Source organism: Taudactylus pleione, unplaced genomic scaffold, assembly GCF_031769625.1.
Source record: "Taudactylus pleione unplaced genomic scaffold, aTauple2 ptg000377l, whole genome shotgun sequence".
Taxonomy (NCBI): domain Eukaryota; kingdom Metazoa; phylum Chordata; class Amphibia; order Anura; family Myobatrachidae; genus Taudactylus; species Taudactylus pleione.
In genome coordinates, this window is record NW_028284778.1 from 4499790 (window position 1) to 4571878 (window position 72089).

Here is a 72089-nt window from a genome sequence, read left to right on the forward strand (position 1 = left end):
TGGGGTAACCTCTACTGAGGAATTTTTCAGTCATCTGTTCCAATTGAATATCTCTTTCAACCAGATCATTGTTAACACAGCAAACTCTAATGAATTGTGCATATGGCAAGCTGGATATAGTAGATCTGGGATGGCAGCTGTCATATTTCAAAAGTGTGTTTCTACCTGTATCTTTACTATACAGTTTAGTGTAAATCTTGTTGTTTTTAATACTCAAATTGACATCTAAAAAATGTATGTTGTCAATACTAGTAGTCATTATGAGTTTAGCTGAACTGGAAGACTTATTGTGTCTCTCTATCAAGAGTTCCAAATCTTTTATGGTACCCGTTCAAAAAATTAATAAATCATCAATGTAGCGCCAGTACTTGAAAATGTACTGGCTCACTTCAATGGATGAAAAAAATAATGACTTTTCAACTTGGAACATGAAAGCATTAGCAAACACCGGGGCTGCACATGAGCCCATGGCGCATCCCGATGTTTGCAGAAAGAACTTCCCATCATGTATAAAATAGTTATGGGTCAATGTAAATTCTAATATGGCCAGAAAAAAAATCAATCTCTGGTCCTTTGTAAAGACTATTGTCTGTAATCAAAGATCTTACTGCATTTAATCCCTCTTGGTGCGGAATGCACGTATAGAGACTCACCACATCGATACTAGCTAATATCTGTCAGCATATGACTATACCTTTTCTCTATTTCTGCCCTAATACAGGTGTTATTAGGGTGATTTATATACCATATATATATATATATATGGTTTGACACATTCATAGGTTCAAAAGGCAAGGCAAGCTCTCCCCACGCGTTTCATCCTGGGGACTTCCCCTTGATGAAGTCCCCAGGACGAAATGCGTTGGGAGAGCTTGCCTTGCCTTTTGAACCTATGAATGTGTCAAACCTTATCCACTGTGTTCAGATAAGCTATTTATTTATTTAAGCTTTTAAAAAAGATTTTCTTTCTTTTTAAAGTGCTTAGTTTTTAGACCTTTTCCTTCTCTGATTTTACCCTTCCATCTAAAAAAGGGGTCTTTTCATGTGTATGCTGTATGTTTTCATTTTATATTTTTTTCTTATCCACTGTATATTGTATATGTATTAAATTGTTGAATTATTTATTTATAAAGCACTGGCACTTTAATTTTTCAATCATAGGATTGGTTCTAATATTTATATGATGTATGCAGTTTTTATAAACCAGTCGCTCTACAGTCAACTCATTGTTCTATCTATATATATATATATATATATATATATATATATATACACACACACACACACACACACACACACACACACACACAGTAATAGTGCATATGAAAACCATCCCATAAACAATAGTTCAAAGGATCTCTTCTGCGAGATGAGCATTCACAATTATGAAAATTAACAAAAATAGCAACACTATTTATCTGTGTGTATCTAGCAAATAACATGGGAATTTTGTTCATATTTTGAATATCACATTTAAGCTTGCAGCCAGTCGTCAAGGGACCCAATTCTCTACAAGTCCCTACACTAACATATATGCCCAACAAACCATTACATTGCTGTTAAATGCACTGACCAGGTACAGAGGGTAACATCTATACAGGGGCTGGCTAGTGAGCCACACCCAACTAGGCCTTTTACACAAACTGTTTATGACACTAAGGGGCATATGTATCAAAGCTTGACATGAGATAAAATTGTGAGATCTATATCACCAACCAATCAGCTTCTAACTTACATTTTGCAGGCTGTGTTTAAGAAATTATAGTTTGGAGGTGATTGGTGATCTATATTTCACAATTTTATCTCACATCAAGCTTTGATACATATGCCCCTAATACTGTTACGCAGCTGGTACCATGTACAATATGGGTAAAACCAAGCACGTGTATGTTTAATCTTTTTTTTTTTTTTTTACAAAAATAGTGTAAGAAAAACACAGCTAAGTTGTCAGAAGCAGTGTAATGTCATTTAACAATATTTTGGGAAAACGTGTAAGCGATAAAAGAAACTTATATAGCGTCCAATCAAAGACTATGAATTATATGTCTACCATTATAATGTCTCAGTCCATGGCGAGGCCTGCACAGAAGGTCATACAAATGTAGATACAGGGCATTTACAAAGAACGAGAATCCCTAATGCAGAGGTCTTCAACCTTAGGCCCTCCAGCTGCTGTGGAACTACACATCCCAGCATGCCCTGCCACCGTTTTGATATAACAGCATGCTAAAACTGTGGCAGGGCATCCTGAGATCTGTAGTTCCACAGCAGTTGGAGGGCCAAAGGTTGAAGACCCATGCCCTAATGATAAACAACCTCAACACAACGGATTGATGTGTTGCTCAAGAAAGGCTCAATATACCTGCAAAAAAAGAAAACCAGCAATAGATGCCGGTCCTGTCCCGATTATAAGACTAACATCAAAAGTTCACCAGTTCATTTAGTGTCCTTCAATAGCAGAACCATCCTGATTTCGGAGCTTTAGGTCAAGGACTTTCCAAGTGTGTCGTAGACTTAGTTAAAACTGAGACGTATTAGTGACCGAAGTGATTGGCCCTGCACCAGAGTCTTAATTATATTGCCTTTATCGCTCATGAAGAAGTAAAACATAAAACAGGAAGCCCCCGCCTGTAATAGACATTGTGTCCTACAATGTTTGTTATTTTTGCAAAGTTGAGGTGGTCATATCCATTAACATCTGAAGAGCAGATGCCTTAACGTTGATGGTAGGTGAGACCCAACTTTCAGAAAGGTACAGTCATAATATAAATGTATGATTACATCCCTTTGGAAGAGGTTAGGATGGTGCTTCTGATGTAGTGCCCTTTGGGCCCAATACAACAGTAAGTCTCCAGAAGAGGCTTCCAGAAGATATTAATTAAATAAGTCTCCCAGATACATAGGGAGAGCCTCATTGTTCATGGACTCTGGGATCCGTATATTTTTGTGAAGCAATCGGTTCTCAACATCTTTCATATTTTCCTTGGTTGTTTGCAAGTCTTCATGGACTTCTAGGAGTTCAGCATCCACGTACTTCTGAAGCTGATAGGCTTAAGGCGCATATCCACTACACGATATAAATTAACGATATAGTTATCATTCATCAGCCGCAATTTTATGCAGTGGATATGACGGCAACGACTGATCGTTGTTGGCATGGTCATCGCCTGAACCTACTGTCCAAACGGACGGTATAGTCAGGTTGTACAGGTTCGTGGATGAGGGAGGGTGCCGGCACTGAACGACATTTCGTTCAGTATGGGCACAATATCCTCTGCACAGTATAATGAACAACTGAACTATAAAGATGTCATTATCGTTCAGTCGTTCATTAGTCGTGTAGTGGATATGCGACTTTGGTCAACTTATTGTACCAGGGCAAGTGTCTGGGATCCCAGTACCTCCAGCTTCTGCTTGAATTCTGACGTAAATACTGTGATGTCGTCCTGAAGAATAATCTGACTGGATAGTGGATTTGATAATGTTCTGCAACTCTAGGTCCTCCTGATCAGCTGAAGCAGTAGCCAGAGCAAGGGACTGAAGCTATTTTTGTTTTGTTGCTAAAAATAGGAGCATTCTTTTGTGACACTGATTTTTTCTGTTGGGGTGCCATGACTCCAGAGAAGGTAATCACATAGCAGAAGAACTCGTAAGTTGTCACACGTAAACTGAGGGTGTACTGTAGGTCAGGGGAACAAAATAAGTAATTTGACACATCGCCATCTGTCAGTGTTAATGGTCGCAGGAGCATTCACTCAACTGTATTCTATTTTGACATTTCAAAGTAGATCAGAATGCAGTACAAGCTTACACCAGTGGGTGGAGGCATTGATGCACAGCTATGAATAACAGTTGAGTATAGTGGTAAGGCACTATAATAGGAGAAAAACCAGGGTGAATATGACTCTGGAACCTCCATGAAGTAGATGACAGGCTACTGGAATGCAGGGAGGCATTGAAAGCTGAATAAAGTGTAAAAGGGTCACCAGAGCAAGTAAAGCACAAGAAGAAAAAAGTTCAGGAGAGCGGTCTTACAGGGAACAGCACAGGTCCAGATTAGTTCCCTCTAAGTAGCAAGTTGGCAGCAGATATGGTCTTGCAGTGGACAGCAAGAGGTGCAATGTACTGTATAATGGATGGCTAGTCTGTAATGAAAAGGCGTGGCAATAGGTCTCCCTCTGGCTGGAGAACCTACAGTGGCAGTGTAGTGGACAACCTGGCAAGTGAGGGTTCAGCCAATGAGGCTCCTGATGCAGGAAAATCCAAGTGCCGAGGAATAGGCTGCAGTCGTTGCCACCAATGACACAGGGTAGGGGCCTCATGTAGTCCTCCAGACAGAAGAAGGGCACTCTGAATCCACTTCTGGGGTGCAATTGGTGTTGATCAGAAGAGTTTTGTTTATTCTGCACGTTTTTCTGGCACACTTTTAGGCGATTTTAAAACTCTCTGCCTACTATACCTGGTAACTTTTACTAAAAAAAAAACTTCTGTCACACCAAGATTGAACCTGGGGGAGTTCTGGTGACTTTTCATCTATTAACAGTCTAATACATACACTGACTTTACAATACCTTGAAAATTGACAGGATCTGGAAAAAAAATTTCAAAATTGGAGGCTATCACATTTCTAGAAGAGTTGCAGATGAATTGGACACACAGCATAATTCCTTGTGGAATGAACGTAAATGTTTTTACATGTTCTGCCACGCTCCAACAAAGGGACCTACTCCTTTCAGATATAAAATCCTGGCTCAGACTCTGGACACTAGGTGCCAATACACAGTGCGATTTTTTTTACACGATTTGGCCATTTTCAATCAATTGTAAATTCTACATACCAATCCTGTAAAAAGTGGCGTTTTCCGGGACGATTACGATGCGCGTCTCCGATGTCGTATATATCGGCATCATAGATCAACTGAACCTGCAGTAAGATTTCGACCTCGTGCACACATCGTACAGTGCTTGTGCACATCATGTACGGTAGAGATGCATGTAACATGCACCAGGGAGATCCGTGATACATGCATTTGTGTCATTGACACAGAGCAAGGACGGGTCAGTAAGACCCTTCTGTGCTGCTGTGTATTTCAATTACACAGATGCACGCACGGACCAGGAGATCCGTGCTGCTTGCATCTGTGTCATTGACACAGAGCACGGACGGGTCAGTAAGACCCGTATGTGCTGCTGCGGTAAAAAAAAAACCTGTGTAAAAAAAAAAAGTAAAAAAATGGTGTGCCCCCTCCCCCCCCCCCCCCAAAAAAAAGGAGCAACTAGCCTCGGGCTTTTAGAGACCCAGTGCTGGTTGTGCACAACCAGCGCTGGGCTAGTCAGAACCAGCCCTGGTTGCCAAAATACGGGGGACGAATGACGTATGGGCTCCGTACTTTGCACAACCAGAACTGGGCTCTGATCTGGTTCTGAAAATACAGGGGGAAAAAATGAGTAGGGTCCCCCGTATTATCCAGAACCAGCACCTGACTTTTTCTGGTGGGGGGGCTAATGCCACAGCCAGGGGAGCCCTTTTACCAGGCCCCCCAGCCGAAGCATTAACCCTGACCACTAGTCAACCCAGGCCAGGGATCTGTGGGGAGCTGGGAACCCACCACAATTAAGGGGTCCCCCTCTCCAGGACACCCTAGGCCGATAGCCAGTGGGTGGAGGCATTGATGCACAGATATGAATAACAGTTGAGTATAGTGGGAAGGCACTATAATAGGAGAAAAAAAACAGGGTGAATATGACTCTGGAGCAGATGACCGGCTACTGGAATGCAGGGAGGCATTGAAAGCCGAATAAAGTGTAAAAACGTCACTTAATCCGGCCCTGGTTACTGGGGGTACAGAGAATATATGAGTGAGACCAGGGGAATTTTAAGAGAGGAGGGAGCCCGTGTGCAGACTTAAGTTGGCCACACACTAGACCAACTTTCATCCAACTAGTTGATTGGTTGGAATGAAAATCTGGTAAGGAATGGGAGTAAATGATGATCAGCAATTTGCTCCTAAATGCCAGAAAACAGATGAAACTGGTCGTTCAGACAAGTTTGTTAAATGTTTGATCTAAACAATTTGTTCAAACAACAGTTTTTGTCCATTTTCCAGCGTTTGGGAGCAAATTGCTGATTGTCATTTGCTTTCATACCTTACCAGATTTTCATTCCAACCAATCAACTAGTTGGCTGGTTGGATTTAAGTTGGTCTAGTGTGTGGCCATCTTTAGTGCCAGTATATACTACGAATGCAGAGTATATTTTCCGGGGGACATCGCTGGCCAGGTGCTGCAGAGTAGCACTCTGGAGGCTATGGACAGGTAAGTACAAGACTATATGGGTGCAGGGTGTGGACCCAGGGGCCCGTGTGTACCACACACCCAGCACCCATGATATAGATACACCCCTTGGTGAGCCACAGCTCTGCACCCTGTTATATTACACACATATATAATATGCCTATGTATAAAGATATACCACACCACCATTACACTGTTACTGGGGTACAGGAGAATATGTGTGTGAGACACAGCAGACATTAATTTTATGACTGTAGTAAGTGTTGGGTGACAGTCAGTGACTATATAGGGTGAGGTGAGGTCTCTGTCTTTATAGCTAAGGTTGGTAACTTACTGCCTAGTTTCCTGTACCTCATAATACAGTGACACACCCAGTCACCCACCCCACAGCTGTCTCCTCCCACAAACTCCACATCAGCCAATCGTATATCCAGGCTGAGCACCTCCCGCCAAATGTCACTCGGGCTTCTGCGGTCGCCACATGGCTTTCATTGAGATGATTGACGTCACGAGTAACCTATCAGGCGGCACGACCCACGAAGGACGTCTAGTGAATAGCAGAAGCTAGAGCTTTATATATCAACTAAGTCAAGTGTCCTCATGTAAAGCGGCGGCCATTTTCTCATAGGACACATTCTTGTTACATTACTTTCTCCGTAGTAAAAGTCACGCTGCTGAGGGGGCGGGGCGGCAGGAAACAGCCGCCATTTTAGAACAAGGTCCGAATAATTATCCGCAGCGAGGTAACTACTTGTTCTGTGTAGAGTGTGTTGTGAAGTGCTGCAAAGACCTTCGGGTCCTACGTCTGTGTGTGAGGGGTTGTTATTATTACTAGGTAGAGCAGGGCTGTAAAGGGTGTAATATAATTGCATACATTATAATGCGGGACATGCTGTGTGTCACAACTATTATTCAAAGTCCAACAAAGTCTTCCCACTCTCACTTATATGTGAGTCAGATGCAGTCTTAGATCCTGGGACAATAATGGATTAAGGATGATCATCGATGATGGTTTATGGCCGATGGCTCTTAGCCATCGATGGATGAGTTTGAGCTGATGGGGGGGTTTTTTGTGGACAGGACAGAGAGCTTAGCCCCGCCTGCTAAGTGCCACCCCTGTTTTTGATTGGCCCACCGCTCCCCACCGTCGCTGTGGCCATTGACGGGTGCATGCGATGGTAATCATCGATGGACACCCCACCAATGGCCATCTCTATAATGAACTTCAGCTCCCCTTAGCAAGAACCTGGGATTCACGGCATAATGGACATCTCTAGGGCTGGCCATCGGAGTGGGTATCATCGATGGCTGCCAACTGTGCAATGGATGACCGATGTTTTCACAAACTGATGGTCATCCCTGTTTTTTGACTGACTGGCCCGTGGGACATTCAAAACCTGGGGGCGGGTGCCAGGGGGCAGAGCTGTGCTCCGTGTCCCGCCACCTTATAAAAAAAAATCATTAGGTTATGCTTAGACGTCGATGGAGGGAAACCATCTGGTTCTCTATCGATGGCAAAAAACATTCAACATTGGCCATAAACCATTGGATGATTATGAATCATCGATGGTCGATAGCCATCCCTAGACACCTGTATCGAAAAGAAAAAAAAAAGGGAGTGCTCTGTCGTGCTTGAACAGTGTACTTGTATAAAAACATGAGTTTTATAACATTCAGGCACTTGCAGATAATGCTCGTACAGAGTTAAATAGCACTGTGGATCGGGTATCACATGATTATACTGCGTCACCCTGGCAAACTCCCAACACTCGTCAGCCGTCTCCACAGGACCTTCAACTTGTGCCGTCAAGCCAGCATCACCTGGAGCACGCCGAGTACCGGAACTCCACACCACGAAGAGGGAGCCACACAGTATCGGAAGCCGTCACTCGGGGTCTCGCACCAAAGGGGCGTGCTGTCGATGGTGAGTGACAGCACGCCCCCTTTGGTGGGCGTGCCGGGGCGTGGCTGCCGAGACGGAGGCGTTCCCATGGGAACGCCTACCGTCTGGGTCCGGCCCCACTGACATCACTAGTGATGTCAGTGGGAGTGATTTTGGCTCTGATAGAGCCAAAATCACTCCAGGGCTTGCGGCAGCGAGACCCTACCGCAGGGTCTCGTCACAAGCCCGATGGTCTTGACCATCGCGACCATCATCATGGACGCTCGCATAAGCTGTGGGTGGTAACTCACAGCTATGCGAGCGTCCAGGAGGACGCACCAAAAAAAAAAAAAAAACGCCCTGATTCAGGGCGGGCGCTCGTTCAGAGCGTCCGGCTCTGAATCAGGCCCTGAGTCCGTTAGGCCACGCTCTAACGCGTTTTGTAATACTCTTTGTCAGAGGGCGTGTGTCTGACGGACGCTGATTACTCACTATAATAGCGCCGGCAGCTAATCACTGCACAAGTACCCATTGTATTAGTATGAATACGTTTAATACACAGACTGGGGTTTACGAGGAGAGATTTTGAGATAGAGGCTAAATATTATAGACATATTATATTAAAGACAGGTCTAAAGGCGGGCATCCACTACACGATTTTAGCAGGCGATTGAACGATATCGTTCAATCGTTTGAAAATCGTGCAGTGATTGTTTCTAGCAATGTACAATGCGTGCTCCCGCTGGTCGTTTGATAGTCTCCTCCATTGACTGAACATGCAGGTCAATTTCACTTTATTGCTTACAAATCATTTACACATCGTTCACGCTGAACGATCAAACGATGAACCACTATCTGCCCACTATAGCTGAAAGCTGTCAATCACAGATTGAAACAACATAGTTTATTGTTAGATCTTTTGCAAATCGTTCAGACTGAAAGATCAAATTTCAAGGGAAAATCCTTAAGAGGTTGGACAGGGATAAAAATCGTCTAGTGGATGCCCCCAGAATAAAGCGAGGGATAGACCAAGAGAAGATCTCCTTAATGCTGGCTATCCATTACACGATGGGGGGACGACGGCACGATTACGACGCCGTCGGCCCCCTAGTGGTGAACTGCATACACTAGACGTTCAGTGTGTGCAGATCAGTCATTCCCGTACATGGCAACCTGACGGCGGTCGTCCGGTTGACCGTCATGTTCGGGCGATGATTGATGTTAAAAACGATCAGCGGGCGCGCGCATCGCTGGTCGTTTTAACCTTTTACTGCCCGATTTGCGGGCGATTACCAAGCGATGGAGCGATAACGACCGTCGTCATCGCTAGATTTAATCGCCTAGTGGATGGGCGGCATAAGTATAAAGAATAAAATGTAAATGAAGATCCTACATTTTTTTTGGCCTTTTTATTACACATTGCAATGGTTCAGAGAAAAACATAAAAAAAAAAAAAAAGTTGGCACGTCTTGTAGCTAGATCCAATTATATCTACATATCTCACAGACCAAATGTTTTTCTCTGAACTATTGTATGTGTAACAAAAATTTCCAGCACTATATGCTGCTGCACCTTTGCCCACTTGAACTCTCGGGTTCATATATGTATGTGTAAATCTGGCTCGGATACTAGCCAGCTCCTCCCCAGCCATTTACCTCACCGCACGTCACTGGCCCACAGTGCTTTTTAATTCAGTATGAGCATTATCTGCCAGTGCCTGAAAGTTTTAAAACTCATGTTTTTACACTTTAAAGCTGTTCATGCACGATAGAGTGCGCAGTTTATTTTTCTTTTTGATACAGATTATTGCATTGTTTATAAAGTGTGCCAGTCTGTGTATTCATAAGTGCCCTGAATTAAAGGGTTTATATAGCAAGCATATAGATAAATAGATAGATATTGCACGGAATCGGTATGAAATACTGACACCGGGAGGCCGGCAGCTGAAGATCCCGACTGCGGTAACACCCCTAACTCTCCCCCCATAACCCTCCCTTAGGGGTACCTACCTCCCTTAGGGGTGCCTAACCCCAACCTTCCCCCCCAGTGCCTAACCCTAACCTTCCCACAGGGGTGCCTACAACGAAACCCCCCCTCCCCCCCCCCCCGCACCCTAACCGTTCCGGGGGGGGCACCCAAACCTAACCTCCCCCCCTGCTGCCTGACCCTAACCCCCCCTTCCCCTAGCCTGACTAACTTCCCGGGGGGGGTACCTAACCCTAAGTCCCCCCGGGAGTCCCTAATCCTCCCCCCACCTACGATTGGTATGCTGGGCGGCGGGTACCTAACCCTAAATTCCCCCAACCGTGCAGCTAAGCGCTCCAGACGCCCGGCTTACCTACGACCGGTATGCCGGGCATCGGGATTTCGGCGTGGGGCTGATGATAGGCGTCGGTATTTAGACGCCTATCATTAGTCCCATGACGGGATTTCACAGTCGGGAAGCCGATGGTCGGCATTTCGATTGCCGGCTTCCTAACTACATCCCTATTGCACGGGGCGGCGTACTGGTCAGCATCTCTGCATCACAGCACTGAGGTCTTTGATTCGATTCCCATCTTAGGGGTATATTTACTAAAGTGAGAGTTTTTAGAAGTGGAGATGTTGCCTATAGCAACCAATCAGATTCTAGCTATTATCTCCTAGAAGGTGCTAGTTAAATGTTTATTTAATTTATGGGCAACATCTCCACTTCTAAAATCTCACTTTAGTAAATATACCCCATGGAGTTTGTATGTTCACCCCATGCTTGTATAGATTTTCTTCAGGTACTCCGGTTTCCTTCTACAATCCAAAAAATATACTGATAGGTTGTCTCCTGACAAAAATTAACCCAATTCTCCCGTATTTAAAGTATATTATGAAATACTATGCTATGGGGCATATTCAATTGGGCGCGAGGTAAAAAACCTTGCGCCCAATTTTGGATTACCGCGGATATGCGCGCTCCCGTTACTGGCAGTATCCCATTAAGAAAGCTGGTCGCGGGGTATTAGCTCTGAAAACCCTGCTCCGTGTAAAAATGAAAAAAAATTACATTTACCTTCCCTAGGGTCCCGGTGGCCTCCCCTCCATCTTGACAATGGGGAGGGGCTGCTGGGAGGCTCTGGGGGCTGGTGGGGGGAGCAAGGGCTGTTGGGAGTAGTTCTCCCAATGCCCGTTACGAGGGGGGGGCATACACCGGGGGTCACACACTCAGATACACACAGACACTCACACACACTGACATACTCACCACTGCTGCAGAAGACCCGGCTCCCAACGCTGGATGCAGAAGACACAGCTTCGGAAACTGAGTAATTAAGAATTATTTAAGCTAATTGTAAACTTCCATGTAATCGTAACTGTATTGCTGAAAGGACAACATCTTTATAATGAATTTGTAGCACTTTACATAATTATTTACTTTACTTGTTTTCAAAAAATCATCAGTCCGGCGTTACTCCCAACCTTACCCTAAACCTCCAGACTGAAGCTGGGTACACACTAGGCAATTTTTTTTAAAACAATTTGTCGTTTGCCGACGGATTGGAACAACAAATCGTCCAGTCTGTATGTACTATGCGCGGCCCCGTGGGGTCGCCCGTCACATCTTCAGATCTGCCGTAACCGCTGCTTAGTCTGAGGATGTGACTGCCGACCCCATACATTTGAATGCGGCGGGGGAACGACATATCGTGTGGTCGTTCACCAAATCTTGTGGTGTGTACCATCTGTTGTCGGCTGGATACACAATTCCTCTAGTGTGTACCCAGCTTAAGCTAACTCACCAATGTATAACAATACCGAAAACCATAGCAGGGAAGGAAAAGTGTGTGCAGAACATAGAGTGACTAAGGTATGGGAAGGGGAAGATTAGTAATAAGCACAGACCAGAGATACACTGACAGACAGGTGACTGCTGGGTGAGGAGCATCATACTGTACCTGCCGCTTGTCTCTGCAGGTCTCCCTGTTGCTCTGTGAGTGAGATCCCTCCGTTCTTTTTCACCAGGAATTACGGCATTATTTGAGGAGCACCTGTAATAGAGCTAATACCTCATCAGTTATTAGCTAAGGTATCCACAGGACTTCTCATTTATCTCATCCAACATCACTGAGGTTTCCTTCCTGGTACGTACCTAAATACTCCTTTGTTGTATCTGTGAAGCTAGACTGAACACTAAAATAGCTTTCTAATCTAAATCCGCCCCTTCCATTTTTCCTTATGTCGCCTTCCCTCTCCAGTCGAGTCACAGACCCAGTGAGCTGCAGAAGTGTAAAATCAGTGGCCTCCTCCATACTCTTGAGTCCCAGGACCAGACAGCTTGGCACGCCACAGTAAGTTCAAAGTATGTGTGTGTGAGATACACGAATGTTGTGGTTTTGTGCATTGTATGAATGCATTGGCTATATGTGTGTTAATCATATTTGAATTGGGTGTACATGTATGCAGGAGAATGTGTGGAATATTGTATGTATTTTTACATGTTTTAGCAAATTAAGTTTAACTGCGGCCCCTTCAATGAGTGCTATTTCTCCATGCGGCCCTCAAGTTGTGCACTCCCAAGTCTTTTTATGACTGGACTGTCGGGACAGTGGAGAAAAGGTGGCAGTCTTGGTGGTTGCATGTACGGTGTTTGTGTTTATGCAAATACAGCTCACTGATTAAGTCAGACAACGACAGTGCAGTTGCATATATCAGTGATCGGGGGCACAAGGAGTGCCCTAGCAATGAAAACGTTTTTCAGGGTCATTGATTGGTGGGCACTGCAGTTTGTCCCTGCAATCCAGACCCTATTCGTTCCAGTAGTAGAAAATTGGGAGGCAGATTTTCTAACTTGCCACTCAATCTTCTCGAGAGAATGGTCTATTCATCTGAATGTATTTGGCCTCCTCATGGAACGTTTGGTGCTTGAAAAGATAGATCTTATGGTCTCCATGCACAACTACAAAGTGAACTGTTACTGTGGGCATCCATTGTGTATGCCATGTCCGTTCCATGGGAATTACTGTATGTGTATTTTAGTCTAGGCTATCTCTGGTTCTCAAGAAAGTAAAGTGAGAACGAGTTATAAATATCCATATTGTTCAAGGAGAGCCTGGTACTCTGACATCTTTAATATGAGAGACGGTTCACAGTGGACACTTCCTCTGAGGGAAGAGCTACTTTCTCAGGGTTTGTTTCTGCACCAGGACCTTCCTTGGCTGGGTTTGAATGCACGGCTATTGAAGCCAGAAGTTTGAGGAATAAATAGGTATGGCCATCGTATGGTTCACCATGGATGGCATGAAACTATTGACAGATATCCTTCTGTGGTTTGAACAGCCCAATCAGGGAATGGGGGCACAGCTTGGCGTCTTCAGAAGCACAGAGTCATCTTTCACTTTCTGGATGTCATTAGAGCCATGAAAATGTACTTGAAGAAAAACGGTCAAGCTACGAAAAAACAGACATGTTATCATGTTCAAAGCACAGAAGGAGATCTGACCAGTGTTTAAACATACTATTACCAGGTGGATCAGATAAACAATTCACCTGTTCGACAGTTGCTGGCCTATTCCAGCTCATCATGGGTGGCTTGGCACTGTGCTTCTGCCAATCAATTGTCTTAACAGCCACTTGGTTCTCCGTCCACACATTTGCCTAATGGTGCATACACACAGTCATATTTGTCAGTTCATCGATAACGATGAACGATTTTTACAACGATTTGAACGATTTAATCAACGATGAACGATTTCTGAAAGTATTAAAATGAATGAAATCGTTCAAATCTGTCTGCAAACAGTCGATGTCAGTTATCGTTATCTGACATGTGGGAACGCGCATCACTGGTCAATGCATGCTTTACATGTCAAAGATAAGAATGATTGAACGATTTTTACAATCGTTATCGTTCATATCTGGTAAGAAATCTGTCTGTGTGTATGCACCATAATACAGATATGTCCACATACATCTATCCTCCGTGTGCTACAAGTCGTGTTACACATAAGCGCCGAGTGTCTTATGTGTCTTATTCGCAAAGTGACGCAAATAGGACGCACAAGCAGCTTATGCTGAATAAAGTAATATGCGGCATACCTATGTTCTGTGTTTGACTGCGGTTATATCTGCATGCCATTGGCTGTAACACTGTAGTTTAGGATTTCGCATGCAGATACAGCCGCAGTCGCACACGAAATATAGGCGTGCCGCATACCATTTTATTCAGCTGCTTGTGCGTCCATCACTGTGCAAATAAGACGCATTGTAAGGTAAAAAGTCACATGAAAAGACACTCTGCGCTAACGAGCCGCACCACGGCATGGCTTGATTAGAAGGGCTGTTTAAAGCACAAACAGGCCAGATGTATGTGGACACATATGTACCTATTTATTTAAAGTCTTTGCTTCCGAGGATGTTAAAGTGATGCATCCAAACTTGAGTTCCACTGAGTCTGAAGTATCTATGGAACGTCTCCATTGTCAGTGTCCTCCAGATGGATGAGGGAGAAAACAGGATGTTTCGTACTTATCATTAAAGCCAGGTTTCCGAGTCTATCTCCCATTCTACACAGTCTATTGTTTCTCTTGAGTGTCTGTCGTTCTCTTTAGTACACCCTATCCTTGGGGTATTTACAATTCATAATTTACCACCATAATATCGGTGTCATGCACACAGTTTTAGGTGAGAGGTTAATAATGAAGTTGCTCACCTGGGGCTGTGTCTGGGTGATGACTGTATCACTGTGTGTGTGTCAGGTTCCTATAAGGATTTCAGGATGTCACTGTCTATCTCTCCATGCAGGAGGGGGAGTATATAGAAGCACAGAAGAGTCTGTAGAAGAACGTGGTGATGGAGAATCAGCAGCCCCTCACATCACTTGGTAAAAGGAAATTAAGTCTTGTTCTATCAGTGTATATAGAAGATATCATGTGTATAAATTAGGGATGTGCAGGCTCGGATAGGTTCGAGTTTGCACGTGGAGTTCGGATTTTTCCCTCCAAAAAAACGGAACTCAGAAAGAGGCAAAACGTCATCTTGCATGGACGAACATCATCATTCCTGGACAAAAGTCCAGGAATGATGATGTTCGTCCGTGCAAGATGACGTTTTGTCTCTTTCTGAGTTCCGTTTTTTTGGAGGGAAAAATCCGAACTCCACGTGCAAACTCGAACCTATCCGAGCCTGCACATCCCTAGTATAAATACATTGTCACATGTGTACAGAGTGCGTTTTTATATTACACTGCATGGCCAAAAGAATCTGGACATCCGATCTTCACACTCAAATGTACTTGTTGAACATCCCATTCCAAAACCATGGGTATTTACATTGGGTTGGTGCTCCCCTTGCTGATACAGCAACCTTCATCCTCTGGGAAGGCTTTCTAGATATGGAACATGGTTGCGGGGATTTACGTCCAATCAGACATAAGAGCACTAGTGAGATCGGGGACTAATGTAGGGAGTTAAGTTTGTGCGGTTCTGGTTTTGTTGTGGGCCCAGGGTGGTAATAGGAGCAGACACTGAAGCAGATTTAAAAATAAACGTGGAGTTTTTAATGAGTGGCTTAACAGACATGAATGTGGAAAAACAGAAAGTCCGGGTATAGCAGTAAAGTGCACTTGGGAACTGTAGTGAGGCAATGGGATAAAGTCCAGGTAGGGAAACAGAAGGCAGTCCTGTGTTCCAGGTCTTGTGAGGCTGAAATGAATTGCAGGCTGTTAAGATAATGGCCCTCATTCAGACCCGCTCGCAAGCGCTGAGCGCTCGCAAGCGGGTCGATGTTTAGGGCCTGCGCACGCGCAGCGGCCGCATTGCACGTGCGCAAGCCCCGGAACGAGAGAGAGAAATTCTCTCGCTCCGGGGCTCGCTACCAACGGGACGGCTGTTGATGTTGATCGACAGCTCACCCCGTTTGGTAGGCAGGCCGGGGGGGGTGGCTGACCAAATGGAGGTGTTTCTTAAGGAACGCATGCCTTTTATGGGCGGCCGCAATGACATCAGCAGTGATGTCAGTGGGGAGCTTCCTGCTCGATCAGAGCGGGAAGCTCCCTGAGGCTTGCGGTTGCTGAGACCCAACCTCAAGGGTCTCGTCACAAGCCCTGATGGTCGCGAAGGACTTGACCATCGCGACCATCAACCTGGTCGCTCGCTAGAGCTGTGGGTGGTAACCCACAGCTTAGTTAGCGACCAGGAGGCCGCACTTCAAAAGTCAAGCGGCCACCCTCATTCAGAGCGAGCGCTCGCTTGTGAGCGCCTCTGAATGAGGGCCAATGTCTAGAGGGAATGCAAGTGGAGGCAGGGTGCAGGGTGAACAGCTGACACAGGCACTCAGGCAATGGGAGAGGCAATAGGAGGAGGCAGGGGAATTCAGCAGGGTTAGGAGAAGCAGGGTTTGGAGAAGCAGGCTTAGGCAGAAATCCAACAGGCAGACGGACAAGCTCAGGAACTCTCTCTCAGCTTGCGCTGAGAAACGCATTGCACTGGCAATGCAAGGGAGCTCTGAACTCCCTTAAATACCCAGTGCTGGATCGTGACTGGTCAGAGAGTGAGCATGTGACACACCAGGATTGGGCGACTAGGTCACATGGCTGAAAGCAAGATGGTGGCGCCCATGCCGGAGCAGAACGGAAGCATCGCCAGGCCTAACCAGCATAGAGGCCCTGATTAAGCGCTCGCTCTGAATCAGGGCCGGGCTATTTTTTTTTAGAGCGGCCTCCCACAGCTATAGCAAGCAGCCAGGAAGATTGTCGCGATGGTCAAGACCATCGCGACCATCGGGCTTGCGACGAGACCCTTGTGGTAGGGTCTCGTTGCCGCAAACCCCAGAGAGTTTTCGGCTCTAACAGCCGAAATCTCTCCCACTGACTTCACTCGTGATGTCAGTGGGGCCGGCCCCAAGCGGAGGCGTTCACATGGGAACGCCTCAGTTTGGGCAGCCACCCCCCGGCCCGCCCACCAAAGGGGGCGTGCTGTCACTCAACATCGACAGCACGCCCCCTTTGGTACGAGACCCGGAGCGACGGATTGCCCGTCGCTATCCGGGTCTCGCACATGCGAACGACGGAGACGGCTCCGTCGTGTGCATGCGCTCTGGGCCACCATCGACCTGGTTGCGACCGCTCAGCGCTTGCGACCGGGTCTGAATCAGGCCCAGAGTGACAATATGTCCCCACAGGACCACGCACAGCCAACGCTCCCCGCCAGGCACCAGCACCACCGCCAGAAGCCCCCAACCACAGCATCCTCACAGGTATCACCCGCTGACCACCATGCCGAGAAACCCTGGTCGTGACAAAGTTCTGGCAAGCAGCCTGTGTTCCAATTTATCTCAAAGGTGGGGTTGAGGTCAGGGCTTTCTGCAAGTCAGTTGTTGCCACAATGATGGAACACACAATTCTCTAGAATGCCATTGTATGCTAATGATGCCTACACACTTTGCGATGTGCTCACGATCCGACATCGTGTACGATTTCCCTTGAACGCTCCCCGGCAGTCCTACACACGATTTGGAGTAAAAAATGTTCAATCTGACTTAAGATCTATCGTGCATCCAGTGCATTGTGTCCCACATTGGCAAATCTGCCCTACAGCACGGCAGATCTGAAGATGCGATGTCCGACATATTTTACACGATTTGTCGTCACAATACTTCGGAATCGGGCATATTGTTTAAAACATCACCAAGTGTGTAGGCACCTTAAGCCATACCATGAAAAGGACCCAGACCATTAATCTTCCTCCATCAAACAGATGCTTAGATGGAAGTAAGCATTTTGGCGGGAAGCGTCCTGGCATCCGCCAAACCCAGATTCGTATGTCAGGCTACCAGATGCAGAAGCGTAACACCTCATTCCAAAATATGCATTACCTCTGCTCTGGAGCCCAATGGCGGTGTGCTTTACACCACTCCAGTCAATAGTTGGCATTGCGCATGGCGATCTGAGGCTTGTGTATGGCTTCATGGCCATGGAAACCCAATTCATGATGCTGCAGGTGAACAGTTCTTGTGTTAGTGTTGCGCCAAGAGGCCAATTGTAACTCAGTATTAAGTCTTGGAATCGAGGACAAAAGATGGTTATGCGCTTACAGGTCCAGTTCTGTGAGCTTGTTTAGCCTACTGCTTTATGGCTGAGCTGTTGTTCCTCCTAGACATTTCCACTTAACAATAACAGCACTTACTACTGGACGAGACCGTTCTATCAGGGTAGAAATTGTATGAACTGATTTGTTGGAAAGATGGCATCCTAAGATAGTGGCAATTTGAAAGTCACTGAGTGTGATGTAATTTGTCATAAATTAAGGTGTTCAGTTTTTAGCGTTCCTGTTTGTTTGTTTTTGTTGTTTTCCCCGAGGTACATAAAATCCCCGTTTTTTTTTTAGCTTTATGAAAATTAGCAGGATATGACAATGTATTCTTTCCCTCTGAAGTAGAGAGGGTGGCAGCCTTCCTAAACCCCAGTACAGAGGGTGGCGGCCGTCCCCAGTACAGAGGGTTGCTGCTCTCCCTGGCCCCAGTATAGAGGGTGGCGACTATCCCTGGCCCCAGTAGAGAGGGTGGCTGTCTTCTGAAGCCCTGTTCCTAGCTGGGTTTTTCTGTGTATGAAAATAGATATTGAATGAAGCCAATGGTGCAATAAATAAGTAGAGTGCAGCCAAAGCTTGTACCTGGATAACTACAGTGCATCCAGAAAGTATTCACAGCGCTTCACTTTTTCCACATTTTGTTATGTAACAGCCTTATTTCAAAATGGAATAAATTAATTTTTGTCCTCAAACTTCTACACACAATACCCCATAATGACAATGTGTAAAAAGTTTTTTGGAGATTTTTGCAAATTTAATAAAAAAGAAAACTAAGAAATCACATGTACATAAGTATTCTTAGCCTTTGCTCAATACTTTGTTGATGCACCTTTGGCAGCAATTACACCTCAAATCTTTTTGATTATGATGCCACAAGCTTGGCACACCTATCTTTGGGCAGTTTCGCTCATTCCTCTTTGCAGCACCTCTCAAGCTGCATCAGGTTGGATGGGAAGCGATGGTGCACAGCCATTTTCACATCTCTCCAGAGATGTTCAATCAGTCCTGCTGAAAGGTGAACCATCGCCCCAGTCTGAGGTCAAGAGCGCTCTGGAGCAGGTTTCCATCAAGGATGTCTCTGTACATTGCTGCATTCATCTTTTCCTCTATTATGACTAGTCTCCCAGTTTCTGCCACTGAAAAACATCCCCACCTCACTGTAGGGATGGTATTGACCTGGGGATGAGCGGTGCCTGGTTTCCTCCAAACATAACACCTGGCATTGATGCCAAAGAGTTCAGTCTTTTATTTCTCATGGTCTGAGAGTCCTTCAGGTACATTTTGGCAAACTCCATGTGCTTTGTACTAAGGAGTGGCTTCCGTCTGGCCACTCTACCATACAGGCCTGATTGGTGGATTGCTGCAGAGATGATTGTCCTTCTGGAAGGTTCTCCACAAAGGAATGCTGTAGCTCTGACAGAGTGACAATTGGGTTCTTGGTCACCTCCCTGACTAGGGCCCTTGTCCCACGATTGTTCAGTTTAGACGGCCGGCCAACTTTAAGAAGAGTCCTGGTGGTTCCGAACTTCTTCCATTTACGGATGATGGAGGCCACTGTGCTCATTGGGACCTTCAAAGCAGGAGATATTTTTCTGTACCCTTCCCCAGATTTGTGCCTTGAGATAATCCTGTCTCGAGGTCTACAGACAATTCCTTGGACTTCATGCTTGGTTTGTGCTCCGACATGCACTGTCAAGTGTGGGACCTTAAATAGACAGGTGTATGCCTTTCAAAATAATGTCCAAACAATTAAGTTTACCACAGGTAGACTCCAATTAAGCTGTAGGAACATCTCAGGGCTGATCAATGGAAACAGGATGCACCTGAGCTCAATTTTGAGCTTCATGGCAAAGGCTGTGAATACTTATGTACATGTGATTTCTTAGTGGGTTTTTAATTATTAAATTTGCAAAAATCTCAAAAAAACTTTTGACACATTGTCATTTTGGGGTATTGTGTGTAGAACTTTGAGGACAAAAATTAATTTATTCCATTTTGGAATAAGGCTGTAACAAAACAAAATGTGGAAAAAGTGAAGCCTTGTGAATACTTTCCGTATGCACTGTAAGTATGTGTGAGTGAGGTGGGTAGGTGTGTAATAAAGTTTCCTTTGGACGGTGTGTGTGTACTGTGTATTTTTAACTATTTATTTTACAGTGGAGGCCGGACGCCTGGTGGCACTTGTAGTTCCACAAGCAAAAGGGCAGGCATGCTGGCACCTGTAGTACCACTGTAAAATACAATAGTTTTCAACTATGTACAACATTATTACCCCTGTTCTCACAGCCCTGGGGTGCGGGGAAGAGTCCCGGGCTTCAGCCCAAGCCTGGGGTTTCGGGGGAGGGGGGTCCTCACCTACCCTGAGATTCCCAGCTTGAGCTGACCGGCTTGGGGTGCAAATGCTTTGGCCATGGAGTCCCAGAGATAGGGTCTCCTGGCTGTGGCATTACACCCCGGCTGGTATGGGTCCGATGCTGGTTTTAAATATAGGGGTCCCCTATGCATTTTTTTCCCCCCTATATTTAAAACCAGGACTGGCACTGCAGCCAGTTGCTGGTTCCTAAACTATGATGGAACCCTGCACATTTTTTTCCCCATAATGTTAGGAACAAGGACTGACTGAGCAGTCCGGGGCTGGTTATGCTTTTGGGGGGGACCCTATGTCATTTTTTTTTTTTTTTTACATTTAACCAGTTTTTTTTCAGCTACAACACATAAGCAGCCTTCACATATCTCACTGATATGTGCAGGCTGTTTGTTCGGGAGAGTTAGGCAGAGAGAAGACACTGCAATCTTGGGTGAGTAATCTCATCTAAACTTGCTACTCGGGGGAGATATCTCGACATTCTACACCATCGGGCCATCTCACTCTCAGCTAAACTCACTTCTTTGTAAATTTGTGAGTTTCAGGGGCCTCAAATCATCCGAGTTTCGGTGATACAAATTGAGTTCAAATAATAAAGAACTTGATCAGACTCAAATCTTAGTCAACGTTTCATATAAAATATCAGAGGATGAGAGTTGAAAGGGTATACAGGTTAAAGTATAATTAGATAAATAGAAAATAAGCATAATAATGAAGAAGGGGAGGAGAGAGAACAACAATTTGGAAAGTCATCAGAATAATAGAAAGATAGGATTTTATAAAAGATAGAAAGATAAAAAGATAGTTGTATGGTGCCCAAATCACGTCAATACATAAAATCTAACTTTTATTAGTTCTATATAAACCAAATTATTTTTATTATTATTTTAAATCTTATATATAAAATCTGTTTCAAGCATTGTGTGTTCAATAAACAGAGATTTAGATTTGTGAGTTGCAGTGATTCCATTTCTCAGAATATATATATATTTATTCACAGCTCTTCTTACTATCTATGTCTGTGTTCCAAGTAGAATATATTCTGTTACACTTTGGCAACGGTTTCAAAATACTGCACAATCACTTAAACAATGTTGCAAAAGCTGTACTCACACTGTCCTTATTCCATATGATATTCAATTTATGTTGGTCATAGTGTGTTACCAGTCTAATAAATAAGTGATTTCCTCTTTCTTGAGCCGCTCCTTCATTACATCACCACCTCTGATGCCTAATTTGATTCTTTCAAGACAAAAAAACTTAATTACATGTGTGGAATCCTGGAGATGTTGATGAAAGTGCCTTGCAACGGTGGTAACTGGTTTCATATTAGCCATGTCCCTATCTGCATTTCTGATGGGACCTGCATGCTCTATAATTCTCTGGTACAGCATGCTTGTGGTAATACCCACGTATTACTTCTTGCATATACAATTGTATGCAATATACCACATTGGTCGATTTACAGTTGAAGAAGTCCTTGATTTTATGTACATTTTCAAATTTATCCTTTCTTTTGTCAAAATTATGTATTTGCAGGCCCTGCATAACCCACAAGGAAATGTCTCTTTAGCAGTAGATGTTGTTGACCGAGATTTGATAAAATTACTTTGGACAAGATGATCTCACAAATTGGGGGACCTTCTCCAGCTCATAAATTGTTTCCTAATTTTTCATCCAGATCTGTATCAGACAGTAATATGGGCCAATGTTTTTGTATAGCTTGCTTCAGATCTTTCCATTCATCACAGAAGTCTCCAAGTCCATTCAACCTATCCTTTTTCTTCGCATGGAAGATCAACGTATTTCTTTCCACTTTTTGGACGGAGGACCTGGCTTTTTTTATGAGTCTATGAATATAGCCACGTTCCTGTCAAGCAGGCCGTCATTTCAATACATTTCTCCTCTTTCTCCGCATATCGTTGGCGGGAAATATGAGCTGGAGTTATGCAGAGCACTATTCGTCTGTCACGATATATTTCCTTAAGTCCAGAAACGAAATACCCATCTTATTGTATTCAAAATTAAATTTTAGGTTTAGATTGTTGGCGTTAAGTTTTTCCATGAACTCTAATAGTTGTAATTTCAAGCCATCCCATATGATGAACACGTCATCTATGTAACCTAACCACAATACTATGTGTCTGGTCAGGAATTTGTTATCTTCTTTGAACACCGTTTCCCTCTTCCACCATCCCAGGAAGAAATTGGCATACGTGGGTGCACAAGCCGCCCCCATAGCCGTCCCTCTTACCTGGAAGATAGTATCGGTCATTGAATACAAATAGTTGCGGTTGAGAACAAAATGTAGGAATTTTAAAATGAAGAGTTTAAATTCTCCCAAGCCTTCCATTTTAAGAAAATACTCAAATGTCTTTGAGTCCAAGATCATGTGTAATACAGGTAAAAAGTGATTCAACATCTAAACTTACCAACAACTGGTGTTCTTCAAATCTTATGTCCTCTAGCCTTTCCAGGATATCAGATGTATTCTTCACAAAAGATGGTAATTCCGTGACAAAAGGTCTCAGGTGTACATCAATAAAAACACTTACCTTCTCTGAGTCCCCCTATTCCAGAGACTACAGGTCTCCTGGGAGGTTCTCTCAAGATTTTGTGGACCTTAGGGAGTAGGTAGAATGTGGGAATCTTAGGATTGTCCATGCAAAGAAATTCATATTCTTCCTTAAGAATGATTCCATTATGAAATGCTTGACCAATGACTCTTGTATATAGTTCCTTATAGTTCTTAGATTGAGTAAAAGCTTCTTGTAACATTGTACATTATCCAGTTGTTTCTGGGCTTCTTTCATGTACATATTTTGGGACAGAGTACTGTGTTACCCCCTTTATCCGAGGGTTTAACTAGTACTTCATCACATCCTTAATTTCTTCAATAGCTTTCTTTTCACCAGGCCTCAAATTTTTGAGTAATCTCTGGTATCGCTTCTTTGTGTACAGTGTATCAAATTCTCTGGACACCAGGTTCATAAATACCTTGGTTTCCGGACTGATGTTCTCATGAGGCGTAAATGTGGATCTATTCCTGCATAACGGTCTTTTTTTTTAGGAAAGGTAGAGTCACTATTATCCTCTCCTGAGAGATGATTTTTTTTTTAACATCGTTTTAAAACAAAATTAAAAAATAGTCTGTTAGTAAATGTGTGAATTAGACCCTGAAACACAAAATCGACCAAAAATTTACTTTCAGTGAATATAACCCTAGATCACACATTTACTAACATGATTTTTTTATTGCTTACAAAAATTCTGTCAAATGTAAATGTAAATGTGTAATTTAGACCCTGAAATACAGAATCAACCAAGACTGACTTTTAGTAAATATACCCCTCGGAGTCATTCCTGCTCTCCCTATCAATCTATAGGTTATTTAGTTTAATGTACTCACACAATATATGATATTACATACAGTATATAATGTTCTCAGTCACTGTGTGTTTCCTACAGATGGATCCAGTAAAAGAAATACCCCAGAGAGATGTCCCCGTCCTCTGTATTCCCAGGACGGTACAGAGGAGAATCACAGGTATCAGGTAGGTGGGATTTAGGGTATCGCCAAATTCCAAGTGATTTTTTTCACTATACAGACCTACTGTTTATTTTCAATTAATGATCTCAGACATTATTAACGGGTTGTTTCATTGTTTTGTGGGTTAATTAGGATGACGACCTAACTGATATTAAGATAGAAGATATGAAGGCAGATGAACAGACCTATGTGAGGTGTGATCAGCAGTGTAAGGAGGAGGCAATCCCTACAGATATCAGCACAGGTGAGTAGTAATCATTCATTACAATCACTACAACTCTATGCCCTCCTATGTCACTATAAACTTATGAGGAAAACTGACCATTCAGGAGCTATCAGCGTTGCTTCAAACCTGCTCTTCTCAAACCATTTGTGTGTTACCAGACAAGAGATCTGAATAGTCTCCTAGTTACATTCTGAACTTACAGACTACATCACACAACACACTGCACACAGGCTCCACCATCTTGCACACACACAGCTATAACCACATTCACAGCTGTACAATATCTCAGCTGAAATCTTCGATTCGAATACTACATGATAATAGAAATCCAAAGATCTCTGTTGCAAATGTTTGCAAAGATAAGTTTTTTGTTTTTTTTACTTTTTTCTTTATTGAAGCATCAAAAGACACATGGTAAATAGATTCAATTATAGCACAGGTTCTCAAACTCGGTCCTCAGGACCCCAAACAGTGTATGTTTTCCAGGTCTCCTCATAGAATCACAAGTGAAATTGCTAGCTCCACCTGTGGATCTTTTAAAATGTGTCCGTGAGTAATGAACACACCTGTACACCTGCTGGGTGACCTGGAAAACGTGACCTGTGTGGGGTCCTGAGGACCGAGTTTGAGAACCACTGAATTATAGTATACCAGGGCTCGACAAATCCTGGGGGGCCAGCTTACCATGGCTACCAGATTTTCCTGCCTGGCTACCAGCTTTTGCAGTGAGGGAGGAAGCAGATCCTCATCAGCTCTGGCGGAGATTCGTGCCTATAGTATTGCGGTGTTCATATCATGCACAGGAGTGCATGTGCTGAGTGTCGCCTGCTGTGCCTGTGTCCGTCCCGGCCTGCACTGATGACTCATCTCCATCTGCTCTGATCCCTGCTGTCTGTCCCTGTCTAAGCTGATCCCCCTGTACGTCCCGGCTGTCTACTGTCTCCTATCTCTGGCTGCATAGAGCTCTCCGGTAGGGTCTATGCGTGGCCAGGGATTGCGGAGCAGCTTCTGAGGGATAGTAGTGTGACCACGAGGGGAGGGGGGTTTTGTTGTACTTTCTGGCACCATTGATTTATGTGAAATGTGGTCCGTTATTACTGGAGGGTGGGGGGTGGAGCAGGGGACCTGTTCATTTTACTGTATCCATTCAACTGCGACCATTTTGTGGACTAGTATAGTCTGTATAACAGTTACATAACACAAAGAGCTGTGCTACTCACTCACTCCTGTAATTTTTTTTTTGGGGGGGTGGGCGATGATCTGGCTCCTGCAATTTCAACGTGGCTCCTAGATTTTATAAAAATTTGTCAAGTCCTGTAGTACACAATTATAAACAAAGCACCTTAAAGTCAATTCTAACATCACATATTTGTTTACAGTACAAAAACAATACAAAGCAACTCCGGTAAAGGACCAAGGGCCTGATTCAGACCCGGTCGCAAGCGCTGAGCGCTCGCAACCGGGTCGATGGTGGCCCAGAGCGCATGCGCACGACGGAGCCGGCTCCGTCGTGCACATGCGCGAGACCTGGATAGCGACGGGCAATCCGTCGCTCCGGGTCTCGTAACAAAGGGGGCCTGCTGTCGATGTTGAGTGACAGCACGCCCCCTTTGGTGGGCGGGCCGGGGGAGTGGCTGCCCAAACGGAGGCGTTCCCATGTGAACGCCTCCATTTGGGGGCGGCCCCACTGACATCATGAATGATGTCAGTGGGAGAGATTTCGGCTCTGTTAGAGCTGAAATCTCTCTGGGGCTTGCGGCAACGAGACCCTACCACAAGGGTCTCGTCGCAAGCCCGATGGTCTTCCTGGCCGCTCGCTATAGCCGTGGGTGGTCACCCACAGCTATGCGAGCGGCCAGGAGGCCGTTCTAAAAAAAAATAGCCCGGCCCTGATTCAGAGCGAGCGCTCTGTCAGAGCGACCGGCTCTGAATCAGGGCCAAATGACCCCAGTATATTAAAAAGATATCTGTGGGTCTTGAAGAAGGATAGTTCAATATAGCTCTCCCATGTTGCAAAGAATCGTTTAATACGTGTTTTTTTCTGGAGAGAAGCTTCCAGCCAATCCATATGGAGAATAAAAAAAAATTCTTCAGGGTACATAGGGATCCACAGGTATTTTTGAAATCAAAAGTGGTCCCGCACTGATTAAGTGGTAACAGTCTTAAATCTGAGGTAGTAAATAAGTTTGATATATGTATAACATTACTCTTGAGCCTATACAACTCCAATAGTTGGAAAGTATTTCTAGTTTCCGGAGGTGCTCCCAGACATAGTTGTTTAAATAGTATATATATCTCAACAAAAAGGGGAAAGGGAAGAGAAAAGGGAAAAGCAACTTTTTCTGGTCTGGTGCACTGATAGGTTTAGATATAGAAGAATCTAGTCTCCTCAGAGAAATAACTAAAATATAACTTTATTATACGCTTGTAAAAATATAGTGTAGTCAGATAAGGGGCGAAATATAAAATGAGTAAGGTTAGGTAAAGAAAAGTAGGATATATTGAAAGTAAGTGGTTAAAACACTTCCTGCACCTGCCGGATTATACGTATTCTATTATAAAGAGTTGCTGTTGTAAATACTATATCTTATCATGCACTACATATGTCTATCATAATAGTGATAGAATACACTGGTCTACGATATATAATATCTGTATAAACATATGCGCACAATCCCCTCCAGATATCCTAAATAGTGCTGCCCATATATATAGCTGTTATTAATATGTATCGTACTTCGTAAGTAATAGCCTTGTACACATAGATAAGTATATATATTTTATGAGCTATTGTGTCAACTCAACCAAGGTATCTTAATTCCGTGGTTTGAATAACAAGAAGTGTTTATTATTTCAAAAGTCACTCCGTATATATAGTATTCAGAAAACACAAAACAGATAGTCCTGTTTGTATTTAAATGGATACAATGTTTTATATGAGTAGATACCAAGTGTCTAGATTATCATATGAGGATTCACAAATAGTCTTTGTGTACACAATTAATATTTCTCACATATATCATATCGCTATCAGGGCCAAATGTGGTAATATGGAGTTCGTGCGTATGAGGGTAACCGCACAGAAATCCCCCACACATATAAACACCTTAATACTATGGATAATAATCTTCTTATGGAAAGCATAAGTTATCTGTATATACAAAGAGGAATAATATTAGGCAGAGAGTCACAGTCGCTCTTAATATCTGCTCTGTAGATCCACTGATAATTAGGGATAACCAGAGGGGAGATTAATCATATAAGTGTGCATCTTAAGATCGTATAAGTGTCCGCTCATAGAAGACCCTGGACAGCAGAGGGGACCAGGTACTTGTACTCCGTACTTACTATTATAATTTCTATGGGGTTATGTGACACAACATGATATTATCTGCCTATAGTAGTTTACAATATTTAAGTATGTCATCTGGGATTGCTATCCTGATATAAATCAGTATCAGGTCATCTGGGATATTTACGCCTACAGGGTGGTCTTTGCCCTCCCCTTTTTTCAGAGTACTTTGCTAGCATTTCATGTGTATATTTATATATTTTTGGTTACATTGAGGTAGTATCCAACCCGGCAATAGGATTAAATAATTTGTTGCAAGCCGGGGATCATTTGCATATGTGTTTGTGTTTGGCCATACATGGTATATGAATTTGGGATGATACTCAGCAGACACGCTATTATCACACTCAATGTATAGATTTATCTCAAATGACCGAGTAGTTATTATTACATACAGTTCTAATTTATGAGTTATTTCCAATTATTATTTACAATTTTTATATGTCATACGAACTGTACCTGACCCTGCTATTATAATATATTATGTACCCATCAGGAGCTATATGAGCATATGAATTCAAACAAGCATAGTCACCACATACTTTATGCTAATTCTTATAATAGATCTATTTTTATAAATTTATGAGATTAATTGCTAAGGAGGCTCAATTAGATATTTTATAAATGAGCACAACAAATCCCTATTCTTTTATTGGAGATATATTAAAAGCTAATTTTTAATTATACTAACAAATCATTTATGTACAAAAGAGTGCCCCACGAAGGAATCACTATATTGATGATTGGTTTTTCCAATTATTGTTACTTTTTGAGACCACATAGACGAGCCAGACGAAGGATCGCATCTCTGTCCTTGAAATGCAGGATCTTGTCGATGAATGTGCGAGGGGGAGCACCAGGAGGGAGAGCCCTAGAAGGGATACGGTGCGCCCTTTCCACCGCAAAGTGGGCAGTGAAATCTTCCCGGCCAAAGGTGTCCACCAGCCATTTCTACAGAAACGTCTCCGGTTGAGTACCTTCCGCTTTCTCGGGTAGACCAACAAATCGGACGTTGTTTCTTCGTAGTCGACCCTCAATATCAGAGATTTTAGAGTGACAGGCCGCCATCTGGGACTCCAGGGTCGAAAGCCTTCCCGCAACCAGAGGGGTGACATCTTCTAAAGTGGAAATACGAGTCACAGCCTCTCCAACACGTTCTCGCATTGTCTGCATATCATGACGGATAAGGGAAAGTTCCACATGAACTTCGGAAATCTTGCACGACAGCGTTTTCTCAGAAGAAGTAATTGCCTGCATTAAGTTATGCAAAGTGATCTCAGGCTCCAAAGGAGTGACCTCATGAGCAGGCGGAGAGGAGGGTTGAGAGGAATGAGACGGCGTATCAGAAGAGCTGGATCCCGTAGCCCCACCAGTTCCTGAACGGGAGAATCTCTCCAGCCGCGCAGCGGCCGACTGCTGGAAATTCTTTCCCATTAGTTCTAAATCACAAACTTCAACAGGACAGAAGAGATAGATTAAACAATAAATGTATAGCACAAGAACAGCAGGGATCAGTGATGTAAAGTCCCCACCACCAGTTCAGAGGTCAGCAGGCAGTACAGGGAGGCAGCCAGTTAATAGAATCAAAGGGAGGAGGGCCGTGCACCTGTGATATATGGGTGCAGATGGTGAGGTAAATATAAATATAATAGCAGATCCAGCACCACAGCTTCACTCTGGGCAGTACAGCAGAGCAGGCAGGAGAGGGAGCTCAAAGGCCCTTCTCTAGAGCGGAGTCCTGATCCAAGATGGCAGCCGTATGATCTTCAGAGACCCCAGATATCTTCAGGACTCCAGGGAGAGGATCAGGCACCTTCCCAGCCATCCAGGACAGAAGCCAACAGTGTGCCACTTCCAGCACTGATGACAGGACCTGCAATGTCAGCAGGGGCCGAATCCAAGATGGCGGCCGCGATCGGAATCGCGGGTCTGCAGCAGCCCCAAAGCAATCCAAAGTGAGTGGAAGGGGGTTCCCCAGTTACCCAGGGCACCTTCCAGACAGCAGAGGTGGTGAGTGCAGGACCCAGGAGCCGTAACGAATACCGGGGCCGAGTCCAAAATGGCGCCCGCGATCAGGAGATGCGGCAGAGGGAGATCCACAGCTCCCACAGCAGGCTGGCAACACAGGCAGACCTCAGGACTACTGGAGCGTGGAGGGGTAAGTAAAGAGGCGTCTGCCAGGGACCGGGTATGGGGTGTAGGATAATAAATGTCGGATATTGGGGCCTAGGAGCTATGGAGTCAGCCTCCTACATCCAACCCATCCAGGCCATGCCCCCCCACAGTGCTGTGTGTCTGTTTGATATTTCCTATACTGTCAAACTTTGCCTATCACTTTCTTTCTCTCTGAGTCCTTTACAATATCGGTGTATTCAGGGTCCATATATGCTTCATTTCTCACTGGAGTTGTGAAATTATCGCATACTGGGGCAGTTGCACTATACATAGTGCCATATATGTGCTACAGTTCTAGCTTTATACAAGCTTGAACAGGCTATTTACCTTACTCCCCCCTTGTGTTGAATACACAGTGGTGATATTCTGCCTCATGCTGTTGTGCTATATGTCTAACACAGGCAAGAGTAACAAAATAGCTACTGCACCCATATTACTCTCATGTAAGTCATGTGCAGCAGGATTTAATGAGGAAGATTTAATCCAAGAGGTACTTGGTGCTGTTTGTTATAACACACCTGGCCCATCAGTTCCCCCAGCCCCTGTCCAAGAGCACCCCTGGGCTTCCTTTACTCAGGTGCTAAATTCACTTGTGGACCGCCTAACAGAGACGGCAGTAATTCCTCCTTAGGGGTTGCCACAACAGGTACAGGCTATACCAGTAATTCCTCTGCCCGCTAATCTAGAAATGATGGTATCCACGGCTGTTAAGAATATATTACAGGGTGAGAAATCATTACCCAGTGAAAATAAACGTCCTCTGGTTTCCTCTAAGTCCACGCTCTTTTCAGATTCTGAGGTGTCCTGTAGAGGCGGATTTGTCTACTACTGAATTTCCCTCAGGGGAAGAGGAACTACAGGCAAAGATTAATATCCCTACCCTAGTTTGAGCGGTTAGAGATATACTTCACATAGAAGATGATTAACCGGCTCCCAAGTCTAAGCACCCTCTGTTTAAGAAAAAAAAAGATTAAGTCTGCAGAGATTCCTATTTCTGATCAGCTAGTTGAACATGAGATGGCTGCCTGGTAGACGCCCGGTAAACGGTTTCAGCCGCATAAGAGACTGACCCATTGTTATCCTTTTCCAGCTGATCATTGTACGAAGTGGGAGACTCCCCCGGCTGTGGACTATCATATCACGCGGTTGATCAAAAGTTCTACCTTACCTATTCCGTCTGCTATCCCACAGATAAAAAGGTTGAAGCTGGTCTGAAATGTACAGTATGTATTCCCTTTCAGGGGGCTCTGCTCACCCATCCTTGGCTATTGGGTGGCCAAAGCAATTGAAGGCTGGACAGATACCCTCGAGGAGCTCCTCCCTGAGGACGCCTCTCAGGACATGATTTCCCTTGTGGCACACATAAGGGACGCAGCCTCCTACATAGGGGATGCTACGCTGGACGTTAGTCTTTTAACCTCCAGAATATCGTCCACGTCAGTGTCTGTCCGTCGCTCTCTGTGGCTACGGTCCTGGAAGGCGGATGCAGACTCTAAAAAGGGCTTAGAATCACTCCCTTACAATGGGGACATTCTTTTTGTCCCTGATTTGGACAAGATTGTCACTTTGGCGGCCTCTAAGACTGCGTTTCTGCCTTCTGCTTCAGCTGCTAAACGGACAACGTCCTTTAGAGTGTTTCACCCCTAAGGAAAATCTAGGGGCCAGTCCTTTCCTCAACAGCAGGCTTCCTCTAAGCCAGCCAAATCTAGACCCAAGCAGGCCTGGGCCACCCGCTGTCATGCTGCAAAATCAGAGGATAAACCGTCCACCTGACAGGCGATAGGGGATCTCAGGGTAGGGGGCCGACTTCTTCTCTTTGCCCAGCGCTGGAGTCAGATCACCTCAGACGCTTGGGTACACGAAGTTGTCTCTTACGGGTACGCCCTCTCTTTCCTAAGACGACCACCCCACCAGTTTTTTCACACGGGCCCTTCCTCGCACCCAATCAAGTCCCTGCTTATATAACAGGCTATTCAATCATTACTGCAGACAGGTGTGATAGTTCCGGTCCCTCTATCTTAGATTATTATTCCACCTAGTTTCTGGTTCAGAAGCCGACTGGGTCTTACCGTCCTATTTTCATCCTCAAATCCCTGAACAAGATCATCAGGGTGCCCAGGTTTCAAAGGGAAACCCTGCTCTCTATAGTACTAGCTATGGAACTGAGAGACTTTATGGTGTCACTGGACATTAAGGACGCTTGCCTACATATACCTATAGCACCTTCTCACCAAAAATTTCTCAGGTTTGCTGTTCTACAGCAACATTATCAGTTCCAGGCTCTGCCCTTTGGACTTTCTACTGCCCCATGGGACTTTACCAGAATTATGGCGGTAATGGCAGCTCACCTCCGTCAAGGAGTCAAACTCCTACCATACCTGGACGACTTCTTGCTATTAGCACACTCCCCAGAGGTTCTTCAACAACACCTTCAGGTTACCATTGCCTTTCTGCAGAATCACGGCTGGTTAATCAATTGGAAGAAATCCTCCCTGGTTCCTTTCCAAAGAATGGTCCATCTGGGGGACCTTCTAGATGTTCAGGTTCAAAGAATCTTCCTAACAGCTGACAAGATCTCCACACTGCAACAACGTGTGTGCAGACTACTCCACAGTCGACGAGTGTCCATTCACTCAGCAATGCAGGTCCTGGGATCCATGGTCTCCGCCTTAAAGCATGGTGGAATATGCCTAATTCCACTCAAGACCCCTGCAACTCTTAATCCTCTCCAGGTGGAAAGGATTGCCTCATCGTCTGAAGTCTCAGAGGATGGTTCTCTCTCCAAAGGTTTGTCTGTCCCTCTCATGGTTGTTACAGACATCTCACCTAACCAGAGGTTGCCCCTTCTGGCTCCCGGACTGGGTGATCCTATGATGAATGCCAGTCTCCGGGCTAGGGGCGCGGTGACTGGCCCGCACTCCTTCCAGGGCCGCTGGACAACGGTTGAGACAGCTCTACCAATCAACGTGTTGGAACTCCGAGCACGATACAAAGCCCTCACTCTGGCACAGCATATTCTTCAAGGAAGACCTGTGCAGATCCAATCACAAACTGAGAATGTACGGATCAAGGACAAGGGACGCTGCGGCAGCCTTTGTAGACACATTGTCCATAAAGTGGACCTTTCGGTTGGCGTATCTGTTTCCTCCAATCTCCCTTCTTCCTCGAGTTCCACGGAAGTTCAAACAAGACTGAGGCACTGTCCTACTGGTGACTCCAGCATGGCCCAGATTCCATTGGTACTCAGACCTTCAGAGCCTCTCAATCGATGCTCCTCTTCTAATACCTCAACGGCCTGATCTGTTGTTTCAGGGTCCTTGTCTACACCCGGACTTGAGTCGCCTATCTCTGATGGCCTGGCTCTTGAGACATCCCTCTTAAGATCTAAGGTATTTTCTCAAGCAGTAGTACAGACCATGCTCAGGACGCGTAAACTAGCTTCTGCCCATATATATTACAGAGTGTGGCGTACTTACTTCCAGTGGTGTAGCGCCAGCCGTTATGACCCGCAGATTTTTAGGGTCTCTAGAATTCTTGCCTTGCTTCAGACTGGACTTTGGACTTCGCCTGGCCTCACTTAAAGTTCATAGCTCTGCCTTGTCTATCTGGTTCCAACACAAAATTGCTACACTACCGGATGTTCACACCTTTGTACAGGGTGTTCTCCGCTTTCAACCTCCCTTTGTCCCTCCTGTGGCTCCTTGGGATTTGCATGTGGTTCTTCAGGCTCTGCAGGGCCCTCTGTTTGAACCCCTGGAATCAGTAGATATCAGATGGTTAACAACAAAGACAATCTTTCTTCTGCCCGTAGGGTGTCAGACTTGGGGGCACTGTCATGTCGCTCCCCATTTCTGATTCTTCATCCAGAGAGGGCGGTTCTTTGTACTCTCTCTAGTTTTCTTCCCAAGGTCTCTAAATTCCATATCAATGAGGAAATTGTAGTCCCGGCCCTCTGTTTACCCGATCTTTTGGCTGGTAAGGCTTCCTTGGATGTGGTCCGTGCCCTCAGGATCTACGTGGACCGTACCTGTCCCTGTAGGAAAACAGATCTGATGGGCATTTGTGTATTGTCTTGTATAATTCCAGTAACATTGGAGTAAGGTCTAATTGCAAAATTTAAAAATATTCCCCCAAAAGTATAGGAATGATGATGTTCGTCCATGCAAGATGACGTTTTGCCTCTTTCTGAGTTCCGTTTTTTTGGAGGGAAAAATCCGAACTCAACGTGCAAACTCGAACCTATCCGAGTCTGCACATCCCTAATATATATATATATATATATATATATATATATATATATATATATATATATAAGAATATAAGAATACTTTTGAGCTTCATGGCAAAGGCCGTGAATACTTATGTACGTGTGATTTCTTAGTGGGTATTTTTTCATTAAATAATTAAATTTGCAAAAATCTCAAAAAAACCTTTTACATGTTGTCATTATGGGGTATTGTGTGTAGAATTTTGAGGACAAAAATTAATTTATTCCATTTTGGAATAAGGCTGTAACATAACAAAATGTGGAAACCTTGAAGTGTTGTGAATACTTTCTGGATGCACTGTAGAACATCCAGTATATTTTTGTGGGGTAAATAGAGAATTGGAAACTATCCCCAGAGACATATAGAGCATAACTCTAAAAGTAACAAAAAGATAACGAGTACATGATAGGTTAAATATCTAGTATTTGATGTGGGGAATGTATGGGAGGTGAGATTGGGTGAGCCAGAGGATGTAGGAGAAGGAAGTAAATATTTATGGGCAGCCTTTGGATCATCAAATATCAGTGTACGCCCATTGTCAGTGACACGAAGCTTAGCAGGGTATAACAGAGCAAAGCGTTTTTGTGAGTCAACAAGGTATTTACACACATTGGAGAAAGCCTTTAGTTTCTGAGCAACAGCAACTGAGAAATCTTGAAAAATCAAGATACGGGCACCATCGATAATCCATTGATCCATTTTCTTATAAGCCCTCAGGATCAGTTCTCTGGTTCTATAATTGAGATAAAGGGCAATAACTGGCCTAGGACGAGAACTGGCTGTATCCCATTCCATCCCAAAATGGTGAGCCCGCTCAATTTGAGGAAAACTCCACAGTTTCTGGAATATTAAGGGCCAATGCCAATTTAGAGGAAATGTAATAATTTCAATTTGAGGACTTAATTTGTTCTGGAATACCAATAAAACGTAAGTTGTTTCTAAGTTTCCTATTTTCCAAGTCATCTAATTTATCTTGGAGTTCCCTAATCATGGTGATGGAAGTGTCAGATGTGGATTGCAGAGATTCAGCAGTGTTCTCAACATCGCTCACCCTCTGCTCCAGTTCGGAAATCTTGGAAATATTAGAGGCGACATCCCGTATAGTAGGTTGAAAAGAATCCTTAAATTCATCCAATTTCCTATCAATATGGGGCATTTATACTGAGAGAATTTCTCGGGCAGTAGGGGACAGAGCCGTAGATCGCTCAGGTTGAGATGCACTCTGTGGGTCAATGTTCTTAGGAACATTAGACTGAGAATGTTGAGGTGAGGCATTCCCCTGTTTCTGAGGTTTATTCTTACCCATTTTATCTACGTCAGTTTTATCTGAGGAGTGGGTAAGTGTGGGTGTCCTCAAATATTTTTCCATCAATCAGAGATGGAAAAAAAAAATAGAGTAGTAAAAATAAATAATCTGAGTGGGTCAATGAAAAATATCACGCTCTTAATAGAGTACAATAGAAAACGTGTGAGAATCACGTGTATAATGGCAGTATTTCCCCACAAAATGTTGTAAAAGGTTGTATTCCCTCTATAAAAAGAATAATCTTGACTAAACCATAAAGGTACATGTACTGTAAAAGAGTCATAACGCAATAAGCAATAAATCAGTATAGATTACTAAACAGGAGTGCTGTAATAATATGTTTCCACTAAATAATATGTTTACACGGATCCAGTATTATTTACTGCCGGCGGTTCAAATCCCGATAGCATCCCGGCTGCAGTGAAAATCCCGATCATCGAAAGGTAATTATTCTCTAACCTATTCTACCCCCTAACCCTCCCTTAGGGGTGCCTAACCCTAACCTCCCCCCAAGTGCCTAAACCTAACCCCCCCAGTAAGCTGGGTGTTGGGCTCCCAGCGTAGGGAAAATGACAGGCGTCGGGATTTTGATGCCTGTCATTTAACCCTTGCCGGGATTATACAGTCAGTAAGCCGACGGTGGGGATTCCGTCCATCAGCTTCCCGACTGCTTCCAGTTTACACAATAGATACAAATAGAAACTTAGGTAGATATATATATTCTCATTTTAAAACTCTGGCAAATATATAACAAATATGAAATAGTATTGTGAATACAGATGATTCGCAAAAATATTGTAATGGTAAAATATCACATATAACAATAAACCAGAGAATGATATAGTGTAATATCAACAGCCACTAGATGGCAGTAAAAACACACCAAACAGCATCCGATATAGTAATTGAAATCAGTCCCAACTGTATTGACTTTGCAATCTTTCAAAGGAGAATATCCTCAATTCCAAGATACTGTAGGGAGGGTAGCTCAGAAGGATGGGAAAAAAGGGTTGGGGGGAACGAAGATAAACATGGAGGGGTGGTTTCAATGTGGGAAAGACCAAAAAAAATATAGAAAATGGGATTAAACAAACAGTATTAGAGAGAGGGAATCATAGGATTTAGACAAGGATAGCACCGGCATATAGCAAAGAAAATCAACCTCACTTGCGCTCTGGATTGTTCCAACAAGTCCCACGTCCTTCGGTATAGGTAATTCTCCGGTATAAAAAATGGAAAACACAATAGTGTAATAAAGTCACTGTATGATGTAGCCACCTGGGGATGTGAATATGAGGAGAATATGGTGGTCTATGAAGATCTTCTCCCTGCTTAGTATGGTCCTAACTCCCGTAAGAATCACCCAGATGTGAATGAGGATGTCTCGTATGGAGTTCCTTACATGCTTACTTGTATGGGTGATGTCTGGACATAGAAAGGTATCTTTATTTTCAGAAACCTCGACCGGTGGTCCTTAACGGAATGTGGGGAGATCAGATGGTAATATTATGAAGATTCTTATTGCCCTGCAGAAGATGGACCCGGATCAGTGAGGGCAAATGGGTAGCATATAGAATGGATGGGATATTGCATACAAAGTGTGAAGCGACACTCTTCAACGCGTTTTGGCACTCTGCGGCGCCCTTTTCAAGATGAGTGTCCTTTCACTCCCTGATGCAAGCTCTGTTTCAGGCTGCTTTATTTGTTTTGTTATATGCTATTAGATATAAGGTGGTGACTTATTATTAACCTCTGCAGCACTGGAGTGCAGCAGCATAGGGTTTGTAAATTTTTTTGTATAAGGATAGGACCGGCAGCCAAATCTTCAAGTCCAGTTTGAAATCAGGACACGGAGACACTAATAATGCTGGGGCACAGCAACTTCCTTATACCTTCCGGCAGACCCAGAGGCGTAGCAGGACATCACAGGAACACATTGCAGGCAGGAAGGGTAATCAAATTAGATCACACCCCAAAGATAGTGCTGCCAGTTCTGTGAGGTCCATATGAGGGTCCCAAAAGAAGCCATACCTTGGTCTTAAGGTCAGAGGAGCCAGAGATCCAAAGGACAGGAGGCACTCAGCCACGTCGAGGAGGAAATACAAATCACAGCCACCGGACAGCAAGGGAGAGCCAAGAGCAACAGTACACTTACTGGAAGAATGCCAGCGGCCTCCCTTCCAGCAGGAGCAGTGGACCCAGGTCATCAGCAGCTCCCCAGGGACAGCAAGGATGTTGTGTCAAGCAGTAATAGCCTCACCTCCAGGGAGGGTCACTGAGTAACAGCAGCTCCAGGAGAGAGGCAACAATAAGGTAATTCCAGCACTACGGTGGGGTGGGCATTCTCCGCACCTGGGGGAGTTGGGGCAGCCATCGGGGGATCCGGCACTTTGAAGAGCAGCTGAGCCATACACAAGCCACCTGCGGTCAAGGCAGCAGAGCTGGGGTGAGGTGTAGGGAGGCAGATACCTGGCAGTCTCCGGAAGCAAGGCCAGCAAGATGCACAGCCCATGTGGAGAGCAGCTGTTGGATCGGCCGCCACGTGGTGACCCAGCCATGGGTCAGACTCCGGGAATCGGGGCTCCAAATGTTGGCCACCAGCACAGAAGAGGTATGTATGTGCTCTCCAGATGGTTAGGAGGTGAACCCTCCGGGTTAGGTAGGGAGAAGAGCACCTCAATCAGGAGGATGGCTGTAGATGGAGCAAGATGAGCGGAGCTCAATTAAAACGTGGCCATTTTGGATGTTCCTCCCACTGGAAGTCCTTGCCAAGATAAGTGTAGTCCCGTACAGTGCCATCACCATTCTCTGTAGCTCTGTCTTGCTGCTCTCCTTGCCTATGTCTGCAGCAAAGTGTCAGCCTGAATTAGTATATGGCCTTTGGCTGCAGATATAATTGAGTTTGACCAGAGGGGCATATAGAGGCTGCTTCACTGTTCTCTTTGTTACCTATGTGTCTGCCTTGAAAACTTCCTGTTATGTAAACTCATGGGCAGTATGCTAATTTAGCCTACATCTATTGTGCTTCCACTTCTCCAGTGTTAGTGTGTGATGTGACTGGTTGGGTGCTGTGATTGGGTAATGTCACTGTATATGAGGCATCCTGTGCTATGATACTAGCTGAGCTATGTGTATGCTTGTGGAATGTTACTCATTAAAGGGCCTGATTTAGCAGCGGACGGAATTGCAAAGCCGCACACAAGTAGCTTTGCAATTCTGACCATGCTAAAATGCAAATGCAGTGTCTATTGCAGCCTGGGATCAACGGTCACTGTGGTTAACCCTTTGGTCATGCTGCGGTAGCTGAAGCCTAACGCATTCTGCCCAGGTCCTGACAGTGTGCGTCCGAGGACGCATACACTGGCCTTGCCACTCCTGGAAAATGGGAGATACTCTGGGACCGCAGGCCACCCCCGCACCATCCACAAATGCCTCTGCCTTTCAATCCAAGGCATAAGCGGGGCTGTGTGCAATATCTCCAGACCGGTTCCACACATGCACAGAACGGGTTCTGTGCATGCGCAGATTCACGATAATCGTGAATCTGCGTTAGGCTCCTTAACCATGTCCTTTTCTGAATCGGGCACAAAGTCCCCTTTTTTCTGTGCACTGACAATTGGTAATGTGGTTGTTTTTGTTTTAAGCCTATTATTTACATGTGCAGAAACCATATTTGCTGTATGTCCATTTATTATTGTAATACTTGTAGTTTGCTTATTGAAATGAACATCCTGAACTTTGCTAATAGTACGAATATTTGCTACTTTGTGTAAAAAAGTTTATTTTCAAACATTTCTTTTTTCTCCAGATTTTAAAATTGAAGATAAAAGCATTGTGCCAGATTCTCCAGGAGAAATCCCTATTTCCCTACATATACATCCAGTACATCACTGTGCAGATATATCATCTGACCCCTCCAGTCATGAGGAACGTTCTCCTGATAATTCTGATATTGTTGCACATAGCGCAGCTCGAAAAGGTGATACATTGTTTCCCTGCTCTAAATTTGGTAAACGTTTTACACATCAGCAAGCCTTGATTAGACATAAGAGAACTCACGCAAAGAAAAAATCATTCTCATGCTCTGAGTGTGGGAAATATTTTACACTGCAAGCAAGTCTTGTTATACATGAGAGAAGTCACACAGGTGAGAAACCATTTCCATGCTCTGAGTGTGGGAAATGTTTTATGGAGAAAAAAGCTCTTGTTACACATCAGAGACTTCACACAGGTGTAAAACCATTTCCATGCTCCGAGTGTGGGAAATGTTTTATGCTGAAATCAGCTCTTGTTACACATCAGAGAACTCACACAGGTGAGAAGCCATTTCCATGCTCTGAATGTGGGAAATGTTTTACATACAAATCAAGTCTCAAAATACATCAGAGAAGTCACACAGGTGTGAAACCATTTCCATGCTCTGAGTGTGGGAAATGTTTTACACTGAATGCACATCTACTTGATCATCAGAGAAGTCACACAGGTGAGAAACCATTTCTATGTTCTGAGTGTGGGAAATGTTTCCAAAGAAAAGCAGGTTTATCTAGACATGAAAGAACTCACACAGGTGAAAAGCCGTTTCCATGCACTGAGTGTGGGAAATGTTTCATACATAAAAATTATCTTGTTGAACATCAAAAACAGCACACAGGTGAGAAGCCATATCCATGCTCTGAATGTGGGAAATGCTTTACTCTGAAAGCCAATCTGATCAAACACCAGAGTATTCACACAGGTGAGAAACCATTTCCATGTTCTGAATGTGATAAATGTTTCCAAAGAAAAGCAGATTTATCTAGACATGAAAGAACTCACACAGGTGAAAAGCCGTTTCCATGCACTGAGTGCGGAAAATGTTTTGCACTGAAATCCACTCTGCTCAAACATCAAAGTATTCACACAGATGAGAAACCATTTTCATGTTCTGAGTGTGGAGTAGGTTTCACAGATAAACTTTATCTTGTTAGACATCAGAGGATTCACACAGGTGAGAAACCATTTTCATGCTCTGTGTGTGGGAAATGTTTTACTACAAAATCACAAGTTGTTGCACATGAAAAAATACACACAGGTGTGAAACCATTTCCGTGTTTGGAGTGTGGGAGATGTTTTACAATGAAATCACAACTTAATGCACATGTCAAAACACACAAAGATGACAAACCATTTCAATGTTCTGAATGTGGAAAAGGTTTTATGCATAAATCACTTCTTGTCATGCATCAGAGACATCACACAGGATTAAAACCATTCTCTTGCTCTGAGTGTGGAAAATCTTTTGTACAGAAATCAAAGCTTGTTGATCATCAGAAAATTCACACAGGTGTAACACCTTTTTCATGTTCTGAGTGTGGGAAATGTTTTACACTAAAATCTACTCTTGTTATACATGAGAAAAGTCACACAGGTGAGAAAGCATTTCCATGCTCTGAGTGTGGGAAACGTTTCAAAAGGAAAGCAGACTTTTCTGAACATCAGAAAATTCACACAGGTGAAAAACCATTTTCATGTTCTGAGTGTGGGAAACGTTTTATACGTAAATCACATCTTGTTTCCCATGAGAGAACTCACACAGGAGAGAAACGCTTTTCATGCTCTGATTGTGGGAAATGTTTTACTGGCAAACCATCCTTTCTTAACCATCAGAGAAGTCACACAGGTGAGAGGCCATTTTCATGCTCTGAGTGTGGAAAAAGTTTTACAGCTAAATCATATCTTGTTGCACATCAGAGAACTCACACCGGTGAGAAGCCATTTAAATGCTCTGAGTGTGGTAAAGCTTTTGCACAGAGTGCAAGTCTTTTGGGACATAAAAGAATTCACACAGGTGAGAAACCATTTCCATGCTCTGAGTGTGGGAAATGTTTTTCAAAGAAATCCCATCTTGTTAGTCACCGTGTAAGTCACACAGGTGAGAAACCATTCCCATGTTCTCAGTGTGGGATGGGTTTTACACTGAAATCTCAATTGCTTAAACATCAGTGTTCATAGTGGCAAAGTAATTTCCATGAGCTGATAGACATGAAGTGAGGTTGCAGTAATATTTTAAATATTGTAAAATATGTTCATGTAAATGATAAAAAAAGGCATGTATATATTTACAGAGCGTATACTCAAAGGTATATTGATATGGCTGAGTTATGGAGGACAGTTTAACGTTCCAGTCATACAGTATATTAATATGTTATAATGTTATCACTTTCCACATAGGAGAATGTGTATTAATAACATTAGATTAGAGCAGATCACTTATGTGTGGGATTTATTACAGTAGCAGCAGACCAGATTCTTATTATAGGATCCTAAATAATATATAAAATACTGGGAGCTGGAGGTATAATATGGGAACAGTTACAATCCGTTATGTCCCACTCTTTAATTGAAGGTGTGAGTCTGCTTGTAGAATTCTGTATTTTGTTACCATCTCACTCAGGTAATTTACAAAGTTGCCAAAATCTTGGTAAAACAAAGATAAAACATAATTATATAAGAACAATAGTATAATTCTCATTTAAATTTAAACATTCTGAAACATAAATTTTGTGTCTTTAAATTTTGAAATCACCACAACCCACGGATATGGATTTCATGTAATTTCTGTCTTTCGGTCACGTGCCGAGATTTCATACAAATAAAATTTGACAAGTAGAAGCTTTAATATATGAATGTGTAAATATATATCAATAAGTGTCAAAGCTTCAATAAGTAAAAGCTGCTGGCTTGAAGGGAAATTACACAAAATATTCCAAATAAAGACAACAACATAAATGTATATTAGGAAATAATTCCCATATACATACAATTCAACCCACGTTAATAATATAAATAGGTGACTCCGCAGTAGGTAGAGAGAATGGCACAACATTATATACATTGGCAACAAATAGTATATCTTATTACTTGGTGTCCAGTTCTATGAGTGGATTCACTTTTCCACTTATTGGCTCATAAATCGCCTCAGGCCATATAAATGCTAACACATGAGAACTAGAGTAATTTTTGAGGTGAGTATAAGTTTTCAGAGGAGTCATGTATTGGTTAAATCCAAACATAGAGGAAGCTGCACGCTGGCAGTACAGTGAGATCATCCTCTGGGTATATAATCATTGGTAAATACATGAAGTCCAAAATTCTATGTCCCCCTCATGCAGTAGTAATACAGCTGCTAGAGCCTGCAGTTGTCCATCTTCTGTTGCCTGTTTGTATACACTTGAATGGTTTATAATCAGAACTGGACACAGATACTATTTGTATATTTTTTAAGATAAATATGGTTTTGTTCAATTCATTTGTTTAGTATTAAACAGCTATATATACCATTAGTGTTGTGCTATTCTCTTGATCTACAGTGGAATCACAAATTTATTTTGTATTAATAGCACATGTTAAATTGTATGTAAATAGGAATTATTTCCTCATATACATTTAATTGTGTGTGCAAGATTAAACCTACTGTACTACAGCTGTGATGTACAGTACAAAGTTGTCAGCAACTGCCCAGAGCTAGCTCAGTCTCTGGTTATCAACTGCCTGGTGCCAGGAGAGCACAGTGTTTGTATCCCTGACCATGTATTTGCTCTAGCAGCTACTATTGTTATTCCACTTCTTATATATCAAGTATTATATATCAAGTGTTAAGTGTAGTATGTTTTTTTCTTTATCAATAACAGTATTATCAAACTACATTCAAATATTTTTAGAGTTCTGTATTTGCCACTTTTTCTATGCAATTTACAATACATTGCTGGCCTACGTTTTATAATGACTGCTGTATAGTGTACTGTAGTTTCCATGTGACTAATATATTTTTTCTTATTTTTGCTTTTTTAAGTTTGATTTTATTTTGTATGTATACTTTTTATTTTATAGTGAATAAGTGGATTAAATAAAAGTGCTTTGCCTGACATGGTCAAATAAAGTGATAAATAAAAGCTATAATTGCCAATTAAGATGACTTTTTGTTTTCTTAAGATTATTTTATAATAAAATTAAAAAAATGTTATGTTTACTAAATGGAAAAATATAAATAAAGCAGCTGATAAGGTGATAGTCTTTATAAAGTAGGGAGGGGAAGATGCGTTGTGCCATATTTTTGGCAATGTATTACCCATCATTTTCTGCTGTGTTTCCTGGAATTCCATCCAGGCATTCCATATTGTCATGTATACTGGCTATCTAACTAGTGCCATTAAAGCTTAGGGGTAGATTTACTAAAGCTTCTAAAACAGGGAAGTGGTGGTTTCCCCCATAGCAACCAATCAAGTACTAGTGTCACAGAACAATTAATAGAAATAGCAGCATACTTAAGATACTGCAGCTATAAAACTGAATGGTGGCACTTAAAATCACTGTAGTAACATAAAAATATCTTTACAGCGCTGTGCTCAATTTCAAGTTCAGAAAATATTAATCACAATGAAAATTCTATAAATTGAAAAAAAAATACATATAGTACAATAACATAAAATCTCTAACACTAATTAAAAGATACCATTGAAATGCCATTACCTAGAGTAAGAGTATTTATTCTATGCATTTGTTCTGTGGAACTACTGCAAGTAAATTAATGGAAGATCATATTCTCAAAAATACCTGTATAGTGGACACTCAGGTTGTGTTAGAGATTCTTATGTTATTGCACTATGTGGATTTATTTTCCACTTATTTAAGATTCATTGTGATGAAGATTTTGCGAACTTGGAATTGAGTACAACCCTGTAAGGCTTTTTTTTTTTTTTTTTTACCAATCAGCTTCTGTCTTGCATTTTCCAGGATGCAAAAGAGAAATGGTAGCTAAAATCTGATTGGTTGCTATGCCCAACACCACCCCTTTTTTTTTTTTTTTTTTAAACAAATTTTTTATTAAGACATTATAGAACAAATGTTAACAAATATCACATTGTTACAAAATAAGTGTAGTGTAACACGGATTATAGAAATTAGAACTCCAGACAGGCAGGTACTTGGTAAAGCAGTGTCTTTCTTCTTCAGATTCCATAGGGGTCCACATGGATACCATGGGGGATAATGTGGTTGGAGAGATCCAGGTACCAAACAGTTAAAGCTTTCAGCTCCCAGGATACCTCTGGTCCTCCTCCATATATATCCTGGCACAGGCCTTCAGTTGTTTGGTGCGACAGGATTCAGGCACACCTTTGTAACAGGACTGCTTAGGAATCTTAAGCTTTTATTTTATGTTTTATTTTCTATGTTTTTGTGTTAGCAGTGCTGAGCGTCTGAATTAAGACGCATGCACTGCGACTTCGTCTACCTCCGCTAGGCCACAACACCAGTAACAGCTCCGGGGCCCGGACTGCAACCGGGTGCACGGAAATGTGAGGTAAGGCGATTCCTCGCTTACGGGGAATTGAGCACGGCAGTACTTGCTTCGGGCGCAGGAGACGCACCGGAAGCCGCTGCAGTCAGGGCCCCGGAGCATCCGCGTCCTCACTAGACCACCGGGACCTTATCGTCTGACGCTGAGGATCGGAAGCAGACGCTTCTGCTGCCCTGATGCCAGCATACCTGGATGATCGATGCAGCTTAGGGGAGGTAGTCTCTAACCGGCAGCTCCTCCCCTGACCCAGGTGCAGATCCACCAAAGGTTTTCACGCATCTGGGTTGCTTGTCCTACCCGCTTTGTGTATATGAGATGCTCACAGTCCACTATCGGTGTGCTGCTGTAGCTGTTTGGTTAAGGGAGGTTTTTGGTCAGTCTCCCTGTATACCTCTCCCCTAGGTCAGGTGTATAGTGCTCTATACCCTACCAAGCCTTGTGTTTGGGTAGTTGATTTAGAGTCTAGTACAATTATGTTATATATGCATTGTATGTGACTGCTAGCTGCTGTATTGATACTGTCTTATTTCTGTCAATTATAACTATCACTGTTTTTTCTGTTTCTGTTTTTTCTCCTTTTTTCTTGTCAAAAGTTAAAGGGAAACAAGGTGGAGGCCCCTGTGCTGGTTTCATCTAAATCCTGTTTCGCGGGCTTGTCTCCTCAGGACTATAAATAAAGGATGGTTTGTGTGCTGTCTTTGATAAAGAGCCATCTCACCAGTCCAGTTTACCAGCCCCTGTACAGGAGCCATCTTGGGCGTCCTTGTCTCAGGTAATGAAGCAGTTTGTGGATCGCATGGCTACTCCCACACTGCCTCCTTGCATGGGGTACCCACAGTATGCTATGTTTGCACCTTTCTTGGATGGATGTTTATGCCCACTCAAGTGATACTCAGTCGGCTGTTGCGAGCAGACCGGTAGTCACTAAGGCGCCTAAATGCAAGTTATCTTTTTATCAGTCTGCTCAGCATATGGATTTAGACGCATCATTTTAGGAATCAGATGATGCGCAGGGTTCTTCGGGGTCTAGCTCGGGAGAGGAGGACCATCCTTCGACAGTGGATGTTCCTTCTTTGGTAAGGGTGGTTAAATCAATCTTAATTATACAGATTGATGAACCAGCTCCTAGTAAGAAGGCTCCAGTGTTTAAACACCAGAAGGTGGTTAAAACTGAGTTTCTTAAACCTGAACAGCTCACTGAACTTATGGAAGAGGCATGGGGTAACCCGGATAAACGGTTTTATGTTAATAAAAGATTAGCATGTGAAACACTTAGTCAGAAATGCTACGTTGACTATTCACGTCAGCCTCTCTTAAAGATTCTACAGATAGGAAAATTGAACCATATCTTAAGGCAGTGATTCCCAACCGCGGACCTCAAGGCACACTAACAGTCCTGGTTTTGGTGATATCCATGCTAAAGCACAGATGGTTTAATGAAAATAACTGAGGTACTAATTAAGTAGCCTGTGCTCAAGTATGGCTATCCTTAAAACCTGGACTGTTAGTGTGCCTGAAGGACCGTGGTTGGGAACCCCTGTCTTAAGGCAATATTTTCATCGTCTGTAGCTGTTACTCGTCCAGCTGGGGCTTGGGTAGCCAAAGCTGTTGAATGAATGGAGGCATTGGAAGACTCTACCAGATGCTACCAGAGAACAGCTGATATATATCTCTCATATACAGGAAGCAGCCTACTTTTAGCTTCTAAAGCATCAGCAGCCTCAGTGATGGCTCGTAAGGTCCTTTGGTTGAGGTCCTGGAAAGCTGATACAGGATCAAAGAAGGCTCTGGAATCCTTACCTTTCTATGGAAATATAATTTTTGGAGCAGAGTTAGATAAGATAATAGCTACTTTAGCAGCTTCAAAATTTGCAGGTCTGCAATCTACGGCCACATTAAAGTCTAGAAAGTTTTCTTTTCGGTAGTTTCATCCTCAGGGACGAGCAAAAGAACAGTCATCCTCCAGGCCGTCTAGTTTTTGCAGGACAACCAGGTGACAAACTAAGAGGTCTGGGCCGGTCAGACGTCCAGCTTCTAAGCCGGACGACAAACCTTCGGCCTGCTCCCGGGAGATCCCAGGGTGGGAGGCTGCCTTCTTTAGTTTGCAGATTACTGGCATCAAATAACAACAGATGCCTGGGTCCGAGAAGTCTCTCAGGGGTATGCCATCACTTTCCGAAGGCATCCTCCCCAGTCTTTTGCAAAAATAGTCCCATCAGGTACGGTCAAGGCTTTGGCCCTTCAGTAGGCCATTTACTCCGTGCTGCAGGCATGGGTAATAATCCCGGGTTCCTGTGTATCAACAAGGAAGGGGTTATTATTCCAATCGATTTTTGGTTCAGAAACCAAATGGGTCTCACTGCCCTAAATCTGTAAACCCCTTAACAAGTTTATCCGTGTACCCAAGTTCCGCACGGAAACTTCGGTCATTATTTTGGCAATGGAGCCTGCGGATTTTATGGTTGCCTGGATATTCAGGATGCATATCTGCATGTGCCTATTACGCAATCCCACCAACAATTTCTACGGTTTGCTGTCCTGCAACAACATTACCAATTCCAGGCACTGCCCTATGGTTTATCAACGACCCCTCGGGTCTTTACCAAAATAATGGCAGTTAAGACAGCCTACCTCAGATGTCAGGGAATCCGAATACTACCATATCTGGATGATCTTCTGATATTGGCACAGTCTCCAGTTGTTTTACCACACCATTTCCAACTGACCCTTGCCTGCCTACAAAAGCACGGCTGGATCAATTGGAAGAAATTCTCTTTCTCCAACACAGCAGATGGTACATCTGGGAGCACTTCTGGATTCTCAGGCACAAAGGTTGTTTCTGCCAGAGGACAATATTGCTGCCCTATCATTGTGAGTACAAAGTGCAAATTGCTACGCAAGGGAAGGGTATCCATTCTATTAGTGATGCAGGTCCTGGGGTCAATGGTATCCACCTTCGACATGGTGGGGTATGCTCAGTTCCATTCCAGGCCTCTGCAAAAATTGATTTATCTCCAGGTGGAACGGACAGTGGGCCTGATTCAGCAAGGAAGGCAAGTGAGAGAACGCACGGACTCGGACGATGTTTTCGCACTGCATGCATATGATTCGCAGTAATTGCGAAGGGAACTGCGTTTGCAGAGGCTACGCAGACCCAGAGCAAAGTGACAGGAAGTGCCATTTGTGGGTGGTGATGGAGGGTGGTCGGGTGAATGCAGGCGTGCCAGTGGGTTGCAATGCTATTACAGGGCATCCATGAATTAGCCACTGAGATGATGGACGCAGCCTGACGTCCCTCTGCGTGCAGCTCCGATGTTACTAGATGTTCCCAATGTTTACTCAGCCTTGCGCATCAGTACAGACATTAGCAGAGGGTAAAGGGGGCAGCATTATGTATTGCTGGGGGTCTGTCTTTTGTGCTGTCGTTGCTGTGCGTATGCATTCATTAGCATATTCTCTTGGTGGCCGGGTGCGTGCGTGTGCACACTTGCGTTCCTTGCTGAATCAGGGCCAATATCATCCAATAAGGTCCCAGAGGATCCTTCTCACTCAGGCGGTTCATTTCTCTCTCTCTTGTGATGGCTATAAAAGGATCATCTGGACAAAGGTTGCCCATTCTGGATTCCAAATTTGGTGCTTCTCACCATGGATGCCAGTCTTTGCGGATGGGGGTAGTGACAGGTCATCAAACCTTTCAGGGAAGATGGACAAATCAGGAAAGCCATCTGCCAACAAACATTCTGGAGCTGCGAGCAGTATACAAAGCACTTATCATGGCACAGGAACTGCTCCAGGGCAGGCCAGTCCAGATCCAGTCCAACAACAGTGACCACAGTGGCCTATCTCAATCATCAGGGAGGCATGCAAAGTTATGCAGCCATGAGGAAAGCGACAAAGGTTCTTATTTGGGCAGAACATCATCTTCCTGCTATCCCGGCAGTATTCATCATGGGAGCCCTCAATTGGGAAGCAGACTTCCAAAATTGTGAGGACATACACGCTGGAGAGTGGTCTCTCCACCCGGGAGTGTTTCAACTCTTGGTGAACAAATGGTGTCTACCAGACATAGACCTCATGGCATCACGTCACAACCACAAGGTCCCCAGGTACGTGTCTAGGTCCAGAGACCCATCAGCAGCATTTGTGGACGCACTGGCAGTAAGATGGGACTTCAAACTTGCGTATCTCTCCTTCGATTTCCCTCCTCCCAAGAGTCCTCAGGTAATTCAAGTAGGAAGGTGGAACAGTAATACTAGTGGCTCCTGCTTGGCCCAGATGCCATTGGTTCACCGACATACAGAATCTACCCATAGACAGTCTGTATCCTCTTAGTCAATGGCAGAATTTGTTAACACAGGGTCCCTGTTGGCATCCGGACCTCCATCTTAAGAGCCAAAGGTTTCTCCAGCTCTGTGATTCAAACAATGCTTACGGCACGAAAGCCTTCCTCTGCCCGCATCTATTACAGGGTTTGGCATTCTTTTGGTCAGTGGTGTTCCCACAGAAAGTATGACCCTAAGGTGTTTAGGGATTCCTGGGTACTGGCTTTTCCCCAGGCTGGATTAGAACTTTGAAAGTGCTTGTTTCTGCACTGTCAGTCTCGTTCCAGAGAAGGATTGTTTCATTACCAGATGTTAGAATTTTTGTTCAGGGGTTCTCAGAGTTCAGCCTCCTTTTGTCCCACAGGTAGCACTGTGGAATTTGTCTTTGGTTCTCAAGGGTCTACAAGCTCCCCCATTTGAACCTCTGGACTCGGTAGACTCGAAATGGTTGACGACAGCAAAGACACTTTTTCTCCTCGCTATCTCTTCTGCACACAGAGTCTCTGATTTGGAAGCTCTTTTTTGTCGCTCCCCATTTTTGATCTTTTACCATGATAGAGCTGTTCTTCGTACAAGGGAGGGTTACCTTCCTATGGTAGTGTCCCGTTTTCATGTAAATTAAGAAATTGTAGTTCCTGCTTTTTAGGCTTCAGATCTTTCTGTAGGTAAAGCCTCCCTGGATGTAGTTCATGCTCTCCGTATCTATGTGGAGCATACAAACTCTGTTAGAAAATCAGATGCTCTTTTTGTAATATATGGTTTTCACAAACGAGGATGGACAGCTAACAAACAGATTCTGGCTTCATGGTTACATATGACTCTCTCAGGGGTACACGCAGGCTGATCTCCCTGTCCCAAACATGGTGACAGCAAATTCTACTAGGTCTGTAGGGCCATCGTGGGAATTTAGTTGTGGTGCCTCTGGGTTTGTTTACAAAACTGAAGGCCAGGGGCGTGGTATATATGGAGGAGGACCAGAGGCATCCTGGGATCTAAAAGCTTTAACTGTTTGGTGCCTGGATCTCTCCAACCACATTATCCCACATGGTACCCCTGTGGACCCTATGAACCTCGAAGAAAAAGAGTTAACAATGGTAAGTCTACCATAGCTCTACTTTTTAATGGCAGCAGACATTCCACCTTAGCATACGTGATCTTAGGTCTGGACACACACAGGCACATAACAGAAAATAAGCCAACAAACAAAAAAGTTCCCAGCACTCCTCGTGCTTAATAGTCAGCAATTGGCCATGCTATCCCAGCATAGGCCTTGGTCCCTGGCACTACAAGAAAATGCACATTTTCCAGTGATAATACACATTTTCCAGTGAAAATACACAGTATCATAGAAAATATAGAGGTTTTATTTTAAAAAAATGTTTAGTTTGAAAATAGTATGGACAGTAAAAGTAATTAAAAATAATGATAAATAAGAAAAAATAAACAAGAGTGAGGGTTCTCAAGACTGGACCAAAAGCTGCCTTCCTACTGGTTTTGCCCCTCAAAATGTCAGCACATTTCACTGCATACAAGAATCAAATAAAAAAAACAAAAGTAGGAACCACTCTGAGGGCGCCAATTATAGAACATGGATTTTTATACAATACGTTCCTTAAGTCATGTGAATAGTTCTTGCCTTTTTTCCTCAGTGGTATGTAAGAAAAGATAACATAAAATATCCAATGTGTAGTATAATTTCCAACAAAAGTTAACATCAATTACACCCAGTGTGGATGAATCGTCTGTGGTAGAAGATACACGGTTGTTAACCCAGATCACCAGTACATAAAATCCTTAGGTAGAAAAGAAGGTGCATACCCCACTCGCACTATCCACTCATGTCAAACATACGTAAAAGGTTTCTTTGGTCCCCGACACAGGCTCTTCAGAACTCCAGGAAAAGCAAAAATCATACCCCACTAACTCTATGCAGAGGTGTGTAGTGCACATAATGGTATCTTTTATCACAGAAACGGATGGCGTGTTTAATACCATGAGTGGGGGTGTACCCATCAATCCTATAAAGGTTTCTTTGGTTCCTCCTCTGTTTCCCTGGACTGCCTCTTGGATATTGTGCCCTGTGACCCTTTTCATTAAAAAAATACAATAAAGTTTAAAAAGTAAAATGGATTAAACAATTAATGAAAATGCAGGTCAGAAACAAGCTAGTTCACAATAAAAAATTTATAAATGTAAAAGATATCCACACTACAATCCCACAACTGATCCTGACTGTCAACACGTTTCGGTTTTCAAACCTTTGTCTTGACAAATGTTTGAAAACCGAAATGCGTTGACTGATGAGCAGCTACTTTCCTTTCTGGGTAATTTTTTTGGAGGTACGTTCCATTCTTACTCTCACACTGTCCAGAAGGTCTGTATCTGACAGATTTTGCAGAGTTGGGAGCAACAGGTTTTAGAAAGAACCTGAATTTGGGAAGTGAAAGCGCTGAGTTGGTGATAGCCAGGCAATGAACATGAGGCAAGAGATGGTGATATTGTCAACAGAAAGCGACAGGGGGGAGGTGGAGGGACCATGGAACGGGGAAAAACAATGAGTTTGGTCTTGGCCGTTTTACATATCAGAAAATGCTGGGACATCCAGCAGGAGGTGCAGAAAGGCAGTGGATGGAGTGAAGGAGTTCAGAGGAGAAGATGGTACTGAAGACCGAAGAAGCCAATGAGCTTTCTAAAGGAGGAGGGGAAAGGGGAAGGAGGCTAAGAACCGATCCATTAGGTACTGGACTAATAGAGTGAGAATAGGGAGTAGAGCTAGAGAAAGAGTAGAAGTAGTTAGAGAGGTAGAAGTTCAGCTTTTGGGAGGACAGAATCATAGAGGTTTTGAAGGAGGAGAGGATCATCCACAGTAACTCATAGGCAGCAGAGAGAGATGCAGGGTAGAGAGAAATAACCTTGCATTTGGCAATGAGGAGGTCATTGGTGAGCTTGATTATGGCAGTTTCAGTGGAGTGTGAGGACAAAAACAAGATTTAAGAAATGCATGGGCAGATCGGAATGAGGTATGAAAATTACAGTACAGTAAAGACAACAAAAATATGACACTATGGAGCTCATTCAGACCCATTCGCAAGCGGCCGCTCGCTCGTTCGTGGCCGATAAGCTGCCGGGCATGCGCACGCTTCGTTCTGCACATGCGTGAAGAGCGATCGGAATCCGCTCGCTCGCCCAGCAAAGAAAGCCCAGTGTAATGAGTGACAGGAGAGGCCGTTTGTGGGTGGTAATGGGCAAGACATTAATAACGGGGGATTGGAGGTGCAAACGCAGGCGTGCCTGAGTGTAGCAACGCCGTTTCAGAGACGTGCATAATTATCAGCCAGCGTCATAGTACACGTCACATGCCTGTTTTTTACACTGAAGTCCTCGCAGTGCTTGCGGTAAAGTAAGGCAACCACAAGCGCTGCAAGCCCTTCCGATGGTCCTCGATGTACCAATCTTTTAATACACTTCCTGGAGATGATGTGCGCTAGTGGGCATCTCTACATATGCTAATGGGCGTCTATAGACACAAAGTGATCGCTCGCCAACACAAAGTGGGCGTGCTTATGCCTTTCCGAGCGAGCGCCTGCCATGCCGTCACTTAGCCGAATTTGCATACGCTGGGTGCGAGCACTTGCATCTAGCAAGCGGCACTGAATGAGCTCCTATGAGCGATCCTGAGGCAGTACAATGAGACTAAACACACAATGATTGTATTAAATATGATACTGGTAACAAAACTGGTGGTATAGCGGCAGTAAGAAGTGGGTGTAAGAGGCTGGGGGGGTAAATTCGCCGTTGTTTAGAAGTGTAAAGACCAACTGCCAGCTTCAATTGAAACCCGACGTCAATGTCAGTCGATTTTTGCAGCTCTAAATGCCATCGGTTTTGAACTTAAAGTTCAAAGCTGACTCTAAATATAAGTTTAAAAATGATGGTAAATCGACCAGTATAATTTTTGCAGGCTTCTTTGGTGTTAAATGTAAAAAAAAAAAATGTAAATGTTAAAAAAAAAAAAGTGTGGGCCCCCCTCAAAACCATAACTAGTTGCACAACAAGTGCCAGCATGCCCGCTGGCACCCATAGTCTGCCTGTAATAGAAAAATTCAAAGAACCACTGGACTCAAACAGCATAGATTGGAATTATTTAATCATTTAAAAAAATATCCCATGTAGTAGTAATCCACTGGTCTTGAGAAAATAAAAAAAGCAAAATCCTGATTAACACGGACAGCACTGTACACTCGGTACAGTGCTTCTTGAATGGCGGGTCACCCCCGGTCACTGTCATAGGAGTGAATGGGGAAAGCGGTGATTGACTGAGATGACACTCCCATGACCAGGTTGAGAGGTCAGGGGCTGATTATGGATTTGGGAGGGATCCCACGCATTTAAAAAAAAAATGTAACCCTTTATTTACAGTTACAAAGCCTGCACATATCATAGTGTTCTGTGCAGTGCTTCTCCCAAACCTGCCTGCTACAGACAGGTCTGTTGTTTGGGCAGTTTTCAAGGCGATTTTTTGGTCAATTTCAAAACTGACCATTAGTAATGCTATCCTGTGGATCCTATTTTTATCCATGTAAAAAAAAAAATTATTGTGGTCCAAAATTCTAAAGTCAGCCTTCTGGTCATTTTGCCATCGCCTTTGACTTTAGTAAATAGTTGGTTTGCAAAGACGGCAAATTGACAAGAAACTCCAAACCGACCTTACCCCTGGGAGTGAGTGGAGAGGTGAGTGGTACAGATAGTTTTAGAAGATGCAGTGGATGCAAGAATATCAACATGTAAGCAGAATAACCGGATAAATGCGGAGAGGCGCTCAGAAGCAGAGAAACAAAATGAGGTACAGAGGGCCTGATTCAGAGCCGGACGCTCTGGCCAGAGCGCTCGCTCTGAATCAGGGCCCTCCTACCTAAACTTGGAGCGGCCTCTTGGACGCTCGCATAGCTGTGGGTTACCACTCACAGCTTATGCGAGCGTCCATGACGATGGTCAAGACCATCGCGACCATCGGGCTTGCGACGAGACCCTGCGGTAGGGTCTCGTTGCCGCAAGCCCTGGAGTGATTTTGGCTCTATCAGAGCCAAAATCACTCCCACTGACATCACTAGTGATGTCAGTGGGGCCGGACTCAGACGGTAGGCGTTCCCATGGGAACGCCTCCGTCTAGGCAGCCATGCCCCCGGCACGCCCACCAAAGGGGGCGTGCTGTCACTCACCATCGACAGCACGCCCCCTTTGGTGCGAGACCCCGAGCGACGGCTACCCCGTCACTCACCGGGTCTCGCGCATGCACACGACGGAGCACCCTCCGTCGCGCGCATGCACATTTGGGTACCATCGACCAGCTTGCGAGCGTCCTGCGCTCGCGAGCGGGTCTGAATGAGACCCAGAGCACAGAAGACAAAATGGCAGTGGCAAGCAAGAAAGCATATACCAGATACATGCAAAATGGCAATTAGATTGGGGCATAGGATGGCAAGTAGATCCACAGTGATAGTAAGTCGTTGCTATCATATTGACAATGGATGCAGAAAAACTTTTTTTTTTTTTTTTGGGGTGGGGGGTCCAGAAAAGGAGGAAATGGGAGTGAGGTCAATGAAATCAGTGGAAGCCAAAGGGCAGCTTCTTGACTGCCGGTAGGAGTGCCGAAGGGCTGATTGTCTGCAGGAGACGTAGGCCACAGCCTTGACCTCAAGTAGTTGAATCTGGGCTTGACACAGAACTGTAAATTCATGGATCCACAGCTCCTGATGTCAGACTCCACAGCTGAGGGACAAGGACACTTGTAGATGTAGGCCAAGGCATCAGGATGGAGTAGTTAGTCTTGGATGGGATCTCCCCAGTGGGTGAAGAAGCGAAGACAATAAGGCCAATACTATAGCCTAGATGAGTATGCTGAAGGGTGGAGATGGGTGAAGGTGCTGATTGGAGGAAGCAGGGGTGAGAGCAGATTCTAGATTAAATTATAGACCACAGGTGCTGATGGGCTGATGCAGGAGCCAGACTTCAGGGAGGTTCAGTTCGCTACATAGTAAAAGTACACATAACCACATTGGGGAAAACAGTCAAACAACTGAGTAACATTATTGCCTTTTAGCTTCATGTGATCCCAACTCGCAGTGGCTGTACAATGGCAGTCTAGCTGTGTAATGGTAAGTGGCAATATAAGATAGTGGGGCTATGTACATGTGTGTTGAGACACCCACCAGCACATTCACAAATCCAAGCAATCACGCACAATGACGCAGCCGTGATTGCAGCTCCTTTGACAATTGCCCTTCTGAGTAATCCTATGGTCCGCAGAAAATCCTCCTTAACTGAGACGCAGGTGCCATTTTTATTGGGTATGGGATCGCTGACGCAGGCTGCACACGCCACCCGAAATCAGTCACTCCAAGACTTTGTTTTTTGCAGCCACACCCCGTTACCTCCCCAAAACATCCCCTGCCTGTCAATCACTTTGCAAAAAAATCCAGTCTGGAAGCGTCGTCACACAGGCGCAGTGCAACCCAGATGCATGAGCAGAACGTCGATAATCACTGAACTCCTAAAATATTAGCATAGAGGGAATCAGTATGGTTTACCACCGGCCACATGGCCGGCGGTTCAAATCCCGACAGCGGAAGCCCGGCAGTGAAGATCCCGACAAGTATTTTTCCTATTGACTAACCTAATCCCCCCTTCCTAACCCTCCCTTGGGGGTGCCTAAACCTAACCTCCCCAAGTGCCTAACCCTAACCCTCTCTAAGTGCCTAAACCTAACCCCTCCTTCCCCGCAGCCTAACCATAAATCTCTCGGGGGGGTGCCTAACCCTAACCTCCCCCCGGGGGTGTCTAACCCTAACCCCCCCTTCCCCTAGCCTAACTCTAACCTCCTGGGGGGGTGCCTAACCCTAAGTCCCCCCTGAGAGCCCCTAACCTAACCCTCCCCCCTTGCGGCTGTCTGCGCCCGGCTTACCTTCGATCGGTAAGCCGGGTGTCGGGCTCCCGGCGTAGGTATAATGACAGGCATCAGGATTTCAACGCCTGTGATTAGACACATGCCTGTCATTAGACAGCCTGGATGCCAACGGTCGGTATTTAGACCGTCGGCATCCCAACTGCATATGATGTAAATCTAAAAAGAGCACATAAATAATATGCACAGATTATTTTACATAATATGGTTATATACATAAAAGATTAGAAGAATAATAAAACCCGAATAATCAACACTAATAAATGAAAGTTACTGGGGCACCTGGAATGTACATGAACTGAAAGCGGAGTAAGGGGTGTATTTACTAAAGTGCAGGTTTTTAGAAGTGGAGATGTTGCCCATAGCAACCAATCAGATTCTAGCTATTATCATCTAGAAGGTGCAAGATAAATGTTAATTAGAATCCGATTGGTTGCTATGGGCAACATCTCCACTTCTAAAAACCTGCACTTTAGTAAATATATCCCTCAGTCTGTGGTTGGGTATGTTTAGTTGACATTCATAAGGTCAACATGATCGTATTGTCATCATGATTAGAAAATCAACAAAACTATGTGTCCCGGCGGTGCAGCGGCTTCACATAGCTGGTAGCAATGTCTGCGGCTCCGGTGGTACAGTGGTGTCTCCGGAGTCTGGCGGTCATCTGATCCAGCGACGGTGAGTATGCTACACCTATCTCTCCCTCCACAGCCTATTCCTAACCCTCCCTCTAGTGCCTAACACTATTCCTCCTCTACTGCATATTAACACTAACCTTCCCCTCCCGCAGCCTAACCCTAATGTCGACATTCTGCAGAATGTCGCCATATCACATGGTGACTATGGGGTCTATTTATTAAGCAGTGTTAGGACTCGGAGACAGAGTGAAAAGTGATAAGTCTGTGATAAGGTGCCAGCCAATCAGCTCCCAACTGTCATCTCACAGGCTGTGTTTGAAAAATGACAGTTGGGAGCTGATTGGCTGGCACCTTATCACTTTTCACTCTGTCTCCTAACACTGCTTAGTAAATAGACCCCTATATCCCCTCAGTCTGTTAATTCTGCGAGTACTGCTAGTTCCAAGCTTGCTCTCAGGTACTCTGCTATTTCACCTGTGTATGGATTCCAGGCGCGCACACAAGGGGGTTTCCAAGTACCTAGAAACCCCCCTCCTGTCCACTGATCCATCCACGGCCTGCTGACCGATTTTAATTTTTTTAAAAAGAGGAGCGCTCAGTGACTTGTCGCTGCCTCATGATGGGGGAGCTGCAGTGGTAGCGCGCAGCTCCTCTTAGTATTTTCTCCAGGGTTTTGAGACAGAGCTGGCTGGGCGAGCCAGTGACTCTCTCCACTGACTCGGCAGTGGGGCTGTCTTGCATGCCAGAGGGGCCCGGTGCCGGGGGCTGTGTCCATGTTTTTAGGTGAGGCTCATAGCGATGTGTGTGTGTCAGTGTGTGTATGTGTCTGTAGAGGGCTGCATCCAGCCGCCCTGACTCCGCTGATCCCAGCCTGTGCGGATGTAATGCAGGCTGCTGCTGCTGCCAGCAGTGTGCAGGTGTAAGACATTGCACCGTACACCCCTCTCATCCAGCAGGAGGATCAGGGTACTGAGAGCCTCGGCATGGTGGATGACTGCCTCCTTCAGTTCTGCTGCTGGCCGGAGTATCACCATCGCTGCCTCGGCTGGACAATGGGAACAATAAAAAGAAGAGCAGTTCCGATTTATTGCAGATGCTCAGCGTGTGGTCCTGGCTCCTTACACAGCCAGGATAAGCCTTGGTGCCCAGCCACTGCCTTCTATTCTCACTATCATCTCACACACAGATTATTATATCAGAGGACACAGCTTATAGTGTTATCTTACAGAGCAGACAGAGCGAGGAATTACAGAAGTAAAGTTTACCAAGAGGCTCACATGCTCACTGCAGGGTTACTAAGTTGTCACAGCTCATTTCCTCATAATATAAATATACATTCACATTTATTTATAGAACATTGTATGGAATGAATATTACATCATTGAATATTTACTAGTACTAAGCTGTCGATGTCATGAAACTTAAGGCCTCCATACATCAGCAATTGATTGCAGCAATCGTGCAATCGATTGTGGCAAATCTGCAATCAATTGAAAAAGGGAAAGATTTTTATACACAATCGATTGCAAATTGCACGATTGCTGCAATCAATCTCTGATGTAAGGGGGCCTTTACAAGCATTCCCATTACACTTACACACCAGAAACAGCTATTTGTGACCATAGAAACACTTGAAGTATACAATAAATCAGGAGCGTATCTATAATGAGTGCAAGGTGTGCGGTGCACACGGACCCCTGGGTCCAGGGGGGCCCCGCACTGCACATCCTGCACCCATAATATGCTTACCTCTCCGGAGTCCCACATTGGCTCGGAGGTCCGGCGCTACAAAAAACGGCTGGACAATGGCCGCCACTGCCATTTTACCATCGTTTGCGCATGCGCAGTACAGGAAAAATGGCCGGCCGCTGCCATTTTTCTGGTGACCTGCGCATGTGCTATATACTTTGGGCGCACTCTAGTGCCTAGAGTCTATAAATCCGGCGCTGGCCGTGAACAGCTCAGTGCGCTACCGGCCGCCGGGCGAAGAGGAGGGGGCCCGTGACGCTGACTGCACACGGGCCCTCTCCTCACTAGAAACGCCCCTGCAATAAAGGTTATGGGCCTACCCACCATATGCAGGTAACCTCTGTAGGGTAGGTCCCTAACATACTACGATTCAAATCCAGTGCGCAGAACACCCCCAAACTAGCCCAGCTAAGCTGCCCCCAGGGCACCACCATAGTAAGAAAAGTGCAGTGTGAAAGAGATAGTTAGGAGCAGCTACTGCTGCATATAAAGAATGAAAATAAAAAGTGAGGTACATATATAATAAACAAACAGTGAAGGATTAAAATGTATTATAAAAGAAAAATGTGTTATAATACGGTGCCCTGAAACAGATCAACAAAGGCAATCCAGGGGGACCCACGCCCCAAAAATTAACCAAAGTTGCACTGCAGTATATAAGTCTGCAATTAGTCTCATCAGGTAGCACCTCCAATTATATATATATATATATATATATATATATATATATATATATATATATATATATATATATATATATATTCAGGGTGTGCAGTCCAGAAATCTTTCCCATATACTCAATCTAGTACATGTACTCTGCTACTGTAATGGTGTTTCATTGAACCCTGATATGTGCACTGACTAACAGGAAAAGCTACGTGTGCTGGATACGATGAAAGTTTAATTATTAAATTAGATCAATGTCACAAAATTCACTTTGGATCAGGGGACGGTTAGAGTAAGGTAAATACTAAATCTGCCAAATATATCATTTCACAATGTGTAGCAAGAGTCTGCCAAGCTGCCAGTCATGGTATTACAGGGAGAACTATTAAATATTTGTATCATGGGTTAATTGGTGGCATAGCAGCACACATACATAAAATAATACAATAATAATGCTAATAATACTTCTATAGCACTTTTCTTCCAATAGGAATCAATGCACTTTACAAACATGATACAAGAAAGTTAAGGCAGACATCTTGGGCACACTACAAGGGGTAAGATAAATAAATAGAAATCAGACGTACGTAAAAACAACTAGGAAAAGGAAACAAGTTCTACATAGCTAACAGATTACTTATAAATCAGATGAGATCAGAAACACACGTGAGACAGAAAGCAGAGACGACCCCAGGGATAGATTAAGACTTACATGGCCCTGGAGCTGAAGATGGAACAAGGGTCTATTGCGAGAAGCAGAGGAGGCATGACCAGTGCTTTGTGGGTGTGACCAGTGCCATGTGGGCGTGTACATTTCCTACACTATCAGCCCACTTTCTCCATAACTATATAAAGGTTGAAACAATTTTTACAATTTTAACACTTCAATGATTCATGGCTGACTTTGTGGCCAACTGGTCGGTTGGTTTCATCATGCTGCAATAATGATTGGCCCATTTTTATGTGGAGGCCTGGGGCTGTAGTCCCATGCACCCCATTGACTATATGACCCTGGAAGGCTCTATCCGTGCAATCATACAATCTAGGAGGAGTTGAGAAGTTCAGAAATGAAAAACATGTAAGACTAGGGGCAAATATTTTGTATATTATGAGGTGAAGTCAGTGACCGTATTGTAGGGAGGGCGTGGGATGGGCTAAGATGGGGGTAATATGCCTGATTGGAGAGACCAGGCTCTGTGGGAGAACAAGGATGCAGGGTAGGCAAGATTTTTGTTCAGCGGGTATCTTGATGAAGTGGTCCATGGTGGTGCCTAGATTCAACTTTATAACCTTCTTCAAACATAATCTTATTTTCACGGATGTGGGGGGGAATCCCCCTTTCGGCTCATTACCTTCGATGCACGGGGAAATGCTATTCAACGAAATAGCATTTTCCCTGCATGGTAAATCACGGGTTAACGCCTGAAACACACTGATCGCTCATAAACTGCGGAATCAAAGGGTTTCAGTGCGCGTCAAACTCCTGATGGTGCCTATTACTAGCAGAATTTTCCTTCCAGTTCCTGAAGCTGCATGGAAAAGTCCACCTAGGGGAGATGACACACGTGGTTAACCCCACTAATTAAACTGCAGGCTGCGGGTAATTAGCCATGGTGTTGGATTCCCTCCATAAAGCTGCTAAAACGTGGAAAATGGTGGTAAATTGCTCTTTACCAAGCACTACAAGATGTATCTCCTATTCACTGTCACCAGACTCGCCTCCAGCAACCTATTTTTCCTTTTCCCATCCATACCCGCTTGTCTGTACCTATCTCACAAGCTGGCCTATACAAACTTCCCACTCCCAGCTCATCCTCCCATGTCCTCTTTCTCATCCTGCATCCATGAGCACCCGTCCCCAATTGCCGAATATGGATATGAGCAATGTCTCTTTGCACACTGTACCCTGTATTTCCTAGGCTTCCTGTTGAGCTTCCTGGACATGGTTCCCCTGTCCAAAAACAGCGCTGACTTCCATGGAGATGCCTCCTGTTCATCGAGGGTGTGTGGCTGAGTGGGAACATCATGCTGGAGAAGGAGCACTTCATGGTGGAGGAGGGGTGGCTGGAGTCCATCTGCAGGATCAGCATAGGGATGTACATCGGAATCCGATGGTTACTAACCATCAATACTTTGGTTTTGATGGTAGTGTTTTTACCATTTGATGGTGGCAGTCCTATGTTTGGCACCATCAAACTTAATACCTGGTAGCTATGCCTTCCCTGGCTACTGTGTCTGCAACAGGGCATCTTCCAGGGCTCACTGGAGACTGTCTCTCACCCCTATAAAAAGGGAAACATCAATGTGGGTAAAATTATAATGCAGGAGTTCCCAAAAGCAGTCCTCAAGGCACCCCAACAATTCATGTTTTAGAGATATCCGTTGAGCACAGGTGGTTAAATCCATTTGACTGAGTTATTAAGTCACCTGTGGTCAAGCATGGATATCCTTAAAACCTGGATTGTTGGGTGCCTTGAGGACCAACTTTGGAAATCTCTATTATAATATTGTGAGAGGTGATTACATAGGCTTACCATACTATTTAAACCAGGGCACTCATGTATTACACAGGTTCTGCTGCTGGCTGACATAAAGTCTGCAGTTCACCTGGTTTTAATCAGCCACAGAACGTGTGTAATTGACGAGTGTCCCGGGTTTAAAGGGGTAATATGGTGAGTCTATGATTACACTGTGATGGGAATATAGGTGGCACTGTGCACCTATTGGGACTCAGAACACGTCCAAAGTGAGATTTGCACTCTCACTGTCCGTACACACTGCATAATACAGCGGAGGACGCGCGATGTGACATTATGTGACATGGGGTCATCCATTACATAGTCCCAATGGCTATGCAGCACAGCAGATGGAACGATGAGATGAACGACCCGCAGGCACACACGATCAGGGGGTACACACTATGCAATCGAATCAATATAATGTACAATGGATCGCTTAGTGTGTACCCAGCTTAAGGTAATTATGTACAGAGCATTACATTTACAAGCTTCATCTGTAATTTTCAAAATTGATATGAAGATGGAAAGCCCTCTAAGTTTCTCATTACCATTTTCTGGTGCTTGTATACAAAGGAAAGAGATTCTAGAGCCTACTGCATAGAACCTCTGTGTCAGCTTCAAAGGTTTAACAATAGTAAATAATATCATCTGAAGTACAACACCAAAGTGTCTCCTCTCGCTGCTTCCTCCTGCTTAATGGAACGCACAGAGCGGAAGTCTTGTGGAAGGTACAGGGCGGAAGTCTTGTGGAACGCACAGGGCGGAAGCCTAGGGGAACGCACCGATGGCGGAAGTCTGGTGGAACGCACCGAGGGCGGAACTTTGGTGGAACGCACCGAGGGTGAAAGTCTTGGGGAACGCACACAGGGCGGAAGTCTATTGGAACGCACAGGGCGGAAGGCTTGTGGAACGCAAAAGGTGTAAATCTTCTGGAACGCACAAGGCGGAAGTTGGGGTGCAAAATCTTCCGGGGGTGAGAGCAGACAGTGGCTGGCGGGGTATGTACCTACATAAGTGACTAGTGTGATATGAAGATTACCATATATGATAGTTACAGGTAAATCAGACACACGATTCTCTCCTCAGAACTTTGTGGTGACTCTGGCCAGCAATGTCCGTATACTTCCAGTACTTAATTGCCTGGGGGCAGCAGTTAGCGTAGGTGGCTATAGAGGGGTGTCCTGTTTTTGTCTCAGAATGCATTGGATAGGCGTGCTATTTAAAATGTGCTGATTGCATTATCTTCCTGCTTTTTGCATTTTTGCAGAGGAGTATGTTCAATTATATGATTACCAGTACAGGTGTGATTACATTACAGATCTCTCCAAGCTAGTGCAGATCATCATCCTGCGTTTACCTGTTATACTTATATCGCTTGCCTGATATTCTAATGCCTCCTCATACCGCCCACCTGATGTCATCGTAATACCACCTCATACCGCTCACCTGATATCATCCTAATGCCACCTCATACTGCTCCCCTAATATCATCATACCACCTCATACCGCTCACCTGATATCCTCCTAATGCCTCCTCATACCGCTCACCTGATATCCTACTAATGCCTCCTCATACAGCTCATTTGATATCCTCCTAATGCCTCCTCATACCGCTCACCTGATATCCTCCTAATGCCTCCTGATATCCTACTAATGCCTCCTCATACCACTCACCTGATATCATACCACCTCATACCGCTCACCTGATATCCTCCTAATGCCTCCTCATACCGCTCACCTGCTATCCTTCTAATGCCCCCTCATACCGCTCACCTGATATCCTACTGATGCCTCCTCATACCGCTCACCTGATATCCTACTAATGCCTCCTCATACCGCTCACTTGATATTCCCCTAATGCCTCCTCATACCGCTCACTTGATATTCCCCTAATGCCTCCTCATACCGCTCACCTGATATCCTCCTAATGCCTCCTCATCCCGCTCACCTGATATCCTACTAATACCTCCTCATGCCGCTCACCTGATATCCTCCTAATGCCTCCTCATGCCGCTCACCGGATATCCTACTAATACCTCCTCATGCCGCTCACCTGATATCCTCCTAATGCCTCCTCATGCCGCTCACCTGATATCCTACTAATACCTCTTCATGCCGCTCACCTGATATCCTCCTAATATCCTACTAATGCCTCCTCATACCGCTCTCATATATAGTATCAGTGCCTCAGTCTTCTCATCAGCACAGCTGTAACCGGGCAGCAGGGAGCTGCTCTCATATACAGTATCAGTGCCTCAGTCTCCTCATCAGCACAGCTGTAACCAGGCAGCAGGGAGCCGCTCTCATATATAGTATCAGTGCCTCAGTCTTCTCATCAGCACAGCTGTAACCGGGCAGCAGGGAGCCGCTCTCATATATAGTATCAGTGCCTCAGTCTTCTCATCAGCACAGCTGTAACCGGGCAGCAGGGAGCCGCTCTCATATATAGTATCAGTGCCTCAGTCTTCTCATCAGCACAGCTGTAACCGGGCAGCAGGGAGCCGCTCTCATATATAGTATCAGTGCCTCAGTCTTCTCATCAGCACAGCTGTAACCGGGCAGCAGGGAGCCGCTCTCATATATAGTATCAGTGCCTCAGTCTTCTCGTCAGCACAGCTGTAACCGGGCAGCAGGGAGCCGCTCTCATATATAGTATCAGTGCCTCAGTCCTCTCATCAGCACAGCTGTAACCGGGCAGCAGGGAGCCGCTCTCATGTATAGTGTCAGTGCCTCAATCCTCTCATCAGCACAGCTGTAACCAGGCAGCAGGGAGACGCTCTCATATATAGTATCAGTGCCTCAGTCCTCTCATCAGTACAGCTGTAACCGGGCAGCAGGGAGCCGCTCTCATATATAGTATCAGTGCCTCAGTCTTCTCATCAGCACAGCTGTAACCGGGCAGCAGGGAGCCGCTCTCAAATATAGTATCAGTGCCTCAGTCTTCTCATCAGCACAGCTGTAACCGGGCAGCAGGGAGCCGCTCTCATATATAGTATCAGTGCCTCAGTCTTCTCATCAGCACAGCTGTAACCGGGCAGCAGGGAGCCGCTCTCATATAGTATCAGTGCCTCAGTCTTCTCATCAGCACAGCTGTAACCAGGCAGCAGGGAGCCGCTCTCATATATAGTATCAGTGCCTCAGTCTTCTCATCAGCACAGCTGTAACCGGCAGCAGGGAGCCGCTCTCATATATAGTATCAGTGCCTCAGTCTTCTCATCAGCACAGCTGTAACCGGGCAGCAGGGAGCCGCTCTCATATATAGTATCAGTGCCTCAGTCTTCTCATCAGCACAGCTGTAACCGGGCAGCAGGGAGCCGCTCTCATATATAGTATCAGTGCCTCAGTCTTCTCATCAGCACAGCTGTAACCGGGCAGCAGGGAGCCGCTCTCATATATAGTATCAGTGCCTCAGTCTTCTCATCAGCACAGCTGTAACCGGGCAGCAGGGAGCCGCTCTCATGTATAGTATCAGTGCCTCAGTCTTCTCAGTGCCTCAATCTTCTCATCAGCACAGCTGTAACCGGGCAGCAGGGAGCCACTCTCATATATAGTATCAGTGCCTCAGTCTCCTCATCAGCACAGCTGTTACCGGGCAGCAGGGAGACGCTCTCATATATAGTATCAGTGCCTCAGTCCTCTCATCAGTACAGCTGTAACTGGGCAGCAGGGAGCCGCTCTCATATATAGTATCAGTGCCTCAGTCTTCTCATCAGCACAGCTGTAACCGGGCAGCAGGGAGCCTCTCTCATATATAGTATCAGTGCCTCAGTCTCCTCATCAGCACAGCTGTAACCGGGCAGCAGGGAGCCGCTCTCATATATAGTATCAGTGCCTCAGTCTTCTCATCAGCACAGCTGTAACCGGGCAGCAGGGAGCCTCTCTCATATATAGTATCAGTGCCTCAGTCTTCTCATCAGCACAGCTGTAACCGGGCAGCAGGGAGCCGCTCTCATATATAGTATCAGTGCCTCAGTCCTCTCATCAGCACAGCTGTAACCGGGCAGCAGGGAGCCTCTCTCATATATAGTATCAGTGCCTCAGTCTTCTCATCAGCACAGCTGTAACCGGGCAGCAGGGAGCCGCTCTCATATATAGTATCAGTGCCTCAGTCTTCTCATCAACACAGCTGTAACCAGGCAGCAGGGAGCCGCTCTCATATATAGTATCAGTGCCTCAGTCTTCTCATCAGCACAGCTGTAACCGGGCAGCAGGGAGCCGCTCTCATATATAGTATCAGTGCCTCAGTCTTCTCATCAGCACAGCTGTAACCGGGCAGCAGGGAGCCGCTCTCATATATAGTATCAGTGCCTCAGTCCTCTCATCAGCACAGCTGTAACCGGGCAGCAGGGAGCCGCTCTCATATATATAGTATCAGTGCCTCAGTCCTCTCATCAGCACAGCTGTAACCGGGCAGCAGGGAGCCGCTCTCATATAGAGTATCAGTGCCTCAGTCTCCTCATCAGCACAGCTGTAACCGGGCAGCAGGGAGCCGCTCTCATATAGAGTATCAGTGCCTCAGTCTCCTCATCAGCACAGCTGTAACCAGGCAGCAGGGAGCCGCTCTCATATATAGTATCAGTGCCTCAATCTTCTCATCAGCACAGCTGTAACCGGGCAGCAGGGAGCCGCTCTCAAATATAGTATCAGTGCCTCAGTCTTCTCATCAGCACAGCTGTAACCGGGCAGCAGGGAGCCGCTCTCAAATATAGTATCAGTGCCTCAGTCTTCTCATCAACACAGCTGTAACCGGGCAGCAGGGAGCCGCTCTCATATATAGTATCAGTGCCTCAGTCTTCTCATCAGCACAGCTGTAACCGGGCAGCAGGGAGCCGCTCTCATATAGTATCAGTGCCTCAGTCTTCTCATCAGCACAGCTGTAACCAGGCAGCAGGGAGCCGCTCTCATATATAGTATCAGTGCCTCAGTCTTCTCATCAGCACAGCTGTAACCGGCAGCAGGGAGCCGCTCTCATATATAGTATCAGTGCCTCAGTCTTCTCATCAGCACAGCTGTAACCGGGCAGCAGGGAGCCGCTCTCATATATAGTATCAGTGCCTCAGTCTTCTCATCAGCACAGCTGTAACCGGGCAGCAGGGAGCCGCTCTCATATATAGTATCAGTGCCTCAGTCTTCTCATCAACACAGCTGTAACCGGGCAGCAGGGAGCCGCTCTCATGTATAGTATCAGTGCCTCAGTCTTCTCAGTGCCTCAATCTTCTCATCAGCACAGCTGTAACCGGGCAGCAAGGAGCCACTCTCATATATAGTATCAGTGCCTCAGTCTCCTCATCAGCACAGCTGTAACCGGGCAGCAGGGAGACGCTCTCATATATAGTATCAGTGCCTCAGTCCTCTCATCAGTACAGCTGTAACCGGGCAGCAGGGAGCCGCTCTCATATATAGTATCAGTGCCTCAGTCTTCTCATCAGCACAGCTGTAACCGGGCAGCAGGGAGCCGCTCTCATATATAGTATCAGTGCCTCAGTCTCCTCATCAGCACAGCTGTAACCGGGCAGCAGGGAGCCGCTCTCATATATAGTGTCAGTGCCTCAATCTTCTCATCAGCACAGCTGTAACCGGGCAGCAGGGAGCTGCTCTCAAATATAGTATCAGTGCCTCAGTCTTCTCATCAGCACAGCTGTAACCGGGCAGCAGGGAGCCGCTCTCAAATATAGTATCAGTGCCTCAGTCTTCTCATCAACACAGCTGTAACCGGGCAGCAGGGAGCCGCTCTCATATATAGTATCAGTGCCTCAGTCTTCTCATCAGCACTGCTGTAACCGGGCAGCAGGGAGCCGCTCTCATATAGTATCAGTGCCTCAGTCTTCTCATCAGCACAGCTGTAACCGGGCAGCAGGGAGCCGCTCTCGTATATAGTATCAGTGCCTCAGTCTTCTCATCAGCACAGCTGTAACCGGGCAGCAGGGAGCCGCTCTCATATATAGTATCAGTGCCTCAGTCCTCTCATCAGCACAGCTGTAACCGGGCAGCAGGGAGCCGCTCTCATATATAGTATCAGTGCCTCAGTCTTCTCATCAGCACAGCTGTAACCGGGCAGCAGGTAGCCGCTCTCATATATAGTATCAGTGCCTCAGTCTTCTCATCAGCACAGCTGTAACCGGGCAGCAGGGAGCCGCTCTCATATATAGTATCAGTGCCTCAGTTTCCTCATCAGCACAGCTGTAACCGGGCAGCAGGGAGCCGCTCTCATATATAGTATCAGTGCCTCAGTCTCCTCATCAGCACAGCTGTAACCGGGCAGCAGGGAGCCGCTCTCATGTATAATATCAGTGCCTCAGTCTTCTCAGTGCCTCAATCTTCTCATCAGTACAGCTGTAACCGGGCAGCAGGGAGCCGCTCTCATATATAGTATCAGTGCCTCAGTCTTCTCATCAGCACAGCTGTAACCGGGCAGCAGGGAGCCGCTCTCATATATAGTATCAGTGCCTCAGTCTCCTCATCAGCACAGCTGTAACCGGGCAGCAGGGAGCCGCTCTCATATATAGTATCAGTGCCTCAGTCTTCTCATCAGCACAGCTGTAACCGGGCAGCAGGGAGACGCTCTCATATATAGTATCAGTGCCTCATTCTTCTCATCAGCACAGCTGTAACCGGGCAGCAGGGAGCCGCTCTCATATATAGTATCAGTGCCTCATTCTTCTCATCAGCACAGCTGTAACCGGGCAGCTGGGAGCCGCTCTCATATATAGTATCAGTGCCTCAGTCTTCTCATCAGCACAGCTGTAACCGGGCAGCAGGGAGCCGCTCTCATATATAGTATCAGTGCTTCAGTCTTCTCATCAGCACAGCTGTAACCAGGCAGCAGGGAGCCGCTCTCGTATATAGTATCAGTGCCTCAGTCTTCTCATCAGCACAGCTGTAACCGGGCAGCAGGGAGCCGCTCTCATATATAGTATCAGTGCCTCAGTCCTCTCATCAGCACAGCTGTAACCAGGCAGCAGGGAGCCGCTCTCATATATAGTATCAGTGCCTCAGTCTTCTCATCAGCACAGCTGTAACCGGGCAGCAGGGAGCCGCTCTCATATATAGTATCAGTGCCTCAGTCTCCTCATCAGCATAGCTGTAACCGGGCAGCAGGGAGCCGCTCGCATATATAGTATCAGTGCCTCAGTCTTCTCATCAGCACAGCTGTAACCGGGCAGCAGGGAGCCGCTCTCATATATAGTATCAGTGCCTCAGTCCTCTCATCAGCACAGCTGTAACCGGGCAGCAGGGAGCCGCTCTCATATATATAGTATCAGTGCCTCAGTCCTCTCATCAGCACAGCTGTAACCGGGCAGCAGGGAGCCGCTCTCATATAGAGTATCAGTGCCTCAGTCTCCTCATCAGCACAGCTGTAACCGGGCAGCAGGGAGCCGCTCTCATATAGAGTATCAGTGCCTCAGTCTCCTCATCAGCACAGCTGTAACCAGGCAGCAGGGAGCCGCTCTCATATATAGTATCAGTGCCTCAATCTTCTCATCAGCACAGCTGTAACCGGGCAGCAGGGAGCCGCTCTCAAATATAGTATCAGTGCCTCAGTCTTCTCATCAGCACAGCTGTAACCGGGCAGCAGGGAGCCGCTCTCAAATATAGTATCAGTGCCTCAGTCTTCTCATCAACACAGCTGTAACCGGGCAGCAGGGAGCCGCTCTCATATATAGTATCAGTGCCTCAGTCTTCTCATCAGCACAGCTGTAACCGGGCAGCAGGGAGCCGCTCTCATATAGTATCAGTGCCTCAGTCTTCTCATCAGCACAGCTGTAACCAGGCAGCAGGGAGCCGCTCTCATATATAGTATCAGTGCCTCAGTCTTCTCATCAGCACAGCTGTAACCGGCAGCAGGGAGCCGCTCTCATATATAGTATCAGTGCCTCAGTCTTCTCATCAGCACAGCTGTAACCGGGCAGCAGGGAGCCGCTCTCATATATAGTATCAGTGCCTCAGTCTTCTCATCAGCACAGCTGTAACCGGGCAGCAGGGAGCCGCTCTCATATATAGTATCAGTGCCTCAGTCTTCTCATCAACACAGCTGTAACCGGGCAGCAGGGAGCCGCTCTCATGTATAGTATCAGTGCCTCAGTCTTCTCAGTGCCTCAATCTTCTCATCAGCACAGCTGTAACCGGGCAGCAAGGAGCCACTCTCATATATAGTATCAGTGCCTCAGTCTCCTCATCAGCACAGCTGTAACCGGGCAGCAGGGAGACGCTCTCATATATAGTATCAGTGCCTCAGTCCTCTCATCAGTACAGCTGTAACCGGGCAGCAGGGAGCCGCTCTCATATATAGTATCAGTGCCTCAGTCTTCTCATCAGCACAGCTGTAACCGGGCAGCAGGGAGCCGCTCTCATATATAGTATCAGTGCCTCAGTCTCCTCATCAGCACAGCTGTAACCGGGCAGCAGGGAGCCGCTCTCATATATAGTGTCAGTGCCTCAATCTTCTCATCAGCACAGCTGTAACCGGGCAGCAGGGAGCTGCTCTCAAATATAGTATCAGTGCCTCAGTCTTCTCATCAGCACAGCTGTAACCGGGCAGCAGGGAGCCGCTCTCAAATATAGTATCAGTGCCTCAGTCTTCTCATCAACACAGCTGTAACCGGGCAGCAGGGAGCCGCTCTCATATATAGTATCAGTGCCTCAGTCTTCTCATCAGCACTGCTGTAACCGGGCAGCAGGGAGCCGCTCTCATATAGTATCAGTGCCTCAGTCTTCTCATCAGCACAGCTGTAACCGGGCAGCAGGGAGCCGCTCTCGTATATAGTATCAGTGCCTCAGTCTTCTCATCAGCACAGCTGTAACCGGGCAGCAGGGAGCCGCTCTCATATATAGTATCAGTGCCTCAGTCCTCTCATCAGCACAGCTGTAACCGGGCAGCAGGGAGCCGCTCTCATATATAGTATCAGTGCCTCAGTCTTCTCATCAGCACAGCTGTAACCGGGCAGCAGGTAGCCGCTCTCATATATAGTATCAGTGCCTCAGTCTTCTCATCAGCACAGCTGTAACCGGGCAGCAGGGAGCCGCTCTCATATATAGTATCAGTGCCTCAGTTTCCTCATCAGCACAGCTGTAACCGGGCAGCAGGGAGCCGCTCTCATATATAGTATCAGTGCCTCAGTCTCCTCATCAGCACAGCTGTAACCGGGCAGCAGGGAGCCGCTCTCATGTATAATATCAGTGCCTCAGTCTTCTCAGTGCCTCAATCTTCTCATCAGTACAGCTGTAACCGGGCAGCAGGGAGCCGCTCTCATATATAGTATCAGTGCCTCAGTCTTCTCATCAGCACAGCTGTAACCGGGCAGCAGGGAGCCGCTCTCATATATAGTATCAGTGCCTCAGTCTCCTCATCAGCACAGCTGTAACCGGGCAGCAGGGAGCCGCTCTCATATATAGTATCAGTGCCTCAGTCTTCTCATCAGCACAGCTGTAACCGGGCAGCAGGGAGACGCTCTCATATATAGTATCAGTGCCTCATTCTTCTCATCAGCACAGCTGTAACCGGGCAGCAGGGAGCCGCTCTCATATATAGTATCAGTGCCTCATTCTTCTCATCAGCACAGCTGTAACCGGGCAGCTGGGAGCCGCTCTCATATATAGTATCAGTGCCTCAGTCTTCTCATCAGCACAGCTGTAACCGGGCAGCAGGGAGCCGCTCTCATATATAGTATCAGTGCTTCAGTCTTCTCATCAGCACAGCTGTAACCAGGCAGCAGGGAGCCGCTCTCGTATATAGTATCAGTGCCTCAGTCTTCTCATCAGCACAGCTGTAACCGGGCAGCAGGGAGCCGCTCTCATATATAGTATCAGTGCCTCAGTCCTCTCATCAGCACAGCTGTAACCAGGCAGCAGGGAGCCGCTCTCATATATAGTATCAGTGCCTCAGTCTTCTCATCAGCACAGCTGTAACCGGGCAGCAGGGAGCCGCTCTCATATATAGTATCAGTGCCTCAGTCTCCTCATCAGCATAGCTGTAACCGGGCAGCAGGGAGCCGCTCGCATATATAGTATCAGTGCCTCAGTCTTCTCATCAGCACAGCTGTAACCGGGCAGCAGGGAGCCGCTCTCATATAGTATCAGTGCCTCAGTCTTCTCATCAGCACAGCTGTAACCGGGCAGCAGGGAGCCGCTCTCATATAGTATCAGTGCCTCAGTCTTCTCATCAGCACAGCTGTAACCGGGCAGCAGGGAGCCGCTCTCGTATATAGTATCAGTGCCTCAGTCTTCTCATCAGCACAGCTGTAACCGGGCAGCAGGGAGCCGCTCTCATATATAGTATCAGTGCCTCAGTCCTCTCATCAGCACAGCTGTAACCGGACAGCAGGGAGCCGCTCTCATATATAGTATCAGTGCCTCAGTCCTCTCATCAGCACAGCTGTAACCGGGCAGCAGGGAGCCGCTCTCATATATATAGTATCAGTGCCTCA

The 72089-nt window shown here is 45.2% G+C and overlaps 1 protein-coding gene across 3 annotated transcripts; it reads left to right on the forward strand.

Annotated features, from left to right (window-relative positions):
- Positions 1–6244: 6244 nt before the first annotated feature.
- Positions 6245–43410, forward strand: LOC148508056 (uncharacterized). 3 transcript variants are annotated; one of them, XM_088445186.1, is made up of 7 exons: positions 6245–6315; positions 12122–12288; positions 12403–12495; positions 14948–15026; positions 24065–24150; positions 24279–24390; positions 39282–43410. In XM_088445186.1, exons 4-7 carry the CDS (start codon positions 14996–14998, stop codon positions 41462–41464), a joined length of 2412 nt encoding a protein of 803 aa, XP_088301312.1. In that variant the 5' UTR covers positions 6245–6315; positions 12122–12288; positions 12403–12495; positions 14948–14995; the 3' UTR covers positions 41465–43410. The 3 variants fall into 3 exon arrangements, with proteins under 3 accessions (XP_088301312.1, XP_088301310.1, XP_088301311.1); XM_088445184.1 differs by lacking the exon at positions 6245–6315 and adding an exon at positions 6981–7037; XM_088445185.1 differs by lacking the exon at positions 6245–6315 and adding an exon at positions 6982–7037 and having other exon boundaries at positions 12170–12288.
- The last annotated feature ends 28679 nt before the right edge of the window (positions 43411–72089 follow it).

Excerpts from the sequence above, each read along its gene's own strand:
- LOC148508056 (XM_088445186.1), top strand. The coding sequence starts at position 14,996 with ATGGAGAATCAGCAGCCCCTCACATCACTTG. Across the intron at positions 24,151-24,278 it reads AGGAGAATCACAGGTATCAG|GATGACGACCTAACTGATAT; the intron begins GTAGGTGGGATT and ends TGGGTTAATTAG. Across the intron at positions 24,391-39,281 it reads CCCTACAGATATCAGCACAG|ATTTTAAAATTGAAGATAAA; the intron begins GTGAGTAGTAAT and ends TTTTTTCTCCAG.